The sequence below is a fragment of the Athene cunicularia genome, assembly GCF_003259725.1.
Source record: "Athene cunicularia isolate RWA chromosome 12 unlocalized genomic scaffold, athCun1 chr12_part1, whole genome shotgun sequence".
Lineage (NCBI taxonomy): Eukaryota > Metazoa > Chordata > Aves > Strigiformes > Strigidae > Athene > Athene cunicularia.
In genome coordinates, this window is record NW_020799116.1 from 2,010,956 (window position 1) to 2,080,912 (window position 69,957).

The 69,957-nt window shown below is 50.9% G+C and overlaps 2 protein-coding genes across 4 annotated transcripts; one reads left to right on the forward strand and one right to left on the reverse strand.

Annotated features, from left to right (window-relative positions):
- The first annotated feature begins 25,027 nt into the window (after positions 1-25,027).
- On the forward strand, positions 25,028-32,061 carry CHST13 (carbohydrate sulfotransferase 13). The gene is made up of 2 exons (XM_026857748.1): positions 25,028-25,309; positions 28,863-32,061. The coding sequence occupies exons 1-2, from the start codon at positions 25,244-25,246 to the stop codon at positions 29,706-29,708; spliced, it is 912 nt and encodes a 303-aa protein (XP_026713549.1). The 5' UTR covers positions 25,028-25,243; the 3' UTR covers positions 29,709-32,061.
- A 6,546-nt stretch (positions 32,062-38,607) lies between these two features.
- On the reverse strand, positions 38,608-63,421 carry SLC41A3 (solute carrier family 41 member 3). 3 transcript variants are annotated; one of them, XM_026857585.1, is made up of 11 exons: positions 63,028-63,134; positions 58,070-58,507; positions 52,514-52,621; positions 51,639-51,710; positions 50,689-50,833; positions 48,414-48,560; positions 45,638-45,782; positions 44,841-44,920; positions 42,885-43,019; positions 41,945-42,093; positions 38,608-39,491 (listed from the first exon to the last, which is right to left on the reverse strand). In XM_026857585.1, exons 2-11 carry the CDS (start codon positions 58,262-58,264, stop codon positions 39,306-39,308), a joined length of 1,362 nt encoding a protein of 453 aa, XP_026713386.1. In that variant the 5' UTR covers positions 58,265-58,507; positions 63,028-63,134; the 3' UTR covers positions 38,608-39,305. The 3 variants fall into 3 exon arrangements, with proteins under 3 accessions (XP_026713386.1, XP_026713384.1, XP_026713385.1); XM_026857583.1 differs by lacking the exon at positions 58,070-58,507 and having other exon boundaries at positions 63,028-63,421; XM_026857584.1 differs by lacking the exon at positions 63,028-63,134 and having other exon boundaries at positions 58,070-59,090.
- Between the last annotated feature and the right edge of the window lie 6,536 nt (positions 63,422-69,957).

Genomic DNA, 69,957 nt, shown 5'->3' on the forward strand with positions numbered 1-69,957 from the left:
GATTTCTTTAGTGTGAGCTCTTAGAAACGTCTTCCACATTGGGAAACAATTCAGACCGAAAATACAAAGCGTTTTGCACTGGAGGGATTATTTATTTCCCTGTCTGCTCCGTGCTCTTTGGGGGAAATTAGCTCCTCTTCCCTCAGAGACGTTATTGAGTAAGTCCTGTAGTTTTAACAGCGTACTAATGTTTTCTGATTACAGCAGCAATCCATCAATGGGGCCTTAAAAGTTGCATCTTAAAATAAAGAAGGCTGATTTGACTGAAATGTTAGTGGAGTTTTATCAGTGCGGACTAAATGAAATGCGATTTTCCTTTTATAGGGGCCGCTCCATCACTCTAATGTGTTTTTTCCTAAAAATAAAAATTTAAAAAAAAAAAAAGGCTTAACTTGTTGGCTGAATAAGATCGAAAAGGAATTAGGTTTCGGCAAGCGTTTGTTACTTCTGGAAGAGCATGTGAAGTTTGTCAAATGAATTCAGTAATCCCAGGAGATCACAATCAGTGTTGTATTCCTGAGTAACCTTTTTTTTTTTTTTTTTTTTTAAAAATGTTGGGACTGTTGGGTAAAAAGTGCAGCATGGAATCGGCGCTGATCTCCGGGGCTCCTGACAGGCAATTGCCTTTTACATTGGATTCGCTTTCTAGTATTTGACTGGAAAATGTGGCTCTTTTCAGGACTCTGGTTTTCAAAAGGAGACTTCTGCGTGTCTGAGTCAGCAGAACTTCCTAGGCTTACTTGACTTTAATCCCTTGCGTGATCTCAACGCAGTTTCACGCCGAGTTCCCGTCGGGTCAGAGCAAAGCAGGTGACGGTGACGGCGATGGCACCTCACGGCGGGTTTGGGGGAATCGCGGGGCTGGAGCGCTCCCCGAGGCTTTGGGAAATGCGACGCCATTAGTAGGCTGCACATCTGTTGCCTTGGTGGGAGGGTGATTTTTTGGAAGGTCTTGCAGATGGTGAGAGGTCTGGGGTTGGGATCCTCAGCTGGTGGGAGCCGGCGGTGGGTGTCGCTCGGTGGCACCCCCCGTGCCAGGGTGGTGAAAACCCTCCGCGGGTTTGCTGCTTAACGTTCACAGAAGGGGTGAATTCAGGTGATATTCACGTGCTGTAAGATCTGCTGATTTTCTGGCCACACAGTTGCCCCCCTGGGTCCAGCCTTCATTTTTGTGCCCCTTCTTTCCCTTATTATTTTTCAGTTTACAGTTCCTTTCCTCTTTAGTTCTGTGAAAACTCACGCTAGCAGAGGAAAGGTCATTGCCATATACAGAGACGAAGCAAGCTAAAAATTGCTGCTTTTTTTTTTTTTTGCTTTTTTTTTTTCCATCCCAAAGGAAAGCAAACTGAGGCCAATTACTTGAATTTTGGAAGTTACAAAAGAAATAGGTAAACAATCTGCGGACAAAAATGTCATCTTTAAAGCGATGGTTGCCTTGAGGTTATTTGGAGTTCTAGTTGTCTGGTGTCATTCGGTTTCTGTATCATAATGAAGAAAAATGCTGGAAAAAGCAGCAGTGCTCTGAGTTTCCCCCAGGAGCACTTGGATCCTTTTCTCCATCTTTAGGAGGATTCAGCAGGTCGCCTTTCCTGGGCCACCCACAGTCCGTTACGTGTAACGTGCTGGATTAATCCGTGCTAACGGCACGGGGAGACCCAACCATCCCGTGACCAGGACAAGGCGAGGGGGGACAAAGGATACAACCAGAAACCTTTGAAGTTTGAGCGTGCTAAGGGCTCGCGCAGCTCGGGGAGCAGGATCGAACTCCTCCGTTTGGGTTTCCCACTTTTATCTCCGTCGGGGCAGTTGTGGGCTGGAAGGGTTTACGCTGAACTCCGTGGGTGCGCTGAAATAAGGCTTTCTTGTTCTGCCCTAGGAACACCCACACACCAGCGTGTGCTGAAATAACTCTGCTCCTAAATGTCGCTGAGTTGGTTATTTCGGTGCTGGGCTGAATTTGTTTGTACTGAAGTCGGTGGCAGAATCCCGGAGGCAGAAATGGGCTCGGGTGTGTTTGCCAACCTCACTGGCACTCGGGAGAGGTGAGACAAGTCTCAGTGCTCCCCAGGGAGAGCATCCGCATGTGGGTTTGAGCTTGCGTTGGCTTCCTAGCCCCGAGTGCTTTGCTTTGGCTTGCCTTGCTGCTGGCTGGACCAGTGCACAGCTGCGGGGGCTGGAGGCCTTGACCCTGGCCGTGGGGGGCAGCTGCAGCACGTGGACTGTCCCCTGCTCGCTTCGGGATGGTGATGTCCTGCCTGGCCTGTTGGCCTTCAGCTGCCTCACTCCAGGCTCCCAGACACGTGGCCGGGGCAGTGGGGAGTTACGGGGTTTGGCTGGAGCATCTTTCAGCCCCCCAGGCCCTGCTGCATCTGCACTGGTGGTGTGGGCAGGTACGCTCCTCTCCGGGCATCCCTCACCCCATCTCAGCTTGGTGCTGGGAGTGACGTGGTCCATCAGGGCGACTTGGTGCTGCTGGCGTCAACCCACAGCACCCAGGAGAGCCTACCTGGCCTCGGCGTGATCGTCATCTTCTGCATCACAGAGTCATCTGGGTTGGAAAAGCCCTTGCAGCTCCTCCAGCCCAACCATGACCCTCACCCTGACCCTTCCCAACTCCCCCAGATCCCTCAGCGCTGGCTCAGCCCGACTCTTCAACCCCTCCAGGGATCCCGGGGACTCCCCCCTGCCCTGGGCAGCCCATTCCAACGCCCAACAGCCCCTTCTGCACAGAAATCCTTCCTCAGAGCCAGCCTGACCCTGCCCTGGGCAGCTTGAGGCTGGAGCACAGGTCTGCTGGGGAGCGGCTGGGGGAACTGGGGGGGTTCAGTCTGGAGAAGAGGAGGCTGAGGGGAGACCTCCTGGCCCTCTGCAACTCCCTGCCAGGAGGGGGCAGAGAGGGGGGATGAGTCCCTTGGCCCAAGGAACAAGCACCAGGACAAGAGGGAATGGCCTCAAGCTGCGCCAGGTGACTAAATGATCAAAGTCTTTTCCAACCGAGGTGATTCTGTGATTTAAGCGACAGCGGGGGAGCTGGGGATGACTGTGTCAGTACAGATGTGGGGTAGAGGGAGGGGAGAGCATCTGAAGGAGGTAGAGGGAGGTGAGTGGCAGGTGGTGAGGTGGTGACCTTAAGTAAAGCTGCTGTGGGGTCACCCTGATGATAGGTCTTTTGGGGAGACTCTGAGTAGGCAAATCGTGCTGACATCCAGCGAGCTGGCAGTTTCCAGGCCACTATTGAGGGGCCAGAGGACTGTGTGCACAAACTTGCATTCTCCTAAGCAGTTCATAAGCAGCTCCTCCATCCCAGAAGAACGTATTTCCCCATGAGAGGCGACCGGGTGCTATGCGAAGCATTTTACATAACCTTCCCCCTCCCGAGGCTTCTATCTCTGACGGTGTTATTTGAGAAGAAATCCCCTTGCAATCTCAGAAGTGTTTGGAGGAAGAGGCACCTTTGGAAGCCTGAGGCAAGGCGGGAGGGTGAGGTCAGTCAGTCTGATCCCAAGAGAGCCTCTTGCGTAAGAGCCGGGCTATTCTGTTCTTGCCCCATCCTTCCTGTGTCCAGTCCAGTGACTGGAGGTGACTGGGGGGACAAGGCAGACCTTGCTCAGAGGCAGCCTGTGGGACGGGACTGCTCCACTTCCTGTTGTTTCTGGTTTGTTCCAGCACTGAATCACCTTCTCCAATAAGAAAGAAGGAAAAACTTTCCTCAATCTCAAAATGCTGTTTTATTTCTCCTCCGGTGCTGTCCGACTGCAGCATCCAGCTGTTGCATCTTAACGTCTTTTTAGCAGCACTTGCTGAACGCTGGCGTCTGCACTCCCCACGTTCTGCCACGACCTCCTATCAGCAGGAGCTGTTGGGCTTTTGCGGGTTAGACATACTCAGCCGTTGACCTGGGTCTTTCACAAGGAGAGATACCAGAACCAGGATCGTAGCAGTGCCAAGGTTGTGACGCTGCTCCACAAAGGTTTACTGGTGGGGAAGAAGGAAGATTCCTTTCTCCAGCCTTACCTGCTCCTGCATCAACCAGTTGGAGCTCCTCTGGGCGCTGTTAGAGCAAGGTGTCCTCCAGCCACTCCTGCAGTGGAGGGACCACTTCCCCGGGCTGAGAGAGGAGACCTGGGATGTCCGAGGAGGATGAGCCGCAGCGCCAGCAGCCGCACCACCACACGTAGCGTGTATGGCAGGCGGGAGGTTGTGCCTCATCATTTTGGTGTGGTTAGCAGCCCAAGGTGGATCTGGAGGATACCCACTGCCACCACCCTCTGCCAACTTCGGGATGGTTTCTTTTGCCCACCCCAGCATCTCTCAGCAGGTCCTAGAGAAGCTGTTGCCTCTGATCATTGCAAATCTGGCCCTTCAAGTTTTCTTTCAGTCTGCGGTTGCTTTTGTGAACTCTGTCAGCTCCATCCTTGTACCTAAATATTTGTCCCTTCAGCGAGGGAGAAATTATGATAAAGATTATAGAGTTTATAAGCAATTTGACTGAGGTCCCTCAGAACTGCAGTCCCTGAACCTACGAATGCACCTAGACCTTGCCTGAACAGAGATACTTAGAGAGAGACACTTAGATATAGAAGACTCTTACAAACCAGGGTTGGCGTTTTTTTCAGTACAGGAAAGAGCCTGTTTTAGACCTCAGTTCCTCCCCATTGTTTAAAAGTATTTTCAGGCTGAAATTCAGGAGCTGCCCTGGGACGTGAGCACAGGTTCGGCCAGCGAAGGCTCTCCGAGACTGGGTCATGTTCGCAGCTGGCTGACACATGTCCTCAGCCTTCCAGATAACAAGGGCTACGCTGCCTTCACCCCGGCTAACGCCGCAAGCACGGGCAGGGATGTGAAATCTAAGACGCCCTCTGAGGTGGTGTTGGTTTTTCTGTTTTGTTTTGTTTGCTTTTGTCGTGGGGCGGTTTTGCCCGGCTCAGATTCTCCATCGCAGCGCTGTGACACCCAGGATGCAGCCACTGCCCTGCGAGGAGCCAGTGCTCAAAGTACAGAAACATTTGTCAGCCAAGGCGTTGGGCAAGGCTCAGATCTGCCAGGTTTGAAGAAGACGTGACGTGCTGTGACCTGTCGTGGTAGAAAAATCTGCCCAGTCCAAGGCTGAGAGCAGGGGAGTAATGAAGCCCATCTGCTCCCAAGGGCCAGGCTTTTAATGAGGAATGCTTTCTCTAGTCCTTCTTGGCTTTCTACAGTTTCCTGAGAATCTCTGATACGTGCGAGAGGTTTGGGAGGGGGAAGGAGGGGGCTTAGCACGCCTGGAGCTAACTCTGTGCCAGCAGGAGAGGTTCACATCTCGGGGGCTGCCCAGGTGGGTCCAGCCCTTGCCGGCCCCGCAGCCCGCTGGCATCCCAGCCCGGCTGTTCCTCTCTAGCAGCACGTTACACCTGCGCTTTCTGCTTTGTCCCCGCTCCCAAAAGCCCAACGCCTCCATTTATCCTGCGAACAGGGCTCCACCAAAGCATGGTCCGGGAGCAGCAGGACTTTTGCCTGTGTTGGTGCAGGAGGGACCCTCTGATGATCACCAGTCCGGGCTGAGGCTGGGACACTGAGCGCTCCCACAGCGCCGGGGGGGCTGGGGTTTATTCCGTGCTGGATTTTCTTTCTTGGTCCTTGCTGCCCGCAAGCATCTGAATGGAGAGCATGACAAACCCTCCATCTTAATCCCAGTGCAAACACAGCTGTCTTGCCCAGGACTCTAGCTATCAGAAGCCAAGAAACTACAAAGGCATTAGGTGCTTAACTCCCATTACTCCCCCTCGGAGCTGAGTACCCAAAGAAGAGCTTAACTCCTCAGATACCTCTGTGGGGCCAAGGGGGGGTGTTTCACATTGAGGCTTTGAGGCACAGCTGGGCAAATGCCCAAAAGTTTCCTTGTTAAAAAGCAGTTCAAGGCTATTAGCAGTGTGAGAGGGAGGGAACCTCTCACCCCACCAGGCCTAGGTCCTGCCCAGCTTGCACGGATGCTGAGAACAGGGCTACCCTAAGGGCTGGGGGTATGGGGTTTTTTCCCCCCGATAAAATCATTCATGGGTGGAGGGGAGTGGTGTCAGTGCAGACTTGAACCTGTATTCCCAGCCTTTGCTCTCCAGTTCAGACCAGTCTGCCCTGTCCCACATCGGTGCCTGCATCTGCAGAGCTGGCACTGCTGCAAGCCCGTCTCTGGTCTCCTGTCTGGATCTGCAGCTTTAGGACAGGTCTGTATTCGACTACAAGCCCTCTGCGATTTCCCCGCTGTTTCTCAGGGATCTTTTAATGTTACCCTTCTTCCAATACAACTCTTCCCTTGGCAGTAAAGTCCTTCCAGCAGGGCTAGATGGTGTGAGGTGTTGCTAAATGCACCTACACACGCTGCCCTGTGGGGATGTCTCCAGATGCCGGGATCCTTGCTTCGTGGCTGGCTGTCACAGCTAGCCCAGTTTTTGTTCTGTTGCAGGTTTGCACCCTATGTAATTCCAGTCGATTATCCGATGGAATCAGTTGCAGAGCTCTGATAAATAGGGTTCTACCCCCAAATGTCTCCTCTGTAGCCTGGACTCGCTCTGTTCTCCATTTCCCAGTTGCCTCTGGCTTCCACTGGGGAGCCAAAATCTCAAAGTCAAAGCCCTTTTCATGGGCAAAGGTGGGAAGAAAAAGTTGCTCTGTATCCCCAGGAGCTGCTCAGATAAACTTTTTCTGCACGTCCATCGCAGATCACCCAGTGGATGAGGTAGCACCGGGGTGTGTGGTTTGATTTTGTTCCTCTTATAGTTTTAACGAGCCAGGGAGCAAAGACGGTGCTTTGTTTCTTGTGTTGGAAGGAGATGGTGATGCTCTGGGGGAGCACGCAGCATGCACGAGGACAGGGAGGGGAAGGGGAGCCAAAGGACAGGCTGTGACTTGGGTCCTGTGCAGAAGTGACAGCCCACACTGCTGCTGCAAGCCTGGTGGCGTCAGAAGAGGCGGGTGCTGGCTGCTCAACAACCGGGGGCTGCATCAGCACCCGCCAGGCACGGGGGCGTCTGCTGGCGGCAGCACAGCTGATTTCAGCAGCCCCCAGTGCCTCTTCCCCTCTGCGTGGAGCCAAACGCGCCGAGGAGACCTGGTAGCCAGATGAACCTGCGACAGGTACCATCCTCAGAGTCACCCCAGCATTTAACAGCCCCTGAATTCCTGCCCCGCTCTGGCTGGGCTGGATCCGACGCAGTACAGTCGTGCTCTGATTGTGCTTCCAGCCTGAGCCCTGCAGACAGGACAGCGATTGCAAAAAGCAAACACCCTGCCGTGCCCCACGCACGCTCCCCTGCAGTTGGCAAATACCCCTCAGCGTCAGCCCCAGGCTTCGCTGTGACTCGCCCTGGGCAGCTGCCTAAAACAAAGCCTTTCAGTGTGGCAGGTGGGTGGAGAGAGCACTGCGTGGGCTCTGGACCCCGGCCGTGCCACTGGAGACTCATCTTGAACCCGGCGCTGTCCTGCTGCCCCCCCGGCCTGGCAGGGCCTGGGGCTGTGGGGATGCTTCATGCTGGTTTGCTGGCGGACAGGTCAGTGTGAGGGGAGCTAAGCCTTTCCCTGAGACTTATCTTGAACGCTATCGAGCAAGTTTTACTTTTCCCAGGCCCTTACTGGGGTGGCTGGTGTGAATACGCTTTCTGAAGACCTCCTAACCCTTTCCAGCTCCCACTTTTCAAAGCCTCAGCAGCGAAGATCTGCAAAATTTTGGTTGTAGATGGACCTCCCTTGCCTTGGAGGAGGAATTCAAAATCCGCTCAGCTTGCACAAATCCATTCCCTTTAGCTTGCTGGGATGGCACTGAGCGGGTTTAGCTTTAGGACACGGAGGTTTCCACCCTTGAGCCATCCCGTGGGTAAATTCCTGCAGCCTGGCAGAGGGACAGGCTGGCTGGCCTGGCTGCTCGCTCCTCTTCTCCCCATAGTGCCCCTGAGCTCTTAATATCTGGATGAGCTTTGATTAGTTAAAACAGTTGTAAATTAATGGGCAGGCAGACTGACGGTAATTTGGTTGGGAAGAGCTCAGAGCCGATCTTTCCTGGGAGACGAAAGCAGTTTTTCTCCCTGCCGCAGCTCTGACACCCTCAGGTTCAGCAGCTACATCCGCAACCAAGGCAGCCTGTCACCATCTACCCCTGCAGGAAGGCCTGCCCGCATAACCCACATCCTTTAGCAGCTCTGTGCTGAGATGAAAATCACCATTTGGTATTAGAAATGGTCGAGGGCCTGGTTTTGAGGGTTCGAGTGCACGTGGATTCAGTGTTTGCCCACTTGAGCTGTCCCAGCTGCATGCCCTGTGCAGTCTCTGGTCCTTCCCCGTGCAGTGGCGGGAGCATCCTGACCCACAGCTGGCCTCTCCGAGCTGGGAGATGCTGCAGACCACCCTGCCCCAGATCCGGGTCCGGTGTCACGTTCACGTGAGTCTGGTTTGGGACCGTGTAAACAACCGTGGCTGAGCCCAGCTGCTGAGACCTGCTGTGCTGGAGAAGGCCCCAGTGCTGGTAAGACCCTGTTTTTTCATAATGGGAATTTTCATCAACTCCCCCAGAGCATTAACCAGCTGGACTTGAAGTTGCTTTGTCCCCAAAAGTCTCTGAAGGTGGCACTGTCTTGTAGTGGCCGAGGTGGCAGGTCAGCAAGCCCCGAGCCCGGGCGCAGCAGATGGGCAGTGAGATGTTCCACTGAGCATGTTGGACCTGCACAGCCCAGCTCAAGGCGTGCTGCAGCCCGTGGGTCTCTTCCCATCCCTTGTCACCAGTGTGGTACGGGGGGACACTGGGACCACAAGTCCTGGCACAGCACTTGCTCGCAGCTTACTCTTCCCTTTGTCAATGCCCCTTGGTTAATACCCCCCCACCTCCCGGCTGCTCTCCGTGGGGGGAGAGGGTTTGAGACGTCCCTCGGAGGGGTCTCTCTGGGAGTGCTGCTCTCCCTCTGGATTTGCAACTTCACCGTGAGCGTGAAACCCGACTCGAGCCTGCTCTGGCCAGATGTTGCTTCACTGCTCTGCGCCGTGAGTGAGTGACCTCGCAGGGACGCGGGTGATGTTGACGTGGGGTGCAAAGGTGATATTTGTTCGGAGCCGCCGGGTGTGGGTGTCTCTGGGACTGGCCCCGCTGTTGCAGAGGGCTTCCTTCAAAGCAGGGATCTGGGAAATCAGTGCAAATTGGAGGTCAGAAGCTCCTCAGGAATTCCCCACCCCTGTTCTTGTCGTGACGCCCTGCGAGCAGCGCTGCTGGCCTGCCCCAGCCCTGGGGAGTGTCTCCACACAGTCGCGTTTCTCCGTGGCACGGGAGGGTGGCGAGTTCAGTCCTGCACACATCTGCAGTTCCTTTTGGCCAGGGTGCAGGGTAGCACATTCACAGTTGGGTCTTTTCCAGGTTTACTCCTGGCAGTATCAGAGATTGATTCCCCTTTAGCTTTAATAGGATCAGCAGACGCAGGCGCTGTGAGACTCAGGGCTGACCTGAGTTTCGCTCCAGCTGCCCCTGAACTGCTGGGTGGGTGGAGGTGCAGGTCTCCCAGTTCCCTTCGTCCTGAGGTCTCCATTAGACCTTGCTTGTTCCCTGTAATAAGGAAGCAGCAGAGCACATCCTCAGGGCCTGACCCGTGTCAAGGAGATAAATCCAACCACCACTCGGACAAGTTGCTACCAGTGATGTTGGATCCGTTGCGTCTCAGTGCCGCAGTGACACTGGAGATGTTCGTGTCCCCTGTTAAAGATGCTGACTAGGGAGACAAGGCTCTTTGGAGGCCTCAGGCAATGCCCACTGCTAAATGCAGCAGAGGTAGGCACAAGGGGCTGTGTGATGAGAAGTTACGCGCTGGAGATGGTTCTCCCTAGTCTCCAGCAGGCTCCTCTGCCAGCGCATGCATCTCTTCACCCCATTGTAAAGCCTCTCGTTCTGTATCTCAGGGTAGTGAGTCTCACAGGTTAATGACCCGCTGTCGTTTGGCAAGGCAGGACACAGCCCCCCGGCTGCCTCCACCGAGAGCAGAGGGGCAGAGCTGGGGCGGGAGTGGCTGTGTGGGGAAGAGCTTGCTGAGTGTGCATTTTTTTCCCCAAGATCTGCTTGTTGAGGCTTTCATCAATTCCAGATGCGTGGAGCTGACAGGATGGCTTGAAACACATTCAGCAGACAAGTCGTGGAGCCGTATGACACTAGAGAGACTTCTTCTTCTTCTTCTTGTATGTGTGCAGGTAGCCTGTGTGCAGAGGGCACAAACAGCATCTGCCTGAACCAGGCCTGAGGGCGGGCAGGTTTTGAGCAAGTCCAGCCTGGTCCCCTGGCCTGCCGTGGCCTCAGCAGCTGAGCAGAAGACAGCAGGCTGGTGCAGATGGGCTCTTGGCTTGGTAGACCCATGCTGCTGTCTGAGCCCAAGAGCTTTGTGCAGCTGTGGCTTGCCTGAGCCTGCCCTGGCAATGGGAGCGTGCAGGGGAACGGGCACCACGGCAGCGGGCGGGTGTGCAGGGGAGAGGTGGGCTCCTGGTGCCCTCTCACCAGCTGAAAATCAGCCCCTGTGCATCCCGGCAGGGATCTCTGCCTTGGCACTGCCAGCCCAAGCCCTTCTGCTGCAATTCCTGTCGAGCAGCAGACTGGAAAGGAGGAGTTTATTGACAAGGAATGGAAATGCTGGCAGTTCAGGCTTGCATTATATATGCAAGCAGCCAGCTGGGGCCAGGAGAGCGACAGGCATAATGGGAAAGAGAAATTGCTCTTGGAAAGCTTCTAGCTTGGCTAGAAGGAGGAATTAACCATTAGAAAACAGACGGTTGCATGGTACTTATGCACAGATATTTTATTTGCTCACAGAGGCCGTATTCCTGCTGGATACTGTTAATTTTCTGTTTCCTATAAAGATCTTAATCACAATCCTTGTGACAGCAGAGAGCTAGGCCTGTTGCCCCAGCGAAATACATCCCCGCCACACACCTCAAATGCCTGTGATCCTGCTTGTAAACCTTCCTGACATCTGCCTCAGGCTGGTACCAGGTGACCAGAGCCGCCTGCCACGGAGGAGACCTGAGGGTTTAGGAAGAACCTCTGAATGGGACAGAGTGTCCAGACCAGCTGCTGTTGGCTTTGCTCCTGCTCCGAGCCCCACAGACGATGCTGTGGCATTTGGCAGGTTGCTTGAAGCAGCTGGATTCTCTCTTTCCCTTTCTGCATGATTTATTGTGAGCTAATCCTATAGCTGTCACCCTTTTCCATCACTTGATTAGAGTTTCCCTGGCTGATCCTTGACTCAAGTTGAGTAAATTGGAATAAGAAAGCCTTTGAAAAACAGAGCCCAAGCCATCGCCATCTCTGGGGAGGAGGGAGCCACACAGCCAAGGACCAGCTGTGCCAAACCCTGTGCCTGGGTATGGCTGGTGACACTGAGAAATGAAGAAAAATTACCTTCAGAAACATAAAGGCAAAGTAAGCTGTGAGAGAAGCATGAGTCAAGAGAGGAAAGAGCTTTAATGAAGCTTCAGAGAAAACAAGGAGCTTCCGTGTGTAATTTTAATCTGTTCCTAATGGCAATGGCAATAACTTCCTCCTAAGTAAACCTCCCAAGATCTTGAGGATCAAGAGTAATGCTCAAGTGGTTTTAAAGCATGTGCAGCAGCTGGATCTCTAATCACAGTTGCTTCTGGAACCAGCGACTGCCAGTCCCTGCGCTGGCTTGGGTATGGCCAGCATTCCCTCAACAGGAGTCATCTGGCTGAAGCCTGGAGGGACCAGGGATTTCAGCTTTCAGGAGTCTCTCCCAGGCTGTTGTTAAAGGCTGAGCAGTCTCCTGTTGAGGGGGGGGAGAAAACGCAAAAAATAAAGTTAAAAATGAATTATTTTCCTGCCCAGTGTGTGCGACAGGCAGTAGAAATCTAAACTAGCGCGAGACGTTCACACCCAATCTCACGTCAGGAATTTAATGTTCTTTTTGTAGCAGCTTAAAAAAAAATACCTACATCTGATGACACCCCCTCAAACCTCCCAGCTGCCTTTGTGGCTGCTGTCGGAGCAGTTGTGTACAGCACGTGGAAGACGGAGCTGGCAGCAGAGCCATGAATGCTAAATCATCTCTCAGCTCCAGCGCTGACTGCAGAGTGCTGAGTTTGCAGCGCAGACACGGAGCTCTCTGGGCTGGGTTTGTCATCCAGGCACGAGAAGCGAAGCGCACACACGAGCCCATTGTCTCTTTTGACGTGCAAGTGCTCCAGCAGCCTGCTGGGAAGTGCCCCTCCGAAGGGTCACACGGGGTCACGCGAGCTTTGCCGCGGCTGGGAGCGCCTGCGTGCCTCGGGTGGTGAGAAGGCAGCACCGTGCCTTCCAGTTCCCGAGAGATCTGGAAGAGGGTTATTAGAAATGGACAGTGGAGATCACATAGTCAGCAGTGCTCGCCGTGTTTCTCTGGATGGCTTTCAGCAGAGACCCCTCTTTTTTAGTGATTTGGGAAAAAAACCCAAATAGCTCTGAATATTGGACCTCTGGCTGCCCTTCCCACATCCCAGAGGGTGTTGAATGGGACACACAGGCTTGATCTCACCCACGGAATCCCCGAATCCTTCAGGTTGGAAAAGCCCCTCGGGATCAGCGAGTCCAACCCTCAGCCCGACTCTACAAAGTTCTCCCCTACCCCCATCCCTGGGGGGTTTCAGGGCCGTTGGGATGAGCTGTGGGGGATGTGGGGTAGGGAGTCTGCCATCGTCCCTTGGCACCAGGGCATTGCCTCCCCTACAGAGGTTGCCACAGCATTTGGGAGGCTGGGCTGAGGCATTTCCCTATGAAAGTCGCTGTGTTTGTGTTGAGCTGGCTCCAGACTGAGAAACCTGAAGCCTGGTGGCACGGAGTGCCAGTGGCACTTTGCACTGGAGGCCAAATGCTCCGTACGTGCAGTTTTATTGCGTCCGGCACGAGCTGTCGAGCGTGGAAATGTCCATGGGCAGGCGACAGTCCTGGGGAAGGGGCACAGGGAGCATCCAGCAGGCTGGAAACCATGTGAGTGCATTTAATACACCCGGGGCTCCTGGGCCGTCCCTACGCCTGTCTGCCCTCAGGTTTGTGTGTGTGAGGGCCCCGTGCTGCGAGTAGTTTGCCCTTTGTGGGTGGTGTCAGTGCCCCCGTATCAGGCAGAAAGGTGCGGCAGCTCTGGTCCCCCGATGCATCATGCCACGTGCAGCGCCGTGGCGTCAGCCCTCGGGCCCAGGGTCCCCGACAGCAGAGAGCTGTGTACAGACACCCAGGATCTCACGCACAGGGGGAGGCAGGTGTGCTCGGATTTTTGGTCCCGCCTCAGTTCCCCGAAGCCATGCGTTTCCACTCCCAGACGTTCACCACAGCCACTGCTGCTTCTGGCAGGCTGGGCTGTGCCTTGTCTGGCTGGCACAAGAGCAGGACGTGTACTCAGCCCGCTCCATCGCTGGGAGAATAGCTCAGAACCTTCATCCACACCCTGAATTAACATTTCCTGGAGGCATCACACCCCCCTGTCCCACTCTTGCCCATGGATTGCTGCCTTCCAGCCAGCAGGGCACATCCCAAGAAGAGGGAATGATTTTTCCTATTAAAAGCGGTACAGTCCATCAGCTCGCCCCGTGTAAAACAGTGACTCATTGTCCCCCCTTCAGAGTGTGTTTCTTGGCTAGGAGGGGACAGTTGTTAGTGCCAGGGAGCCTGGCTGCCGTTACCATCCAGTTGTGCCACACGGCCCTGGGACTGTGGAGAAGCTGCAAGGTGGTGATTGCTGCAAACAAGGGTATTATTTTTAGGGGGTGGCAGCCTCCTTTCATCTCCTTCCCAGAGGACGTTATCTCGGACATCTTGCCCATGCACACCTTGTAGTGGTGCAGTCGGGGGATCCCCGATACCTTCAGAGCTCTGTGTTTGTAGGAACTGTGTGGTTTGGGGCTGGAAATGCTGCAGAAGGGTTTGCCCCAGGGGACAGTAGCTGTGAAGCATGTGCCTTTGGTGGAAGGAGGTTGGAAAACACTCCCTTCCCTCTTGTCCAAGGGGTTTGTACAGCTGGGCCTCCTCAGGAGTGAGAAGTGTCACCCCAGGTTACTGCCCAGGGTACCTCTTCTGGGGAACGTGGCTGGGAAGGAGGCACTGGGGGGGCTTCAGCAGCAGAGGCAGGGGCTGGGGTGTCCCGTCACTCTTCTAGAGCCATCTGTGGCTGCTTGGAGTTGACCCTTAAGAGAGAGTTGGCTGTTGTGAGACCCCCTCTGCAGGGCTGGGTCCAGCTCTGGGGCACCAACAGCAGAAGGACACGGACCTGCTCGAGCGGGGCCAGAGGAGGCCACAGAGATGCTCAGGGGGGCTGGAGCATCCCCCTGTGAGGACAGGCTGAGAGAGTTGGGGGGTTCAGCTGAAGAAGAGAAGGCTCCAGGGAGACCTTAGAGCGGCCCCCCGGGGCTGAAAGGGGCTGCAGGAAAGGGAGGGAGGGACTCTGGACCGGGGGTGAAGGGAGAGGACGAGGGGGAACGGTTTTAAACTGAAAGAGAGGAGATTTAGGTTTGACATAAGGAAGAAATTCCTTACTGTGCGGGTGGGGAGGCCCTGGCACAGGCTGCCCAGAGCAGCTGTGGCTGTCCCCTCCCTGGAAGGGTTCAAGGCCAGGTTGGACGGGGCTTTGGGCAACCTGGGCTGGTGGAAGGTGGCCCTGCCCATGGCAGGGGGTTGGAACTGGATGATCTACTGTAAGGTCCCTTCCAACCCAAACCGTTCTGTGATTCTATGATTAAGTAGCTTCCCAGAAAGCCAAAAGGACAATTTGGGGAAAAGGAGGAGATTTCCAGGGGAAGAAAGTCTCCATTGTAGGGGCTGGTAGGACTCCACAGGAACGGGACATGTTTTAGCCAGGTATTGGAGAAGAGGAAGAGGGTGGGACACTGTGCAGCCTTCATCCCTCTTCTGCATTCCTGCCTCATTTTGCTCTGAAGTGTTACTTTATCATGGTGGCTAAACCATCACTTTCAGGTGCCTGTGGTGCTGCAAAACCCCTTTCTCCCACCTGCGATAGCGTGCGGGTTCATCTGTCTGAGCGGATGGGCGAGAAGATTTGTCTTTTGCTGCTGCAACTTATGGTGCCTATTGTTCACGGGCTATTTTCCGGGTAAACCTCCTCATGCGCACGTCCTGTCTTGCCTCCAAGCTCAGGTTTGCCTCCAAGCTGCTTTTCTTTGTGGTTTTTTTCCCTCAGCTTTGTGGGTAACCTCCTCGCAATGCATCTCTGTTTAGCCCTCTGCTATTTCTAAGCGCTTGGGAGGTGAGTGGAGGCCGGGAGTGGGGTGGTTAATTATTTGGTTTGGCTGTTTTGAAAGGGCTAGTGAGGATGGTAGAAAATATGTAGCAGTGGGGAAAAAAGCCTGAGCTAAGCTTTCAAGCATCCCCGTGCTGCCGGGACTTGGTTCTGTCTGATCCAGCCGAGTTCAGGTCACTGGGTTGTTGAATTTCCGCTGAATGAAACAGTGTGAGGTCAGAACCACACGAACTGCTGTCCGGATCATTCCCCCTTCCCGTGGGGAGCAGTCCCAGCAGGCTGGGCTTCCTGGTACTGGGGTGTCTCTGGGCACGATCCTGCACGTGGCTGATTCAGCAGGACCTCCAGCACACCTGTGCCATATATAAACTCGTAGCAGGAGTCTTGTAATGGTAAGAGAAAGTAAATACCCTTTGTTAAGCCCTCTGATGGACAAGCAGGTGAGCTTCAGGCTCAGGTGTGTGTTCTACTCCCCATCCCTGCAAGCACAGACATATTTTGGGTTTCTGTGCTCCTGGGGCTGTGTGTGTGTGTGTGTGACACTGGTGACAGCTGCCAAGCTGCTGCGATGCACCCTGTGACAGATGGCACTTGGCTGGAGATGGGGCTTTGCCGTGGGGGATAACTGGGCTGACAGCATCCCGGTGGTGGCTGTGCTGGAAAATGGAGTTGGATGGCCCAAAACCAAGCTACCTGGAGGCAGTTTCTGAGCCTGAGAGTTAGGATGCAGGGCTGGTGAGAGAAGACACTTATCCAGTGGTTTCAGAGGAACAGTTGAGTTTCCAGGGTTGTGGCTCAGCTGGTGACACGGGGGGATGCTATTAATTGGCTTATCCAGTGGTTTTGCAAGGGACAGGAAAGCAGCGCAGTGGTCTCTAATCCTGCCCTTCTGATACGCTCCATCAGCCTGGCTGGGTTACCTGGGAAGGATTTGCTCCAGGTGCCGTCGCAGGGGTACAAGCAGCTCCAGCCCTCGGGCTCCCCTTGGAGCTCCTGTTGCTAATGCTGCCGCTGCCCATCCCTCCAGGAGACGTGTACAGGCTCGGGGGGTTAGTTGGGTCCTGCTGCAGACGTGTGGGTGCCCTGTGCAGGTCTTTCAGCTCTCTCTGGCTAGTCAGCTCTGCTAGAACATCTGAAAATACTCCGGAGCAAGCGAGGGGAAGGTCCTGCTGCTCCCCGGGATGCTCCGGGTGGTCACTCTGGTGCAGGCAGCGGGAGGGGAGCTGGCAGGGGGAGGCCTGGCTGAGAGCAGAGGATTATTCCCTTTCCCTAACGAGGGAGCAGAGACAGGCCAACAGACTCGACGCCGCCTCTACCTCAGCAGAGAGAAATGCAGAGGCAGCCAGCCTTTCCGGAGGCTTGGCCATCAGCAGGGGAAATCCTGGCGGTGGGTCTGCCTGCAACCACACTGCACGGGGCTGCGTCAGGTGGCAACCTGTTGCCCATGCCCACCTAGCCTCCTGCGCAGGAGAGGGACCCGCTGCTGGGAGGGAAGGATGATGACCCTGTGAATGCTCTGAGCCCCTGTGAGAGGATGTTGTCGGGAGGCAGAACAGGCTGAACAAGCCATAACTGCGGAGAAAAACACCAATGCAAAGAGAAACAAAGATGGGAAGGGCGGCAGGGGCATTTCCCGAGCTACGGAGGATGTTGGTCTGGAACAAGAAATGTATGTTTGTATTGTAAATATTAGTTACGGAGTTCTGCGAGCTGATGCCAGCTCCCCTCCGTCACTCCTCCTGCTCACCACTCGCTGGCGCAGCCCCAGGGTGAACGAAAGAGGCCAGACCCAGTGTTTGCTCCAAAGGGAGCTGGTAGCTGCCACATGGAAGCTGTGCAAGGTGGGGGCTATCACAGGTTGATATCTGAGCTCTCCCCCCTTCCCTGTAACGCGGTGCATGGGAGAGGCCGGAGGAAAAGATCAGAAAACATCTCTTCTGGTTGTTCTCCATAGGTCTGGGTGCTTTTTGCCACTGCTTGTGCCTGTCTGAAGATGGCTGTTCACCCTGAAATGCTCTGTCTCCCCAAACTGCTTAGTCCTGCAGGTGCTGTGCTGCCAGACCGGGGCAGGGGTGCTGCCCACTACCTCTGAGCATGCCCAGGGGCACAATCTCCCACCACTGGGATGTAAACAGAGTGCAGATACCCATCACCTGTCTGGGGGGCAAACCTCTACTACCAGAGAGCGCTCCTTCCAGATCCTCCCAGCCTCAGCAGCTCCTGCAGGCCGTGGGTCTGGCGGCTGCCAGGCAGGTCTGAAATGCCTCGTGTACCCCCCTGGTTCTCCTGGCGACCCCCTGCATGCCCCGACAGGCAATCGCTGGGGCTGTGCTGCAGAATGAGATCTTTGTACACAGTCATCGTGCTGTTGTTTCACTTTTGGGGGCAGAACGGGCCCTGTCACGTCCCGCAGATTCCGGGAGCAGTGTTCTTAGCTGTGATTGATGTTCTTGGCTCTCCCCCAGCTCCCGTGTTTGTACTGACACTCTGCTGGCGCCCTCAGCCAGGTCTCTGCCGTTTGCCATCCGCCCCAGATTTCCCACACTACAGCCCCAAGTCCTGTGCCCCACGTCCAAAGCCTTTGGGACGTTCCCTCTTTCCTGGCGAGCCGTGGGTTTTGGGTTTTATTCCCAGAGGTGCTCCCCTCGCTCTGAAGATGTGTGAACACTGGAATTGCCACGCTTCCTCACAGCTGAACGCAGCGGGCAAGAAAGCAAACGGGCGCTTATTTGCTCATCTTCTCCATCAAAGAGAGGTCACTGCCTTCAGGTCTGGAGTTTGCTGTTGGATTTTGGTGTTTGGGTTCCTGCATCACCACATCATCAAAACACCAGTTTTGTTTGGAAAACTATCTTTTTTTAAAAAAACAAAGCAACAGTCAGCCCTTGCGCTTAGGTGAGGCAAATGTGTTCTCTACCAGTACGAGCCCAAGCATAAAAGCCAGAGCTTCCTAGAATTAAACTGCCTCCTTGAGACCAGCACTGATAGCTCTGATCCTTCCAAGCAGGGCTGCTCTTCACGTGGACCACTGGCCGCTGCCCAGGGGCTCGACTGCTGCTTCCATGTGTGATTTCTTGGCCTCTGTGCCCTGGACCATCCTCACACAGTTGAATGTCCAGCTGCCAACCAGGCTGCACATCCCAGGCTTTACTATCAAACTGGGAGGGAAAACTGAGCTCAGACTGCTGCTGTCAAGCTCAATTTTCTTTTTCTCTCTTTTTTTTTTTTTTCCTCTTGGATGTTAAAATCGAAAATTGGACAGATTCAGCAGGCAGTGGCTGCAGTTCGCGTTTGGCTTTGAATAACGCAGGCTCAATATCCTCTGTTAAATGAGATGGCAGGATTCGTCTCCGGGTCCCTTGGGTGCCATCATTTAAACTGGAGGAGCCTGTCTCCGTGGAGCGCGGCCGCGTTCCTGCAGGCAGGGCCGAGTGAGCCGTCGCGGCTCCGACTGCCCCACTCCCTCATCGCCCATCACGGGTGCCAGAGGGGAGTCAGCAGAGTCTGGAGGAGATCATTGTGGTGCCCACAGAGCTCCAAGTCCTTATTTCTGGCTCTTCCAGTGACTGATTTAAAGCAAGTGCTGATCCCTGTATGCGGTGGAGCTCTGTGTGTTGTTTCCCCTTCCGATAAAACAGGGTAGTGCTGTTCTTGTTTCCCACTGTAAATTCTTCTTCCTTCTGTGAACGCCGCTCAGCTGCACACGTGCCGTGTGTGCCAGGCAGCCCATTTGTGTCACCAGTGACCTGTGTTCGGATCCAGAGGCCGTCACAAATGTGAATCCATCACTAATGTGATGTGACAAATTCTGGATTCACACCCCACCTCCACCAAGTTCAGATTATTTTTTTTTTTTGTGGTCTGAGAGCTCATCCCCTTTCCAAGAGGGGCTGCCCTAAGAGCTGGGGCTTCCTACAGTACCAACTGTCCCACTCGCCCTCTGGGAGTCACAGGCTGTAATTAACACTCAGACTGATCATTTTGGGTAGCCTGGCTACAATTATTTTTTCTCTTTTTTTAGGTTCTAGCACAGACACAACAGGAAGCGAAGCTGGGGCTGTGAGACAGCAGTGGGGAGACAGTGGTGGGGTCAGGATTAGCTCCTTGGGGCCTCTGGGGTTCATACTCATGTGCAAGTATGCGTGCTGTCTCTTCACTTCCCTTGGCTGGAGACCACTGAACCTCCAGGTTTTAACTCTCTGCAGCATTCCATATCAGAGAACACAAGTGGAGCTTTTGGCTCTTTGTGGCCCCAGGGTCCAGCCTGGATAATGCCTGAAAGCTCCATCCTCCAGCTCAGAAGGAGTTGGGATTCCTCCTGCTGTATCTTGGCCAGACTCCCTCTGATCTGGGGTTTCCAAAGCTCTTCTGATCTGGCACCCGAGCAAGCAGGCAGGAAGCTGTCCTGCACGTGAAACTCCTCCCGTCCCTCTCTGACGGCCTGACAATCACATCCCAGCTCAGCTCCAACACACATCCAGCCCTTCCAACCCGCCACGGGGCAGCGAGTCCTGGGGTCACCTCGCAGCCCCTCCCAGCAGCTCTGGCTCTGCGCCGGGCCCAGGAGAGCAGAGCTGTCCGTGCTGCCACTGAGGGTCAATAGTATTCATGCTTTTTTTGCTGCTATGGCAAATACCTCACCTGATACATTTCAGGACTTCATTTGCCTTTTTCTATGCCTGTCACACTGGCAGCTGGTAGCCCAGAACTAATGCTACTGGGAGCTCCTGCCACTTCCAGCAGCAAAGTAGTAGAAACTGCTGAATTCCAACACTGTGAGTTAAATTCTGTTGAATTTCCACTCGCCTGGTCCAGGATGAAGCTTTAGTTTCCCTGTTTGGTGTTTCAGCCTCCCTTTGCCATGGCAGCCTGTCTCAATGCTTTGTCTGTCATCAGTATCTTTCTATTTTTATGGCGACTCACTCCCGAAGTGCGGATCCCAAAGCCAATCTTGGAGATATTTTACTAGAAATCTGCCTTCTGCCGAGCATTTCCCGTTTAAGCGCTGCCTGCTTTCCACTTTCTTCTGTCCTTTACAGTTCACCTTTTAAATTCATCCTCTCTGACTGAAGTACTTGTTTCCTGTGGTATGTCATATCTTGTGCGTTACGTATATCTAGGTGAGGATCTACCACATACCCTTGATCTACACAAACAGCTTATTTTATTCACAGATGAGGTTGCGTGGGTATAAGCCGCGCTTAGTAAATGCCATGTTGATTTTATTCCCCTATCCAGTTGCACCCACATCTTTTAATTGTTTTCTTTCCTTCAGACTGTTTTCTAAAGCCTCAGTAATGCTGATGTCAGCCTAGCAGGCTCGTCGCTGCCTGAATCCTGTCTCCTCGCCAAACTCTTCAGCTCAGGCGCTGGATTTGCTGTTGTGGTTGCTGAGAACCTCCCTCCGTAATTAAGAACCTCCGCAGCCAAAACAGCAAATTCCTTCTCTGGTGCTTCCAGAAGTCTGGAATGGGCATGATCCATTCTTTCCCTCACCTCACACATGTCTGGCTGTCTTCGTGATCAGCTAGTACACCTAAATATTCACAGCTTTAAAATCTATTCCCTTTTCCAAAGACAGCTGGCGAGTGATGGAAACCCCGGGTCCTGCTGGGGTATTGATGTCACACCGCTGCAAGCAAATAGCTTTGGTTTTGGTGGGACAGCACTAAAATCTGGGCTGTAGGGGGGAAAGGAGGGAGCGAGCACGTTGCCTTTTTAAGCTCTGAAGGAAAGACTGAAAGACTCGTAGCACGGGAGATTCCAAAATGTGCCTGAGCTGCCTTTCAGTGATTTCTGGTTAATGTTACTGCCTTAGCACAAGGCTTTCGGTCTCTTGCTCTGCATCACTCCTGTTCCCTTCCCTCATCCTTTGGAGATGCAAAGAACAAACGTGGTATTTCCTTCTGCCTGTCTCAGTGAAAAACATTTTGGATTTGGATCACGGACATACACTCACTGTCTTGATAATTGTTATCCAAATGGTGATCCAGCAGCTGCCTAGGGTTGATGTTTTCTCCCCTGTAGAAACTCGATATACCTTGGCAAAGTGACATCCTCGCTTTCGGATGCAATTGTGGTGATGCTCAATTTCCAAGGGTTATCACTGCATGTGGTGGAATCTGGAAACCTTGGGAACAAGCTATAAAGTCAGTAGGAAAGACAGGATGCAAAGATCTTGGCAGCTCCCCCGTGATGGAAGATCCTGCTGTACTCAGGGCCATGGTGCCAAAACGCAGCACGAACCACTAATTTACTCTGATGATACTCCCTCCTCAACACTGTCATAGATTTTGGTATTCCTTGGCCTTTCCAAACTTGGAGTCCCAGGAGCATCCCAGGGATGGGTAAGCCAGCGGTACAGGGGATGGGGTGACTGACTCACTCCCAGCATGAACAAGGGGAAGAAGAGGGATGTGTAGATGCTGTTGCCTACCTGCCCCCTTCCTCCCTCCTTCTGCTCACAGTCCGGGCTCTGTCCCAGATCTAATAGAAGAAACAGGCACAGATCAAGAACAGATCCTTTCCCCAGTGAGGTGGTTGGGATGAAGCAGACAGGGAAGAGGGGCTTTGTGTTCAAATTAGGGCTGAGCTGTGTTCCTAGGGCTGCACAATGGGCACCTGGGGTCTGGTGATGGAAGACTAGGAGATGAATGCATCAGCAGAGATACTACAGAATCATCTAGGTTGGAAAAGAACTCGAAGATCATCTAGTTGAACCATAAATTGCAGGTGCTGGGGCTGAGGGATGATGAACGGGATGGCTGCAGCTTGGGGTCACGGGGCAGAGCTGTGTTAGGTGCCAAAGCCTGGTCTTAGAGAGGCTGGACTCTGTTAAATCACTGTCTACAGCCTCCCACCGGCTCAGCCTACTGCTGTGATGGCCCACGTTGCTCTGCTGGGCGATCCCAGATTTCTGTGGGGTGCTTTGGGCACAGGCAGGCTGGACTTGCCTCTGTTTGAGCTCACGGAGGCGTTGGCAGCCGCTCTGACCCCAGCCCTGTGGAGAAGGACACGGTGGTCCCCACGGGGCACAGGGATGGGTGCTGCCCCCCGCGTGCACCGTGCTGAGCCGCACACGTCCCGCTCAGCTGCAGGGTTCGACGCTGTTCAAAATCCATCCTCATGGCCCAGGCAGCACCCCCTTCGCTTTTCTCCTCGGGATGCCGGGTGTAGCACGAGCAGACGGTTTCTGAGCTGGGGGGAGCATTCCTGCGGTTGGAGCCTCGTACAAACCTGCCGTTGGGCCACACATTTGCTCTGAAGGGTTTGGCAAGAGCCCCGGGCAGGGGATGGTGTCATCGCTTTGGAGAGCAAAGGCTGTCAAGATGCAGAGTGGGGAGTGCTGGTGGCTTCCTCCTGCCAGCTCAGCGTTCCCGGGCTCCTCCAGCCACACGGGAGCAGCCTGGCAGCTTTTTTTACTTTTTTTTTTTTTTTTTTCTCTTCCCTTTTTCTTCTCTGGAACCCTGTACAGCATGAGCATAGCAGGGCTCCCAGGGGGTTTGCTGCTATCCAGAGAAGATGTCTTGTTCTCTGCCAGATCTTGTGCTGGAAAAAGGCTGGAGGAAATCCAGTTTGCAACCTTTCTGCTGGGGGTGTTGGTGAAAGTCCTGTGAGGTGCAGCAATCCCTGGCCAGGCTTGTTCCCCTGCCTCAGCAGCACCAAAAGGCACAGCCCAGAGCGGGTAGAGCATGGATCTGACCTACCCGACCTCTGCTTGCTCCACGCTTTACTGCAGATTTGCTTTTTGTTCACCCAAAAGAACCTCCTGCCGAGCCTGCCCGCTCCTCCCAGGCCACGATCTGACCCTGCACCGGGCACCGAAGCTTTTTCCTGGGATGCTGTTTCCACGCACCCCTGTGCAGCACCAGCAGGAGCAATTTGCATTTCTAGCAGCTTCAGGGCAGCCAGAACCACCTGGGGTTTGCCTATGTCCCTCGTAAGAAAGGTTCTGCTTGATGCACGTGTTAATCTCGAAAACAAACGCCTCCACGTTGCTTTTACTAAATATAGGAGAAGTGTCTGCTGCGGCGCAGGGCGCTTGCAGACAGCCCACAGCGGGGTCACACCACTAAATCGAACAGGAGTTTATCAGCCCCAGCCAGGAAAGGGACTCGAGTTTAATGCTCTCCGCTTGCAGATTTGAGCTGCAGTGAGTTGAATTTTCAAGGTCAATCTCATTCCCTGTCATTTGCAGAGGACTGAGCTTGGAAATGTGAAACGGGGCTCCTCTGGGATGAGCATCTCAGCCCAGCGCCGAGTACGTTGGATCTTCCGCTTATCTCTCGTTAGCACAGATGGCTTTTCACCCCCCTGTGGGGTAACTGATACAGGGGGGTGAGGAAGAAACCGTCCCTTCTCGTTGAGTCACATCTCGATCAATCCAGTGCTGCAGGAAGTGTCATTTCCCATGAACGCACAAGCGTACATGCACTGCTGGTGGATTCTTGTGAGGTCAGGCACTCATTTCCCCCTAATTACAGCTCCAGGAATGAACAGTGTTCAGCTTAGAGCCTGGTGACTTTGTGCTTTGGAGCAGTTTTCATTTAAGCAAAATATAAGCACGTGAAAATAAAGATGGAATTTGGATCTTTTCCTTCTGGTTCTTTTGGTTAAAAAGATGCCATCTGGGGCTTGTATAACTAGTTTGGGTTTGTTTGGTGATGGTCAGTGAACGAGAAGATCCAGAGCCCCAGATTGTCATGCAAAAAGTCTCCGCGTTAGAAACCTTCGCGTTGCCAGAAACAGTTTGTGAGCGATGCTTTTCCCTGCACCACATACATCCCTCTGAGACTTCAGAAGGCCCCTGTTGGAGCAGGAACTTGGAGGACTGGAAGAACCTCCCAGGCCATGATCTCCCGAACAATGTGTCCTATCATCCCCTCCAGAAAAAACATCATCTTCCATTTTAAAACTCAATGTGGTTTCTTCTGTGGAAGCCAACTCCAGGGCTGCACAACCCCCACGGTTAGAAACCTTCTTCTCCTATGAAAACTGTCGTGGCATCCTCTGCCAACAAAGAGGGTCAGATACAAGAAGCAGAGAGTGGGTGAGAGGTACTGCTGCACGCGAAAGCCTGTGCCCCTGTTGTGGCTGCCTCCCTGCATTAGGTTTGGGATATCCAGGCCACGTGGTTCTGCCCACGCTGTGCTGGAAACAAGTCCCCGAGGCTGAGGGATGGCAGCTGAACCAGATACTTCATAGCCTGGAAGGTGGTGGCATCCCTAACGTCATTTATGAGCGTGAAAACTTGAACATCTGTCACCTCTGGGGTGTCCGGTGCCACGTTTGTGGCTGGCCAGGCCCAGCCTTGGGTTTGGTGCTGCTGGAAATAGAGCTCTGAAATCAAACCAGGCAATCCGTGGCAAGGAAGGGGCGAGGACTTTCTGGGTGGCTGTCTTCAGCTTCAGACACTCAAGGAGATGTTGGTTGTTTAGAAGAAAAAAAAAAAAAGGCAAATAAAATGACTTATCAGTCAGACGCAGCATAGCTATTAATTTGTCTATTAATGACCGTGTCTCTGAGCCTGGAAATGCAAACTCCGAGCCCGTGGGGGCTCAGCACAGAGCTGCTGGCGTTGGATCTGCCCCTTCCCCTTATCTCTGCCAAGCACAGGCGCTGTCTCACCGCTGACGGGGCCGCGGCGATGCTGGTGGGGTCCTGTCACCTCCTGGATCGTTCCCTCGCCAACGCAGCGGCACCTCCCAAGCGCACATGGATCAAACTGTTCCCGGTTGCTCTTGAAATTGTAACAAGCTGTTACCTTTATTTATGGTCTTTTATTTGTTTAAAGGTTGGGTCTGGACCTTCTGAACTGCAAGGGCAGGTTTTGTTCAAGAGGGAGGGACAAGTATTGCTTGAGCACCTTCTCCCACAGCCAGAGGGATTTGTCTCTTCTTGGGGATGTTGCCTCATCCCAACTTGGGCATCTCCAGAGAGGATGAGGGAAGTGGCCCCTCCCAACTCCTCTGATTTTTCTCACTCCTTTTCCAGCTGCAGAAGACGGGGTTATGAGATCCACCTGGCAGGGGAAGGGCAGTCGCAGCCCACTCCAGGCCCTGTATGAGAGTGACCAGGTAAGGGGACAGGGAGATGGGTGGGGGGTGAAGAGGGAGTGGACCCCTTCTTCCACCCCTCTGGTGTGCAGGGCACTGCACTGTCTCCAACCCTGTGCCTGAACCTCTAGTCATGTCCAAAAAAACACGCTGCTTTGGGGAGTAATTGTTGATAAAAGCCTGCTTATGGCCCTTGCTGGGGCAAATGGTTTCATCACCGGTGGGCTGTGGGCCATCACAGTGGGGAAGGAGCATCATTGCTGCACTTTCTGGGCTGAGTGAGAGATGCTTTTATGTTGGGCGCTCTGTAGATACACACACACATGCGTATGCATATATATATACACAATATATACCAGCATAGAGCTGGACCCAACCATGAGGAGTTTATAATCCTGGGCCATCTCAGTCCTCTCTGTCACCGCTCCCCTCCGGGTGGGTTTAGTGAGTCCCTCCCTGTGTAAGGCCCTGCTACAGGACACGCCACAGGCCAGCTCAGGGCAGAGAGCACTTGCCCTCGGCCACTGAGTGGGAGCTTGGAGGTTTGTGCCTGAAGCTGTGAAAGGTGTGTTTTTTCCCTTCTGCTGCATTTCCCCCCTGGGTGGGCCGTTTGCCCCCATGCAACCAGCCTTGTCTTTTTGCAGAGGGATCCTCGCCCACAACTTCCCCGCAGGAAGCGCTGCAGGAAACCACCCTCCCGGCACTGCAACGGGCCGGGCCACGGCCACATGCCCCAGCCACCAAAAGTGCTCCGCACCTCCCCATGTCCCTGGGGCCACCATCCTCCGTGGCCGGCAGGGAGCAGAGGGACTGGTGGTCCCTGCAGCTGGCTGCCGTCCCCAGTGCCGCAGCCAGATCTCCTTCCCGTTCCTGTCGCTGTCTAGGTTGATGCTTTTCTGTCTATAAGCAGCCACATGACATTTGTTCTGGGAAAAACAGCAAGCGTGGACTTCCCTGGCCACCACGCCGCAAACCCGAAGGCTGCTGGCACGCCGTGGTGTTACTTCCTTAAAAGCAATAGTTAATTTCTCTGGCTTTTAAAAAAGAAGGAAATGAAGGGAGCAATTTTGCTCTGAAATAACTGCAAGACAGGCACTTATTGCAGTGGGCGGCTGTTGAAAAGCAGTCACATTTATCTGTTGCCATGCCTGCAGACACTGTCTGTCTGTCTGTCTCTCTGGTCTGATAGTTTTGAATTACGCAAGTGGAGGGAAAAACACCTGAAAAAAAAAAAAAAAGAAAAAAAGCACATGGTTAAAATGCAGCGCTTTTTTTCTTTTTTTTATTTTTTCAAGCGCTTGCAAAAAGCGTTGCCAGTTTTAAAAGGTGATGGGGAGCCCCCAAAGAACTGAAATTACTACTGAAAGGCTTAGCTGTGTTGCAGGGAGGTGTAGCATGAGAATGCCTCTTCAGCTGTGATCGTCACCACCCAATGTGCTCTTTTTCATATAAGCAATGTCAAAGTCATCTTTTGCTGGCAGTTCCAAGTCTGTTGACCTGCATTTCCTCCACCTGAGTATTTCTCCTTATCATCTCCTTCTTGGAAGGAGCAGCAATGGGATGCTTTCTCCTGCCCATGCAGGTTCCTGGAGAAAGTGGTCACTAAAGTGACCTGGACAAAGTTATTCCTTTTGTGAAAATGAATCACAGAATCGTCTGGATTGGAAAAGCCCTTGCAGCTCCTCCAGCCCAACCATGACCCTCACCCTGACCCTTCCCAACTCCCCCAGATCCCTCAGCGCTGGCTCAGCCCGACTCTTCAACCCCTCCAGGGATCCCGGGGACTCCCCCCTGCCCTGGGCAGCCCATTCCAACGCCCAACAGCCCCTTCTGCACAGAAATCCTTCCTCAGAGCCAGCCTGACCCTGCCCTGGGCAGCTTGAGGCCATTCCCTCGGGGCCTGGCGCTGGCTCCTTGGCTCCAGAGACTCATCCCCCCTCTCTGCCCCCTCCTGGCAGGGAGTTGCCGAGGGCCAGGAGGTCTCCCCTCAGCCTCCTCTTCTCCAGACTGAACCCCCCCAGTTCCCCCAGCCGCTCCCCAGCAGACCTGTGCTCCAAAGTGATGAGACACGAGATCCAAAAGAGTCTTGAATGTGGTTCATGCCTTGCAGGAGGAGCTGTTTGCCCAAATGTTAGTGCTCCTCTGAATGTTGGATCATCCACAGGATGGGCAGTTTGTGTCAGGATCCCAACTCACGGCAGGAGCTTTACAAAGCCCCATCTCCACAACGCTGCCTCTCCCAAAACCCCTGATGCTCCCCAGGGAGAGGCAAGGGTGCACCTGAAGCTTGGTAAAGGATGTCCTTTGGCCTGCCTCAGCGATGCCACCTGTCAGCAGCAGGGATGTAGGGACCAAGGGAGGTGGCCTGCCCTTGCCCTTTGTCTTGACATTACCACATCTCTGCCAGCTGCAGAGGCATTAACCGTGGTGCCGCGGGGTGCCAGCAGGACTGTCTTCACGACCACAAAGTGGAAACCACCGTCATGACATGGAGGTTCCCAGCAATGACCCTGGGTTCGAATGCGAAACCTCCCAACCCTCGTGAGCAAACTGGGCAGTGAGTGGGCAGGAGGAGGAGGAGGGGACCTTCCTCTTCTGAGTTCCTGGAAATAATTTCCTTCTGCAGTTCTTTTACTGACATTTTGGAATTTATGATGAAAACCATGACAGGAAAGGTCATGTCCTCAAATCTGGAGGAGGGGGGGGATTTCAGCTGGGGCAGGAATTGGGGGGTTCTTGGCTCCTGGGAAGCCAATGCAGCAGCTGCCAGGCCTCAATGCAGGAGTCAGAAGGGATAAAGGACCATATGTGGATGCCTCATCCCTGTAGACAAAGGAGGCTGGGACCAGAGCTGAGGCACTGGTCTGGCCTGTGTGAAAAGTGTCCCTCGGGAGAAGAAACCCAGACCTCTCAGGAAGGGCCCCACCACCGCCTCCAGCAGCATCTTGCTCCTCTCCATCATGCCCTGCCACCCCACTTCACCTCCAGCTCCCCATCTGCTCCCCAGGGGTCAGCTGTCACCACTAAAAGACCATTTTTCCCCCCCCCGGGTCACTTTGCCTTTCCTTGGCAGCACACCCCCACCCGTTCCCTCATGCGTGCCCACACCCGTGTGCCACGTTTCTGCTCTCCCCATCGCAGCCGGGCAGGAGCCAGCAAAGGGGCTCTGCTGTTTCTCCTGGAGGGGTCGGGCCATGTGTGCCCCTCTGGGCTCATGCATGCTCCCTGGGCTCGTGCGTGCCCCCCTGGGCTCATATAAGGGAGAGCTTTAGCTCAGTGTGGGGGGGGTGCTGTTACAAACGTTCAGTTGTTGACTCTGCACCACCTGTTCTTCCCTCACCCCCTTTGACTTGTCCTCCCATCCAGCTCCGCATCACATTTCATTCCTTTTTTTGACCCCAGCAGGCACAAGGATTAAATGCACCAAAGCAAGTTGTGTTCAGAGCCAGCGCTGTCCCCAGAAATCTCACTTGGGTGACTACCAAACCTAGGAAAGGGGAGGGGATTGGGCTGAGTGTTGTGTGTAGGGCAAGCTAGTGACCATCTCTTTTTTTTTTTTTTTTCCTCCCCCCAGTTTGAGCAGTCATCACTGCAGGCAGTTCACCAGCAGAGACGGGAGCTGTTGAGTAACATCTGCAACCGTTACACCCGCAAGCGGCGTCTCCTGCGGCCGGATGACTTGCGGCACTTGGTGGTGGATGACACCCATGGGCTGCTCTACTGCTACGTGCCCAAGGTGGCCTGCACTAACTGGAAGCGGGTGATGATGGTCCTGACGGGGCAAGGCAAGTACCAGGACCCACTGGAAATCCCCGCCAACGAGGCCCATGTCTCCTCCAACCTGCGCACCCTCTCTGAGTACAGCATCCCCGAGATCAACCACCGCCTGCGCAGCTACCTCAAGTTCATCTTCGTGCGGGAGCCCTTCGAGCGGCTGGTCTCGGCGTACCGCAACAAGTTCACCCGCAGCTACAACACGGCCTTCCACAAGCGCTACGGGACCAAGATCATCCGGCGGCACCGGCAGGAGCCCAGCGACAAGGCCCTGGAGCGCGGGGACGACGTGCGCTTTGAGGAGTTTGTCTACTACCTGCTGGATCCCCGGACGCAGCGGGAGGAGCCCTTCAACGAGCACTGGGAGCGGGTGCACTCGCTCTGCCACCCCTGCATCGTCCACTACGATGTGGTGGGCAAATACGAGACCTTGGCCGAAGATGCCAACTACATCCTGCAGCTGGTTGGGGCCGACGCGAGCGTCAAGTTCCCATCTTCATCCAAGACCACCAGGACAACAGATGACATGACGGCTCAGTTCTTCCAGGACATTAGCCCTTTCTACCAAAGGAGACTCTTTAATTTATACAAAATGGACTACTTGCTCTTCAATTACTCCATCCCCTCCTACCTCCGCATCCGATGAGGCAGGGGCTGGGGGGAGAGGTGAGGGAGAGCTGGGTAACTCTCATCTTGCCGCAATTCCTCTCCTCCCACCCTGTGCTCATCTCTCAGTTGACTCCTCCCCCGTGCCCTCGCCATTAGGGTCTGTTCCACAACCTGATGCCTTGTTCACGCATGGTCTGGAGGGAGGACACCTCTCAAAACACCGGGGCTGGAGCTTTTCCTTCCCTTTCCCTCCACCCTTCAACATCTCCAGGGGATGGTGGTGGGACCAGACACTGCTGGGTGGGAGGGCTTGTCTTGGCTGGGGACTTTCTTTTCACTAAGAGACTCCTGTGTAGATCCAAGTTGTGGGAAGGCTCTTTTTTTGGGCAGGATCCCTTCAGGTCTTTCTCCTCCTTACTGGGCTGTTTGGGGTGGACATGGCGTCTTGGGGGCCAGGGTGGAGTGTGTCAGAGACTTGCATAGAACCAGAAATAAAGCAATAATTTAATGTAAGTTTTCCCTTTTGTTGAAAATTGCTCCCACCTTTTCTTTCCGCCGTTTTCTCCTCCGTCCTCCCGCGGTGTCCCCCATTGCTGGGGAAGGCAGTGGTGTGCTACTGTGACTACATATTTCTGCCTTGATAAAGCCTGGAGGGCTTTTTCGTTCCTTTCATTCCACGTGCCCTCGGCTGGGATGCAAAATACTCCAAAGAGAAAGAAAGGAGCAGGTTTGCAGCAGGTATGGGCTGATAGAGACACGGCGCTTTCTCCTGAACTGCAGCAGCGGAGCACTCAGTGCCGGTGTGCGTGTGTGTCTCTGGGTTTCTGGTCAAATCCAATAAATCCAGGCCCCACACCTCCTGTTTTTTTAGGAGCAGGTGGTAAGTGTTTTGCAAAGCCATACGTACAGCTGGGGGGGCAAGGGGTCTGCTCATGCTCACATCGCAGTGTCCTGCCCATGGACCTGCTGGCTTCTTGTCCCCTGGCACTGTGGGCTCCTGCTTGGGGTGGCCACATTGCCCCCGGGGGATGGAGAAGGTTGCTGGGACAGGTTTGAGTTATAAAGTGCTCCAGGGGGCTGGGATGGGGGGGATGGTTCTGGTCGTGAAAAGGTGGCGCTGGGCTGCGAAGGACAGAGAAGAAGAATGTGTGTCTGTGTGTGTGTCTGTCTCTGTGTGTCTGTCTGTGTGTAAAAATTGAGAATAAAAATGGGGACAGAGACACCTAGAGGAAGATTCCCCTTTGCCTGGCTGGCTTTGGACAATTCATTCCTTGACGAAAAAAAGGGGGAGGAGGGCGCAAAACACAAAAGAAAATGACAAACCCAGTCCTAGGATTTTAAATTAAAACCAGTCGAAGGAGCTGTATTTCTTTAAAACCATATTTCAGTCTTTCCTCTTTTCTGTTCAGCTTTGAGTCAGTGGCTGCCTTTGTAAATAAACACGTTGGTAATAGAATTTGCTGTGGAGTGTGTCTGCTGGCTCGGCTGCAAGCACTTGACTTATTAGTGCAATACAATGGGAGGTTTTATAAAACCCCAGTGCTCTCAGGCTCTTTTAAAAAATAATGTTTTCATCTAAAAGCTTTCAGCTGTTTTATCTTAACCTCTTTCCTCTCTGCCTCTCATTGGCATCTATACGCTGACACTCCCTCCTTGGTTGCTCAGTTTGGAGATGAGGTTTAGCAAAGCAATGAAAACGAACAGTAAATAAAATTGCTGGTGATCCTGGCAGTCTGACTGATTCTCCCAATCTGGACTGGAGATCTCATGAAAACGGCCTTTCTTGTGCTATCTTAGTATCTCCCCGTCTAGCTGAAACTCAAAGCACAAAACCAGATGATATGATGAAACAAATTTCATCCGCAGCGTTCGGGCTTGGAGTGCATTCCTCCTGCTTTCTCAGGAGTCTCGCGTTCCCTGCTTCACGCTGCCTCTGCCTGGAAAAAAATCATTGTTCAAGTCACCACAAGCTCTTTTCATTGCTTTTGGTCATGAATCATAATTTGGGGTCAGATTCAGAGTCACAAATGGATGGATTTTTGGATGGATTTCTTTAACACTGATCCCTGCAGGTGGTTTTCAAGCTGATGGCACAGACAGAGCATGGCAAGGACAGACACACAGACTCTGTCCCCGTGGTGCTGCCTGTGGGTGCTGAGGCGATACTGGGCTGGCTGGGAGCCTTTTGGGGCTCTTTCTGGTGTGAAAGCAAGGGAAGGGCTGACCCATCGCCCCAGACAGCACCAAAGCCACGCAAGTGGGGAGCAAATGCAGCCCCCAGGCCTCAGCCATGGGCTGCAAAGGGCAATAAATACCCTGCTGAGACTTGGCTTGTGCCAGGGCCATGCATCTATGTGGAAATACCCACCTTCGAGCTTTTTCTTAAAAAACCCAAACACCCAACCAACATCCACAAACCAACCCATTTAGGTCATACCCTTGGCTTTCCCCCTGCCCAAATACCACTTCCCAAAGCAAAACCTGCCCATGCAAACAGAAAATGGCCATTTTGTATTGCTGAAACAACCACTTCAGCCCGGGCTGGAGCTTTCTGGGCCCTGGAAACGTTTGGGGGTTTGGGTTTTTTTTTCAGCCGGGGCTAGGGGGGGGCTCCAGGACCGAGGGAGCTGAGGGGCAGCCCCGACCCTCCCGGCAGGCGACCCCCTTTCCCCCCAGCTCGAACCGAAAAACGCTGCAGGACTGGAACAAAACGGAGTTACGAGGACACCGTGTGACTGGTGATCCCAACTACAAGCATCTTAATTTCCTGCATGATTTCGGGTGCTGGGAACAGTTTCTCTGAGGGGCTCCTCGTTTTTCGTGATTTTTTTTAGCCGTTTCACTGCATCCCTTTTCTTGCTAGAGGAGAAAATATCAAGGTAGTCTAGGTCACCTTTAAAGTGTAATTGCATTTGGTTTTCTCCTCTGTTTGGGACTGGAAATGTGGCAGCACCTGATGGGCACAAAGCACAAGGAGATGCCCGGGGGTTTTCCCCCAAGAGCACGGAGCAGGGCATCATCCCCACAGCCCTGCCTGAGCACCCCGCTGTGAGTGGGGAGTGTTTCTAGGAGGAAAACAGTGATCTGGTGATGAAGGGCACAAATGCACTGCTGGGATCCCAAGCGGGGCCAAACTGCAGCCCTGCAGGTGTATCTGGTCGGTGGCGATGGGGCTTTGGTGTGTCTGGCCTGTGGGGCTACATACTGTGTGCCGAGCTGCCTTTTGGCCAAGGTCTGATGGCAAAGGGAGGTGAAGACTCTTCTCAAGCAACCAGTGAAGTGAAGACAGGACCAACCATCCCACCAGGAATGAGCTCAGCCACTGTCACCTGGAGAAAGAGCAAAGGGATAAATGCAGGGGCAGCAGGACTTCTTTTGGTGCCCTTAAATACAAACCATACAGTGCTAAAAAAAACCAAACCCAACCAACCAACCAACTTGTATTTCTGCAGGGAAGTGAACCTCTGCCCAGGCTGGAGTCCTCAGTAGCACTTTGGCTGCCATGGGTGGGGGCAGGAGAACCCAGGGTGGCCAAGGGAAAGCCGCTGCAGTCAATGCTGCCAAGGTCACCCCAGCTCAGCAGCGGGAACCCGAAGGCGAACAGAAAAATCTGAGTTAGACGGCTCAGCCTCAGGCAAGGAATAACCTCACAAACTCTGTTTAAACCCTCCCTTCTCCGACCTCCCCATTAAAAATAAAGAAACAGAACATGGCTGTTGCCCTATTCAGCAGCGTTCAGACTTCAGAGTCACCGAGTGCCCGTGACATGCAGCCGACCTGGGGTGGGTGCAGCACAGGCAAGCTCAGCCCAGGGCTTGGGGGCAAGTGCCCACCCTGCCAGGCTGGCCCTGGGGCTTGGTGGGAGGCTTGGGAGCTGCTGGGGAGTGTCAGAGCACCGGAGAGGAAAAAAGGAAGTAAGAACAGCCTCACTTTGGTATGTTCACGTGTGCACACATACACAGTGTAAATAACGATTGTATGATAACGTAGAATAGAATCATTGCAAATAACTGAAATATTTATAGGTGACAATAACATGCATTAGATGTAATGTGTATAAAGTATGTATTACAAGAATAATTAAAGGAGCATTTATGATTACATATTGTATGTTGAGTGATTATATTTGTATAGTTTGCAATCACAGAATCCCAGAATCATCTGGGTTGGAAAAGCCCTCGCAGCTCCTCCAGCCCAACCATGACCCTCCCCCTGACCGTTCCCAACTCCCCCAGACCCCTCAGCACTGGCTCAGCCCGACTCTTCAACCCCTCCAGGGATCCCGGGGACTCCCCCCTGCCCTGGGCAGCCCATTCCAACGCCCAACAGCCCCTTCTGCACAGAAATCCTTCCTCAGAGCCAGCCTGACCCTGCCCTGGGCAGCTTGAGGCCATTCCCTCGGGGCCTGGCGCTGGGGCCTTGGCTCCAGAGACTCATCCCCCCTCTCTGCCCCCTCCTGGCAGGGAGTTGCCGAGGGCCAGGAGGTCTCCCCTCAGCCTCCTCTTCTCCAGACTGAACCCCCCCAGTTCCCCCAGCCGCTCCCCAGCAGACCTGTGCTCCAGACCCTGCCCCAGCTCCGTTGCCCTTCTCTGGCCACGCTCGAGTCATTCAATGGCCTTTTTGGGGTGAGGGGCCCAGAACTGAACCCAGGAATCGAGGTGTGACCTCACCAGTGCCAAGTTCGGGGGTAAGATCCCTCCCCTGTCCCTGCTGGCCACACTATTGCTGATCTGGTTTATGCCTACGTGTGCATGTGTGCACATCATATCGATTACAGAAACACACACATACCCCAGCGTCGCCACAGTCCGACAGGGCTCAGCAGTTAACGGCGAGACAGCCCCTTCCTCCTAGTGCTGCCAAGAGCTCTGCTGGCTCCAGCCTTCGGAGCGTGGCGGGCACTTTGCCTGGGCTGTGGGTACTTCACGCTGCGGAGCTGCTGGCCCCATCGCTGGTGGCCCATGTGAAGCTGCTGAGTTTTTCCTTTCAGTGGAACAAAACAGAGCTTCAGTGATAGGGAGGTTTCCTTCCAGAGCTTGCTGTGCACCACAGATTGGGTTGTTTACCAGCTGGAGGATTAAATAGACTTGCATTGAAGGGAAAAAAAAAATTTAAAAAAATGTAAGTGTTTTCAAGTATGTCTTGGAAGTGGTGTTCCGCTTGAAGGACAGACTTACTTGTGTTTGCTAGCTGGCACTTCACTTGTCCCTAGTAAGGAGTTGCATCTTGCAAAAAGTAGGGTTTCTGGAAAAATACTGTATTAGGATGGAGGCAGTGAGTGGAAGTTGGCAGCGGGGAGGAAAATAACTGCTTTGACTATCCCTGAAAACAGCCCCCTACTCCCACCTCTCTCTACGGTTGGTGACAGCCCCTTCCCTGCCTGCAAAGAGAAACCCTTGTGCAATCGGGAATGAGGGATCCCCTGAGCAACCTTCCACTCCCCGAGGCGGCTGGGATCTCCCCCAGGTCCCAGCTGCCATCCCAGCACCCCAACATGCCCAAACTCCTGTGCCCTTCCTTGCCCCCATCCCACAGCACTATGAACCCAAGATTTAATTTATTTGGGGACAACTAGTGGCTGACCTCAGGACTGAGTCTAAACCTCGCAGCCAACACAGTGTGAAGGAAAACTAAGGGAGATTTAAAGTAAAAAAATAAAATCATTTCTGGTTTTTCTCTGCCTCCCACTACAAACTGGATAAACTGGCTGATGGCTGCATGGGTCTTGGAGAATCCAGCCCAACGGTGATTTTTTATTTATTTATTTCTGCTTTATTCAAAACTAGGCAGTCTCATTCTTCTGCTGATACTCCACATTTGCTTTATTTCCCCCCAGAGAGAAAAAAGACAAGCCTTCCACTGAAACCTCATGCCATGTGATGGCCAAATGGACAGATTGGCAGCCAAGGACTAAAGACCAGCAAGAAAGGAGCTCTCTTCTCCCACCTCTTCCTTTTTAAGGAAGTTGCTTATTTAGGAGCTGTGAGGAATAAATACAAATAAAAGTCCTTGTCAGCTCAAATGGAGGTGCTGGTGACTGGTAGGGCGGCTACAACCCCGTGAAAAGTTGGGCACAGTAAGGACACAGCAGCGGAGAAGCCGGGCCCACTGCTGGCTCAGATTAAAGACTGAAATCCCCCTGAGACAGTCACACCCTAACCGGGCTCTGCGACCCACACAGGTTTGCTCTGAAGCCATGTGAATTTTGTGAGGGAAAAGGGAGGAAAGCAACCCCCTCCCCAAATCTCCTCCCCAACAAAATCACGCCAGTAGAACAGCACGGGGAGCATAAAAGCAGGTAGGGCTCACTCTGATGTACTGAAAGCTCTTGAAAGCTGAGGATCCACAGGCATATAAACACCAAATCTTTGCTTTTAAGGGGAGGGAAGGGAGATAATGCCTGGACAAGTCTGGGGCTTTGGGGGCTGCGCTCAGTGCCAGCGAGGCCCCCGGTGCCAGGGGGAGGGACACGGAAGGGCTGGGGGTGATTTTTGGAGGAGCAGGTTCAGATGGAGTTACTGCAACGCTGATCCAAGCCCTGCTCCAGGGTTACATATAACCTTTGTTAGCAAAGGCCCTTTCTCGTTTGCACAAGGAAAGAAAGAAAAGGAGGAAAGAGTAAACAGGCCGAACAGCCAAATAACTAGCCTTTAGCTGCCCTTAAAAAAAAGGGGGGTGGGGAAAAAAAATCCCCTTTTATTGAAACCATTTCCTTTGGTTATATCATTTATCTTAAGGCTGGAAGCAATTTTCAGTCTTAAGTGCACTCCCTGCAGTAAGTGCAGGAGCACACGGCTGATGCTTGGCTGCCCACCAAGGGGTACCCCGGAGAACAGCACGTCTTGCCGAGCCCTTTGTAACCTCCCCCCATCAGCTCACGGCCCCGGCGCCTCCTGCAAGGGGGGAACCCCCCAGCCCAGCGCAAGGTGCAGCAGGGGTCACCCCGGCCCAGCTGCGTCCCGCAAGTAGGACACAGATGGCATCGATTACGTGTTCCCATCCCTGTTCTCTGTCAACTGTGACAACCAGAACAAGCTGAACTCTGCCCAGAAATCTCCCTGCTGAAGGGACACACCAGCACCAGGGCTTTGTTGCAATCGTGTGGCAGAGGAGCAGCCGTGTGGTGGGCATAGGGAATTGATGCTGGAAGAGGGTGATGAGGGTCCCTTGTAATCTGGCCCAGCCACAGGCTCCAGTCTGGGGCTTTTAGAGGATTGGAGGGAGTGGGGGCATGAAGAGTTTCAAGTGTTTGGAACCCTGCAGAGGGCTGGGGTGGTCTCAGCATCTTGGCCTTAGGACCAGTCTTACCTGATTCACACCAGCAGCAAAAGCATCCAGGTCTGGAGAGGACCTCTCCAAGGCAGCTGAGAGATGCAGCAAGAAGGAGAAAAGCGTTGAGGCAGGAGGAGTTATTTGCCAGGACTGCTCCCGCCAGCGCCAAATTGGAGCTAACAAAGTCTTACAAAACAAAACGCTAAGCTCAAGTTATTAAAATATCTATGTAGGCCTTCGAATGCAGCCCCCTCAAAGCAGGACCGGCCGTCAGACGCTTGGCTTTGCTTTCCCCACAAGCCCCCTCAGCTGCTGCAATTACCACCCGTGGGTGCTCGGGGCCGGCGGCGCGGCCGAGCGGAGCTGAGAGCGCACAGGCTGCTGCCAGAGATAAAGCAGCGAGGCCCGCGATGGGGGGAGCGTGGGCCTCGAATGCTGAAATCTCCCCCACTGTGAAGCTGCTGCGTGCACGCTCTCCAGCTCAGCCAGCGTGGGGCAATTTATCCCTCGTAACAAAAAGAGGAAAGGGAGGCTTGGAGAGGGGGGAGGTGACAGCTTATTCCTTTTCCAGGGAGCGTTTTTCCCCCCCATGCCTGGCAGCCCAGAGTGGAACGCTTTTGCTATTGGGGATCTTCAGCCACAGGGTGAGGGACCCTTGATCAGGGGTGTAGGGATAGGATGAGGGGGAATGGTTTTAAACTGACAGAGGGCAGATTTAGATTAGGCAGAAGGAAGAAATTCTTCCCTGTAAGGGGGGTGAGGCCCTGGCACAGGCTGCCCAGAGAAGCTGTGGCTGCCCCCTCCCTGGAAGGGTTCAAGGCCAGGTTGGACGGGGCTTTGGGCAACCTGGGCTGGTGGAAGGTGGCCCTGCCCATGGCAGGGGGTTGGAACTAGATGATCTTCAAGGTTCCTTCACAGCCAAGCCGTTCTGTGATTCCTATGATTCTGTGCAACCCCTCAGCTTTGCAGCAGCTCTGGGAGATCAGAGCAGCACAGGGAGCAAAGACACACCGAGGTCAGCAGACACCCAACACAGCTGATTTAAGTGTTTAAGAGCTGGCATCCTTAAACAAGGCATCTGTCTGCCAGCAGGCTCTGGGACTTGACCTCCGCCTTTCCCTCCTCCAACACAAACAAAGGCAGATTATTATTAAAATTGAGGCCTAGGGGCTTTTTTCAGAGGTTTGATTCATGTCCTCAACTCTTGACTCTTGAGCTTCTTCTGGGTTCAAGTGAGAAGTGGCCTCTTGCAGCCCCACGAGCTCCCTGATGTGTCCCTGGCAGCACAAGACAGCTGCCCCAGAGCAAGGACCTAAGGAGTCATCGCACACACACAGATTCTAGACTCATCACAGAGCAATTGTTAACGAGTGGATGGAGACTGTGGGAGAGGGAACAGGCTTTAACTGCAACCTGAAACACGGGGGCTGCAAAAGGCTGCTCTTGGTGAGGAAACTGATTTTCCTGATGCCCTGTTAAAATGGTGTTGTCCAACCCTGACTGGATAAGAAAGAAGCAAGTGAGAAGTTCTACCTGATGAGTTTGAACCAGACACAGGTACAGTCATGGCAAGACATGGTTGGACTAGATGATCTTCAAGGTCTTTTCAAACCTAGATGATTCTGTGAAGAAAAAAACAACCCCCAAATCCACATCATTACTTTTTTTTCTTTTTACCACTTTATTTGTGTGTGTGTTTCTATAAACATTTTAACTACTGGACGTTTCATAAACCGTAAAAAGAAACCTTCCCACCCCCAAAATGCAACCAATGCAGCTTGATGGTGTGATGACAGTGCTGATTCCAGGGCAGGTAGGGGGGATCCCTCGATAACCTCCCGCTGAGGAACTCGAGATCCCGAGCGTCTGAGCGACGGAGAAGAGACGCATTTAAAGACCTGATTGCTCTCCTCCTCCAGGGATGCGACGGGAGAGGAAACGGGGGGCAAAAAAAGAATTTCCCTTGGTGCAAAGTCAGAGTCTGACGGAGAGGTTGCGCCGTCCCCTTTGCAGGATGGGATGCAGTGACCTCGGCAGGCTTTGGAGCGGGGTGGTAGGGACCTGATGGAAATGCTCATTCCTTTACAAATGGCCCAAACGCCCCTTAACGCCTCGTTTGCTGGGTGAAGGTCTGAGCAGCAGGTGCTGCTTCAAACCCGCTTGCTCACTTGGGAGGGCACAAGTCTGCGGGTGCGGATTCCTCGGGGCGGGCGAGCCCAGCTCTAAGGCACGATGGGGAGGAGAGATGTGGCGTGGGGGAGGCCCAGCGCAGCCGGGTGACCCAGCGCTTGTCACCAAGCACCCCGCTGTCCGAGAGGAAAGCACCGTGTCGCACGAGTGATGCGGAGCAGCACGTGGTCTCTCAGTTCCCCAGGTTCATGTCTGCACCGTGGACGAGCCAAACCAGGCGGAAACAGACGGCGAGGAAGCCGGTGCCCAGGAGATCTCCCAGGGCGGTGAGGTAGGGGATGGAGAAATTATCGGGATCCAGAGCCTTCCTCCACATCAGGCGCACGATTAAATCAGCCACGTAGAGCAGGATGCCCACCTGAGGAGAGAGGCGAGAAAGGCCCTGCTGTGAGGCAGCAAGGTGCTCACACACAGCCCCCCTCAGCCAACTCACAACTAAAATGAGGTGGCCGCAGCCAAGCTCCCAGAAACTGAGAGGTAACACCCCCCCCGGAGAAGCACCGTTTCTCTGAGGGATGGAGCTGGGCTGGGTGTAGCTGGCTCAAACCCTCAGGCACTGCACTGCCTGGTGTCACCCGTGGTGCCACAGCCCCTTAACCACCGGCCACAAGCATGGTGACCACGCTTCAACCACTCACCAGCAGCATGTGGGCCAAACTGGGAGTCCGGCCACACCAAAAGCATCTCCTCAGAGGTACGGCTCCCGCTTCCCATGCCCTGAGTGGGAGAGCTCCCATTCACTCCACCACAAAGCAGGCTGCTGTGAATACGCAGGCAGCCCCAAAGGATAAGTTTGTAGCCAGATCATTTATTTTCTCTTCATCCTTCTTTTTTTCCATTAGAAATTCAGATCATGTCTACTTTGTTTTTCCTAAAAGTCTCAATGGACAACTGGAGTTTGAGGCAGTTTTTACATCAAAGTTATCCCAGGCAGCACCAACACGTTAAAAAACGAAAATAATTTCTTTTTTTTCATCTCAACAGTTTTAAAATCTTTGCTGCTATTTCTTTTAATTCCTATTTCATTCCCAATTCTGATAAACAGATGGAGGAAAAAAATACTTCGGATAAGGATTAAAGACTGTCTAGTTAATTGAATTAAGAAGGGAGAGAGAGTTTGCACCCTACGTCTGTGGTCCCTCCATGGGAGACTGCAGCACAACAGGAACCAAAGCCAGAAGCGGCATTTCTAAAGGTGAAAATTGCAAACTGGGTTGGGGGAGAGGAAGGAGGAGATATGGGGAAAGCAAATTAAATAAGAGAATCACAGAAACTAAAGCTGGATGGAAGAGAGTGTTATATAGACCACTCCTCTGTCTCAACACAGGATCAAACATGCCTATATTTTTCCTGACGGCTGTTTGTTTAGCCTGTGCTAAACAATCTTCAAAGATGGAGATGCCACACTCTAAGCAATCAGTCTCATGGTTTTTTGGTTTTGGTTTTTTTTTTCTGTTGTTGTTTTTCCTGAGGTCTAACATAAATCTGCCTTTTTGCATTTGAAACCCATGATTTCATGTTTCGTCCCGAGTGACCACAGAGAAAATGTTATTCTGTCCCTCCCTACAGAAACTTGGTAGTTGAAAGGCTGTTAACCAGATTTTTCTCAAGCTTCTCTTCTTCAGACCAGCTAACCCCAATCCACTCAATCATTCCTCTAAGGTCATGTTTTCTAAGCCTCTGATCTTTCCCTCTGGGCTTCCTCCAGCTGACCCAAGCTTCCCCCTTGCTTTCTTTCTGTCTTCCTTTAAAAAGTATAATGGAGGGGAAGAAAGAACCAGGCTGAGCGTATTCTCCTCTGCTGGCCTCCATGGGAATCTTTCAGGGTCAGTGGCGTTGCTGGGATCCTACTCTTTACACTGTCATTTATTCCGCGTATTTTCATGCTTGGCTCTGGTTGAGGAGTTACCTCGATGCATAAAGAGAAGAATAAATATTTTTCCTTTACAACTACGGCTGTGCTGCTGGGCTTAGGGTTGTGCAAAGGTCGAGAAAAACTGATTGTTTACACATGCAAGGAATTCACCCACAGACACGAGGCTGCTTGTAAGGCAAAGCCAGAAGTCAGCTACATCACCCTGCAAATTAATGAGCCACGGATTTAAAAGGGCAAGTGAAGCCAGAGCCTCTGTGAGTTCAAGCAACAGCCGCGGGCGTTTCTGAGTGAGATGACAAAGTTTACAGGGCAGGCAAAGCAGCGACAGGGAACAGGCAGAGCAAACTGGATGAAATGCCCACTGCCTACCCAGAACTCTGATGTCTGAAGATGAACTTCTTAGACCTCTCCTTCCTTCTGAGCCATACAGCCCTGCCCAGAGAAATCCCTAAGCCTTCACTGTGATACATGAATACAGTTTCCAAAATGAGTGGGGAAACCTGTTTGCAACCTCTCGCTTGTCCCTTACAGGGATGACCAGTGGCAGTCTAGAAATACTTAGGGCTTAGAGACTCAAGGAGTGGACGTGGTAAAACAAGGTACCACCCCCAGCAAGAGGTACCTCCTTGCTAAGGGGGTCTCTGCACGCTCACTGCAGCTCAGCGGACGATGTTAATTTGTTCCTTATCTCCCCTCTGAACCCTTTCTCACCCCTAAGGGCAGTTGTGCTCACGTGGGAAACCAGACCCTGGCAGTCTGGGTGAAGTATGACTGGATCCACAGAAGATACATGATGCCTGGTAGCAAGCCCACTGGAAATGACTGGAAACGTGGGCTGCTGTTGGAAGTTTTACCGTGACTCCTGCTTAGCCTGGAGACTGCTTTGTGTTCATAGTATCTGAGGGGTTCCTTTTGGATGAGAGTTTGGGGTTTACCTGCAGCAAAGCAGCAGTCAGATAGAACATCACAAAGGTGAAGGACAGAGACGTGTGGCCTCCCTGCAGCAGGTGGATGGTGTAGAGGAACACGAGGTGCCCTGGGATAACCAGGAGGAACAGGACTCGAGCTGACTTGGAATTCACTTCTGCAGAGGACAGAGACAGAAACAGCGATGACAGGGGCTGCCGATGGGGCGGGGAGGACAGTAGGCAGCTGTGGAATTTAATGTGCAGACTTGGGGCTGTCCCCTCCCACCAACCACATTGCTAACGCCTTTTCTAGATCACGCAGCAATCTGGAGCATCTGCAGTACCAGCCCAGCAGCTTTGTCTAGCACTGAAACTATGTGCCAAAGACGTGCTCCACGCTGATCCACTCCTTCCAAACACTCCTCTCAGCCGCTCTCTGCCTCCCACTGCTTCAGCTCTGCCTTGATGCAACCCACTTTCCCAGTTTTTAGCTTGTTTTAGCAGTAACTCCCAACCTAGCAGGGGAAATTAAGAGGAACCTGCAATAGAAAAAGACAACCGACCCAAATCCAGTTTTACTGATGTTTATCCATTACTGAAGGTGGAGGAATTACTGATTTTCAGCGAGGTTATGCTCTATTCACCCCTCTGTCCACAGGTGATGGCTCTAGGCTGGCCATGGTTAAAATGACTTTCTATTAGATCATATTTGAGATTCTTTTTCAATTACTTTCTTTAGTGCTCCCTGAAGGCCCATTTCTTTTCATGCCAGTGAGCAAATACACCACAAGCTTTTTTTTTTTTTTTCCAAGCTGCCCACTGCAAAGATGCTTCCTCTCCAATCTGTATATCTTCCCTGTAAGGGGAAATTCTGCCTCTGAAACCCACCTAGTCCTTCACCGACCTTGATAAAGAGCTCTCTGTGATGAGAGGCCTTGGGACATGGACACTAGGGTTCAAGGTTTACCTGACGAGAAGAATGTGGTGCAGGGGTTGGGCCAACTCTGCCTCATCTTATATGGCAAAACTCCAGGCATGCTCCAGAAGTGCAGGAATGTGGAAATACGGCTGGCCTGGATGGCGACCAGATTCCCTCCAACGCCTGTGAGGAAAAAACACAGTAAACCTGTAAACCACCCTCACTGCACTTTTTAAACATCAGTCTAACACCTAGCCCAAGGTGAGTCGATCTGCATTCACCTACAAGCTCAGAGAGCAGCAGTGAGAGGAAAAGAAAACCTGATCCCACATGTTGTGGTGATGCTGCGCTATTCACTTGGCAGGAACAGCTCTTAAAAATCAGGAAGGCTCCAGTGATCGTTTCCTCCTGACTGCTTTATTGGAAACATTTTCCCTCGCCTCCCAGCACTGGCTGTAAATGCCACGTGGCCTCTGAAGATGATGTAATTGCACCTGGTTTGACGCAGTCTGTGAGCAACACCTGGGGAAAGCAGCACAGGCAATGACAGATGCTGCTCACGGCCACTTCTTGGATTTACTCACCCAGACAGCCATTATTGTTTAAAAGACAACAAACATCACAGAGAGTGATTATATGTCTGTCTGAAGGCACCTAAGACACTTGTTAAATGAGAAGGATCATATGAAAATGAATCAGAGCCCAAATATGTTAGGTAATTAAAAGGAAATTAATTCCTTCCAGACTGATTAATTCTAGCAAACATGAAAAAGCAGCGACGTTTTCCAGCAGAAAATAGAGGGTTGGGTGATCTATGGAGCTAACCTCCATCCCCCTGAGTCCTTGCAAGGTAGAAATGCCACAGAATGGAGCAAACCTCCACCCCCCTGAGTATGTGCAGGGTAGAAATGCCACAGAAAAGATAACGATGAACCAGATCCTACATGTTTTCCCTACCCTGAAAAAGGAAATGCTCCATCATTAAATGTGACATTTGCCAGAGCAAAATCAAAGTGAAAATACTAAGACCAGCTCAGCACAGCTCAAGATTGGAGCTTTCTGAATTGTGCACTGCCACACTTTGCAGGACTCCCCTGGACGTGGGGAGTGAAGAGCTCCCTGTGCAAAGACACGGAGCAATGTGTAACTCTGCCACCAGCTCTGCCAGACAGGTCACCCGCCCCCAGAGAGCGACGTCTGGGTCAATCACTGTTCAACTAAATTGCTGTTGACTGTACTTGCCTAACCATGCTGGAAAGAGTTTGTCAGCAAGGTGGCTGTCTTTATGCAGATCCAGTAAGGTTACAGCTGGGTGACACCCTGTGACACCGCAAGAGGACACCACGCTTTGAGGGTGGTACGAAGCCAAGCCTGCCCTAGGAACGTGGGTGTCCCCTGGAATGGGCCTGGCCTGCAAGAACACTGCAATAGCAGAAAAATAACCCAGTGGATCCTCAGTGATGCCAGGATCCCCCCCAGTTTGTGCTGGTATGTGTATAAAAGTACTGTGAGGCTTCAAACAAATATAAACATATACACAAAGGATGTTAATATACATATTAAAAATCCCTATGTATAATCTTTTGTATATACATACACATATATAATCTTAAATCATTAATCTTTATCAACAATCTGTATAGGGGATGATTGCACAGCTCAAATTACTGAGTGGAGAGAGACAGGGAAAACGCATTTATTGTGACATCCTTAGTAGGTTTGGTGTTATGAAAGTCAAGGTGTCAACGTGGCTCTGAGACAACCATCAGGCGCCGTTAACCTTTCCCACAGCTCTGTCAGTGTTTTTCAGCCCTGCCTATTTTGCTCCAGAGACACTTCCAAGATGCAAGCAGGGATGTAATGGGGACCAGTGGCTTCACTTCCACTTGTGATGGGAGCAGGGACGTGAGCACAGACCTCTGTGTAGGGGCAACAGTGGGCACCTTGGGGAGGAGGGAGAGGTGTCACTAAAAGCATGCATATAACCCCCCCTGCCCAACCTACCATTAATCACAGGTGTGAATACTGCCATGCCTTCAAAGTTTGGGTCAGTTACAGTTTTGTCCAAGATGAGCCCACCAATGCTGTTAAAAAAGGACAGGCAATGAGGCTGGATCAATCTCTCTTCCCAGGGTAATTCCTATGCTGTGAAAATACCATACTGAGAGGAATTACTGCTTCTTCCCCATCACTGGAGCTGGACTAGTCACCACTTATCCCTTTGACAGCTCAGTTTTCACCAATAGATAGCCTTGCAGTTTTTCGTAAAGCCACAAGGAGATCAGGAAGACCTCCTTGCCTACCCTTAAGCAAAACTGATGGTAGCCAGGGAAGCTTTATCATCCTCTCCAAAAGTTTTGCTACACTTCTATACTGGTCTTAGCAGGTTTTTTTTTAATTCTCTCCCAGATCGCAGCTGGGTTTGAAAGATGTAGACTGAGGGAATGAACTACCTGCCTCTATATTCACCAGTCTTCTGTCTTTACAGCTGGATGAAAATGAGGTTGAAGTCTGACTATTTGTGATGGTCATCATTCCTTTTTGGTTTCCTGGCTTACACCCATATGGTGCGTAGATGTGCAAGTGAGACTTAAAACGGTGACTTGTTTTTTCCAGTCATCTGGGGGCTCCTTATCTGTTACCTTACAGCCTGTTGGAGAGCCCCCAATGGCTGAGAAGCACTGGACCAACACCCTTCTGCTGTCCCTTCCAGTTTTATTTTTTGATGGCTTTCTAACGAGCGCGGGGTCTCTCTGGAGTGGGCACATAGGTGTGGGCTCAGGAGCAGCTCCTCCGTTTACCTGCTGATGCTCATGGCAACAATGACTGGCTGCCATCCAGATTTCAGGACTTCGGCAAGGGAAGGACTCTGCTTGGCGATAGCAACCCAGAGAGGGATCATGACAATGAAGACAGCACAGATCAGAGGAGAAAGGTATTTCATATCTGGCAAAGAAAAGAAAACTTGAATTAAATGCCCATGGCTTCACAGGTTGCCAAAATCATATTGCACAAAGTCTGGAAGAAAGGCAGCAGGGCTCTCCAACTGAGTTACATTTGCAAAAAAAAAAAAAAAAAAAAAAAAAAAAATCACATGAACCAAGATATTCCCCACACAACCACCTCACTCCACCACAGAAATCCATAATTAATTCCTGAAACTCACTGCTAGAGGATGTTGTTTGAAAATCAGCAGGATTCAGAGCAAGTTATATTTGAAGATGAGCAAGTCTCCAATTCCATCTCCAACTAAGCAAGACAAAAAGTTACAAAATTTCTGGCTTCGGGGTACAAATCAAACAGCAGGACAAGAGGGAAACTCCTGTGTGCAAGCTGTATCACACTTACAACAGACACCTCATGCCTTCACCTAAACCAACAAGTAATAGGTATTTTTGGTGGCAAGCGAGCAGAATTGCTGAGAAGCCGGTCTGCTCTATAGGAAGAAATGCTCTCTTGCACAGTTAAGCCAGTTAAGATCCAGAGTTTCTTTTGTGCTAGCTTACATGTGTTTCCATTAAGTGCTTTTTCCATTTGGTAGGGGCATAGCCTTGAAGTGACCTTTAGAAGCAAAGGAATTAAAAAATAAGTAGATGTGCAGCAGTAAAAGAAAATAAACATGACTCAGAAGCATGAGAAGCACCTTCAAGCAATGGGGATGATGCCAACTCTTTTGATATAAAAATGCTTCTTCAACAAAGCTCTCCATCTGGTCTCTGTGCTGGGGCCAAAGCCAGCGGGTTGTAAGGCAGACTTTGCAGGTAATGTGGGGGATGAGGCAGGCTCAAAGTGTGCATTTTTCACAATGACACTGCCAGGGCCTTGGGCTACCTGGGTGAGATGGCACAGGTGTGATGAGATCTTCCATGAATCAAGGATCTTACACAGAGGTGCACTCCTTAGGCAGGGCTTTAGTCAGCACTGAAATGCAACTTTTCTGGGTGTAAACAGCTGCTGTTTTGTCAGTGGTTTACCACCTGGAGTCATTTAGGACAGAGGGGTTGTATGAGAGACTTAGTTGCTGTACTGGACCTCCTAGACCCACCCCTCGTCGTCTCCAGCAATTAATTCCTTCTTAAATAATGCAGACACGGGGCACTGGAGTCTATCAAACCTTATCAAAGGCAACAGAAAGCCTCCTGGTAGGATGAATGGACTTCAGGCTCCACATTCCAGTTCTGCCACATTCTCTCACATACAGCCCATAAGCAAGCTGAATCCCTTTGGCAAAGTTTGTATCTCCATTACACAGGACTGGGAAGGACCAGGGTTGATTTTTTTAAAAATCAAAAATCTTCATTGCCAAAAGAGTGTTCTGCAGAAGGAGGTGGTGCTGCATCAGATGGCACTTAATGCTCCAAACTTTACAGACTCACTGGCATTTTTGAAGGATACATTTTGGTAGGACCCAGAAGTTGTCACAGCGTGACGTGCCCCTTACTACACACTGGGGAGGGAAATGGATTTATCCAACCACCATCAACAGTGCTTCCTCCTACCTGCCTCACTTAATGCTCCCAATGACTAGGTGTCTGTGTGCCTCAGTATTTTCCACCTCAAGAAGCTATTTAAACCACTCTGAAAACATCACAAATGCTCTCTGGTTACAACCACAGAGGTTATCATGTTCTGCCATGTGTTCCCTGGGAGATATTATCAGAGGCGTAGCAACTGAAAGACAAAGCAGCTTTACAGAGGCAGGTGTGGTGGCGTCATGGAAAAAGCCTATTAAAAAAATGCACCTCTGAAGCTGAAGGAGGACTGGACGGAAGCAATTCGTGGGCCTCTCCCTGCAGTGTGGGCTCCTTCACTCCTGCACTTGCTGGCACGTGGGACAAGTCATGCAAACTGAGAACAGCTGCCTCTGCTTCTGCTCACAGTCTGAAAGCAGTTGGGTTTCAAATGGTACCAAGTTTGCTGGATCTTTTTATTTTCCTCTTTCTGTTCTAGGTTAGGCTCACGGTAAATAGCCTAGCACTTTCCAAGCAGCAGTCAGGTATCTATCACTGCATTGCTGCATGTTTTGAGCTTTTCACTGTCAACAGATGTCCAATTCTTTGCCAACCAGCAGCACAATAACCCCTCAGCCACAGCTTCTGCTCTGAGTCCTGTGAGCACAAACCAGTGCAACACTGCCTCCCTCCCTCCAATTCAATCAGACCTTGTTCATCCACCACTCTCCACGTGTGAAGAGCAAGAATATTTTACAGCTGCCAAAACCCTGAAATTGCTTTGTGAGGAAGGACCTGCTATTACCCATGCAGAGAAAGTAGCTATGCTTGGCTAGCGACAGATGCAGGAACAGAGTCAGTGTCACATATGTCAACCGTCTGTTCTAAAGCTATGCAATACACGTTGGTCATTTCTTTGACAAATCCCAGTTGTGTTTCTTAGGCTCTGCCTTCCAGTTCGCTACTAAAAGAGAGCCCAGAAAAAGCCTCTTTGGTTATTTTTCTACTCCAGTGGCATGGCAGCCTCCATTCTGAAACATCCCAGAAATAGGTAAGCACCTTGCAATAATTTCAGAAGGATTCATCCCTCTCTTGCTGAACTGCAAACCCCTGCTAAACACTGTACCTATGTATTTGAAGAGCGTACTGCTGATTCCTGCCAGCAGGGAAAGGGTTATCAAGTCTCCGAGGCTTGCTGCTATGGGTGTGGCGACATTGTCTGGATTGATCCCAACTTTCCTTGCTCCAATAATCACGCCAATCATCACCAGACCTAGAGAAGACACAGAGCAGGCATCAGAGAATGCATCCTGCTGCGTTTCACCCCAGAGCTGCTCTGTTTCCCAGAGGGACACGGGCTCTGGGAAAAGCAAGCAGCAGATCGCCTGTAGCGGTACCACGCAGCTGGAGATTGGACATCCCCAGGAATTTGTCCTCTTGCTTTCACCAACCTGAAGGGCATGACTCTGCCCTTATGAACTGCACCAAAGGCCCACAGGCACACGAGCAAATTCCAGGGATCAAAGGAGATACCAGCAGGCAGCCCAAATGTAGAAGCTCCCCTCCTGAGCAGCCTAATCTTTGCTGCCTTGACACAGGACCAGGCACGAAGCACAGTCATAGATAAGCACACAGCAGGCATGCGGCAGCCTCTTGGTGCCATCCCCTGCTCCGGATTCCACAGCACAAAGATATTTTCCATATTAGACCAAAATTTCTCTGAGTTTGAACCACTAAGGAGCAATGAGCTTCCTCAGAGTAGCCTGAATTAGCCTTTCGGCCCAGGCATCTGACTGACCCTTCACGTCCCAGAGTCTCTGGGGTGCTTTAATCTGCACTGGGTGGATGTTGATGCTGTGAGCAGCTCCAGAGTCAAGGGGTTATGGAGGTGGCCCACATCACCTCTTCCCCTGTCCTCTGTGCTGCACCTGGAAAATTCAGCTGCTTTTCAACACTGTTGTAGAGAAGGGAAGTTTTGCTTGTCCAGGTAAGTTAATGAGCACAAACCCTGATGAACATGAGGGAATCCCTCAGCCATCGTATCTCTCACAGGCCTGAGGAAGGGCCACCTGGAATAAACCCTGCCTGGCCAGCTTTCACTGCGGTGTGATTAGCAAGAGTAGCCTTGAGACAAGACACACGACATCTCTGCAAAGCCCTTCTGTGGCTGACAGGACGCGCCAAAGGGAGCCTGACAAATGGTGGTTCCCCTCAGCTCACCACCTCTCTGTGCCTGTTTGGACAGGCCCACCAAAGCTGAGCGTGCACAGGAGCATCAGCTCTCCCCTCAGAAATGCCACCTGTGCCCTCTCCCCTCAGAAATGCCACCTGTGCCCTCTCCCCGATACAGCATCCCTTACACAGACACACAGCCTCACACAACATGGCATTCTCCACAAAAGCCCTCCCAGACACCAACGCTCCCCTCCCCACAGCACAGTTCATGCTGCTTCCCTCCCCGGTCATAAAAATAGCAGCTTCCATCGTGCACACCCACACACAGGCTGCCTGTGGCCATGTCCAGGGAAGAAACTAATGCTAGCTGAAAGCCTGTGATGGTACAGCAGCAAAGCCTCTCTGTATCACACCGAGCAGGGAGACAGAGGGGAACAGTTTAATGAAAGCTGGACTGCTGTTTTTCTCTTTTAACAACTGCCTCATCCCATGTTTTTCATCAAAGGCATCTACAATCACCCTTTGACTCCAGCTTCAGGATATGCACTTGCTGTAACTTGTCCCTTTTATTTAGAAAACTTGTTGTATCCAACTCTGTCAGCTCCCTCTATTCAGGGTGTTGTGCTGCCCTCACATGGCAAACCTACAAACTGAACATCTTCAGGCGACAGAGCAGCTCCTCCTGTCCAACCCAGCACATTTCCCTTGCAAGGGGAAGAGCCAGGAGGGCCCCGACTGTCTCAGAGCTCACAGCAGACAAGCCACAGGGCTGGCCACAATCTTCCACGGGGTATTGGGTGACCCAGGTCCACCCCGAGCGTGGTCTGTGCTAACAGACTCTCAATACCCTGCTTTGTGTATGGCTTTAGTTCATTCTCATCTAGGAAATGGCCAAATGACCAAGACACATGGAGGAAGCAAGGGGGGTGTGTGTTTGTGTGTGTGTACCCATGTAGAGCACGGGGCATTTTTCACATCTGGGGTGAAATGGGACATTTTGATGGCTGCTGCGGATGCCAAGAGCCCAGCGAACAGATCCAGGGAGAAGAGCAGCACAGGAAGGATGCAGCAGGGCTGAAAGCCACAGACATAGAACTAACGCTCCCTGCATCCCTCCGTGCTGTGCCAGGCCGAAAGGACTTCAGCTGGGCTTCCCTGGCAGAAGGGACAGGATTTTTCCTCACCTGAGCACTGCACCTTTGATCTGAGGAACCAAAACGACTCACCGAGAGAAAGAGCAGCGATGAAGGCTGTGGTGACACTGCTGGCACACAGCACAGCAGCCTGGCTCAGCTCCACGGAGCCCTTGGAGATGGCTCCCAGGATCACAGCAGCAACAGCAGCCAGAAGTCCCACCACAGTGGCCTGGACCTGGGGACCAGAAGGCAGCTGATGAGCAACCATCCGCATCTGCTCCCTGGCAGTCCTGGCCCCGTGAAACTGCAGCATTTCCACACAGCTAAGCCTTGCAGAGATGCTGATTGCTTATGCATTTAAGCAGCACCCCTGTAACGCTCCACTAAGTTTAAAAAAAAAAAAAATCCTAACAAAGTTTGGAGAAAAACTCTGGAGGCCTGTAAAGGGCAGATAACATTTCAGCAAAGGACACCGAGTCCATCAGCAAAGGAATAGCCCTGGTCAACAGAAAAACGGGCTCCCCATCAACACAGCACTCCTAGCAAGCTAAAAGCTGTGGAAGGAGATAAGGGAAAGCACGGAGACACACGTTGCAACCCCTGTGGCCTTGTCATGTGCAACCTCTAGGCTGGTTGCTGGATTTTAACAAGCAGAAAAAGCTACAAGAGGCACATTTCTCCCATCTCTCCCCTCCTGCCCAGGGCTGATTCCCAAACGTTGCCAGTGAGCAACAGGCTTTATCTAGGGACTGTTGTGAAACAGGGATTGTGCTGCAGCTCCCCCTGCAAAAGGTTTTTTCATTATTTCAGTTTGTCCACAAAGGCAATGAATGTCTAGATGTGTTTTGCAGCTAAACGACAAGCTCTGGGGCCACACAGAGCTTTATTGGAGGTCAAGTCCTGGGCTCTGCTTGGCTCTGTTGAGAATACCTGCCTGAAATCAACAGCCTAGGATTCAGCAGTGCCGGGAACAGATGCTGTTGGGCTGCAGCACTGCAAGAGAAAAAGGCCTTTTTCCTCTCCCAGCTGAAGGGACTCACCTGGATGAGGGCTAAATTGCAGGTCGCCATTTTCCATTGCTTCTGGGCATCATCCATCTGTCCGGTGTTAGCCTAGGAGCCAAGAGAGAGAGACACCCTAAAAACGTGTTCCTGTGGCACAGGTGGCTGCTGAAGGCAGCTTCACCTGGTCCATGCGGGAAAGCATCTGCTAAAGACAGAGAGGCACGAGCAAAGGTCAGCATCTCGCAGCCTTCCCTGCACTTCCTTCCTGACACATCTCCATCACGGCCAGCCCAGTGTCCCAGGGCACCCAGCTAAAGGTGGAGGGGGCGCTTCCACCACATCCCGCATGGACCAAAAGCTGAACAAATTAAAGTATTTTTCCTCTTTCATTTCCCCTAAATTGCTCTGTTAAGGTCCAGTTTCTACCAAGACATGCAATACAAACAGCCCAAACCAAACAAAACTGCTTAGGGAAATAGGAGAAATCAAATCCAGAGTAGCAAAAGTTACTGAAGGTCCCAAGAAGCCTTGGTGTGGTGCCCCCCAGTAGGATTGCTGGGAAGCCCTGATCTCTCAAGGATCAATAACCACAAAAAAGCAATCCAATATGAAGCTGACAGCTGTGGAGTCCTGGCTTTGTCTCCTTCATGTGTCACAGGTCCCAAAATATCAGTAACCGGCCACTCAGGGATTAATTCACCTTCAAAGTGCAGATGGAAATTCTCTGTTCCAGTTACAAAATGAGGGCAAACACGTTATTTTAACACTCATACACCCCTAGTTTCTACTTAACAGAAAAGGGCATGTCTCATACACACAGCGTGGTTATATACAAGCAGAATCTCCTGATGTCTCCTGCTAATCCCCCCCCTGCCCCACACACACCCCACCACCCCCTTGTTAACACTCACAGCAGTGGAGAGCCTGGATGCCAGCGTCATCTCAAGATTACCCTTCAGGCCAACCAAGGCAGGAACCAGGATAAAAACTTCCGTAATTGTCCGAAACACATCCCAGTGCTGGAAGAAAACAAAGGCAATGTCCTCAGTTTGTGATGCTGACCAGTTCAGTGCTGTTGCTGCAAAGGGGAGTGGGTTCCCCCACCTGCTCTATAGGTGTCTGCTGTGCACATGGGGGCAGCTGCTGCCCTGGGGCTGGCTGCATTTTGGGAGTGAAGGGAGCAATTTTGAGCTTGGAATACTCCTTCTGATCTCATGCACAGCAAAGCACTATCCTAACAGGGAAGGAACCTTCTTCCTGAGGGCAGCAGAAGATTTTGGAAAGCCACAAATTAAAATGTGCCTTTAGCATTAGCCAAGAACAACATGAAAAATAATAAGGGTTCACAAGTCAAATGAAATACAGCACGCTCTCCATCCTTTGTACTGACACTAGACACAGGAACACCTATTGCTGTCCAGACTCGGAAGAATAAACAAAAAGATCTGGAAACGATTAACAATAAAAAGTTGTGTCTGTCTTTTTACCAAACTTTTAACTAAGCATCTAAGACTGGTGGTAGAAGGGAAGGAGTTTTTGTATCTCTTCTCCATGGGCAGTTCCTAAATCTTCCTGTTACCAAGAATGCTCCCAGCACTGCTGCAAAAAGGATTTTGAATAGAGATCCCATAAGCCCAAACTGCTGGGCCAATATCTTGATTATCGTTGCTCTTCTGAAGTTGAACTGTACAAAGCTGTTGAATCAGCTGCAACACTAGAAATGATCTGAACCTTAAGAAACTTTGTTGATTAACACATCTTCTCTAATTTATCTACCCTACAGCACCTTGGAACGTAATTCATTCACCCCCTGAGCATTGAAGGATATTGGCAAAGTCCCACTGTAGCCAGAGAGGATGAAATCAGGATGATATCACAGAACGGAGCAGCTCACCATGAAGAAAAATCAACTAGCCCAACATCTAAGAGCAGAATACAAGAAAAAAAGAGTAGCTGCAATGAGTCGGATAAAGGTCCATCTAACCTATCCTTACCTCTACCAGGAGTCAAATTCAGGTGTAGAAAACAAGAATCTACAAGTATGACAAGTAGACAGGGTAATTCTGTGCATTTTCCAGCCTACAACTATCTGCCGTGAGCTGGTGGGGTTTTTCTGCACCCTTACCACTGCACAAAGGATTTCTCTTTCAGGTACTCATCCAATCTCCCCCCTTCAACCCACATGTCATCCTGTGGCAAAAAAATATCCATAGTTTAGCTACACGTCACGTGAAGGATCAACTTGTTCATGAATTCTAACTTGTCCCTGGCTAGTATTGTATGATGGCCACGAATTCTGGCGCTAAAGGACAAAATGAACAACGGACCCCTGCCTGCCCACCTTCCCCACATCCAGTGGGATTCAAGAAACCCGAGAATCCAGGAGGTTGGAGAGACTCAGTAAATGTCGACACATTCAGCTGTCAGCCTGTTGGGAAATACAGACAGGCTGTAATAGCTCGGTGTTGGGAAGCTGTGGGAAGCCAGCGGGGCGGCTGTCTGCTGGGGAGCCCTCACAGCTTCCTTCTGAGCCAGGATGAGTGAACGTGGGGCTGAGCACATGATGCAAGACACCCCTCAGAGGTGCAGGTAACAGGCAAAACATTACCAAAAGGTACATTTCCTGGAAACAGGCATGTGTCAAAATGTTAAAAGTAAGTTACTGCTGAGGAAATAACAGATAATACCAGAATAGTCACCTTATTTGACACACTACAATTTTGTTTGAATTTGTTAACGTGGAACTTAAATACCTGAGAAATCTATTAACATGGAACTTAAATACCTGAGAAATCTAGGGACAGACATCCCTTTATAAAGATTCAAATCCCCCTCTCTCTTTAATTAAGAATATAGATCCAAACTCATCTCTGACACCTTCAAAAGAAAGAGGAGAAAAAACAGACTTCATAGTGGTAATGTAAAACCCCCCAGTCATTTAAAATACACAGGCATGCAGACATTTGTATTTAAGACTTTGCATATTTTGCACATAAAAAGACATATAAATAAAAAGCAACAGAAAAACTCAACTCTATCTTCTGTGTATGTCACCTTCGGGAAACAGGACTTTATTATATCAATGTAAACTCCAATCCTTGTGTTCACTGTGAATTTTGCTGGTCTCAAGCCATCGTAACAGTAGTTTCAGCATATGAGGTATGATTGTTTGGGACTCTGCCTTACATATAATTACAATGAAAGGCTTTGAACAATTAATAATCACACAACTGTACTAATAAAAAAAGCTGAGTTAATTGCCTCCATTTGAGTCTCATTACTGACTCACTAAGAGCCTAAGGACAGATTCATAATGATTTATACCACTGTAGCCAGGACTCCACGGTGTTAGACTGCAGAAATACAGAATAATCAGATGATCCCCGTGGCATCACCCTGGCGGATCGTCAGCTGGGGAAGCAGGTGAATGTGGCAGGTTAGAGCCGTACGGGCAAGGAGCCGCCTGAATGAAGACAACTGGATTAAGTCTAGGAAGCATCTCTGTCCTTTGAGATGAAAACTGGCCTAGAAGGAACAGAACAGCATTGCAAACCCCCCAGAGGGATGCTGAGCCAGAAAGAGACTTTCTTCCCCCTTCACGTCCCCATAACGGAGTTACAGCCCTAAAGCTCAGCTCTGAAGAAACCTCGTTACCCCATGGTCTGCTGCAGCACCTGTGCCAGCTGGATCTGCTCATGGGGTCCCAAAGGGGAAGAGGGGCTATGAAGTACCGAGACAGCCTCAGCTGTCCCTCCTTACACCATCCTCACAGTCCCAACCACGTCCTGTTACCTCTCCAAGGGCATCCATCCTCCCACGGCAGCAGCTAAGAAACCTCTGGGGTTTTCCATCACCCTGAACAAGACAGCAGAAAGATCAAAAGATCCTGGACTATCAAATGCAGGCTAATCCAAACTCCTGAATTTTCAATGCTAATCATCTCAGGGGCTTTTATCAACAAAGGACAGGGCTATCTTTTGTCTGTGACTTTTATTTGGCCTGTGTCCCACTGCAGTGGTGTGGAAGGGGAGATCGAAAGGGAAGCTTTGCTCCTGAATTCTCTGGTTTGAAATCTGATCGCCCAGCTTCAATCTGATTCTTCACCTTACTGTAAAAGAGTGGGCCAAACCCTGACAGGGCCCTGCAAGGTCTCCAGCAATGCCAGCCAGCCCAGAATCCGGACGGACCAGCTGGCCAAGGATCACTGGGGCAGAGAGAAGACCTGTGCTATGCCACCGGCCCTGCACAGAGCTGCATCATCTGCACAACCAAGAAGAGAAAAATGGTAAATGGCTACTTCTTTGAGCATACTTTTATTACAGTATGAGACCCCCAGGTTTGAGCCATGTAGTCAACTGGGCTAATACAAATCTCCCTTGTTGATTTTTTTTTTTTTTTTAAACAGTAACATGAACAGTTCTTGGTTTCAGCCCAGGACAGACCAGAAACTACTAAAATCCTGGAAAGTTTAATAGGGCACAAACAAGCAATTTCCACTTTGTTCTCTTTACAACATCAGCCCTGCAAACAAGAGACTCAGCTGGACTCCCAGCACAGAACCACATTATTTCAAGATATTTTGTATGTAACAAAACAAGGGCAGCACCATTAAACTCCCAGGTATGCTCTAGATACCATCCTCGAGCCTGCCCATATATCTCCCTGTCAAAGGCAGGCACGGAGTTTCCTAAGAATGTTTTGCAGTGACAGCAAATAGAGCAAAGCATTCCCAGGCCAGACCATGCCCTGAAAAATGGGCAAATCACAGACTCCTGGATTAGAAAAACCTGTAGTTTCAGTAGCATGAGTCTTATAGTACCTGGCTTCAAGCAAACAGATGTAGTCTCAGCTTTTAGTTGGACAGGACAGCGAGCTTCTTGCAGGAAGAAAAGCTGAAAGTAAGCAGTTCAAAAAGGCACAAAAAAATAATCCAAACCTTTAAAGGCTAAAATCTCTGGATTCTCCCAGCTGCTGGTTTTGCTTGTAAATATGGGGTTGTTGATACCACAGCAGCTTACCTCACTAACATCTCTCCTTCGCCAGTTGTGACTCTCAAAGCACTAACTCCCTCCTCTGGGCGCTGAACCCACTGACTGATGGCTTCTATTTCAACATAGCTAAAAACACCTTTACCAAAACCCACACTTCCTATTATTGTGCTTCAGGCATGACCCCGTTTCTAAGAGTCTAGTGAACAAATACACAAAGTAGAACTGCACTCTGGTGTTTAAACAACACGTGCAACGTAGATATACATGGCTTATGTTGTCCATCAGTTTGGATAATTACATTTTTGAACAGAGCCCAATTCTTAGCAAGCTCGTTCGATTTCTTTTAGACAAAGACCTATTCACCTGCCAGCGGTATGGAGTGGGTATGTACTATGTCTTTATCACTCGCGGAGATAACTGCTGTTAACGTAACATCTTGGGTAGTTTGAGAACTTCTGTAATGCTGCAAGACAGGTCTGTGCTTAAGCACAGCACAAGGTGGAGATGACAAACACAGCACAGCAACAGCATGTGCCACTCCAGTTAACTCTTCTTTGATATTCCTCATATTCCCTTTAATTCAACTTCTCTGCCTTCTTTGTTTCTTCCAATGCAAGAAAAAAAGAGCAAGGTATTGTCTTTCCAAACATTCAAGTATCCATATTTAGCTCCTGCTGTGCTACTAATGCCAGAGAATCCAATGTACTCCTGTGAGCTCAGAGTGCAGGATATATCTTTGGGAAACTCTGCCAGCCTTTTGATTTGTAAATCCACCGGCATGCGATGCCCAAACTAGATCAAATTTTGCATTTCTATTTGTGCCACTGTACAAAAGAAAGAACAGATGAGATAGATTCTGGTTGTGTTACAGTGGTGTAAATCCAGCAGCACTCCTTGGAAGTCAGTGGAAGTGATTCCAAATTTACACCCCCCTCAGAATCCAGCCAAGAAGCACTCAGTTTAGAGGCAATGCTAATCTTTTTCTGCTGGCATGCCTCTCATCACAGTATCTAAATGCCTTCTAGACCAAAGATTACATTAGGTTGTTTGCAAAGAATGGAAAGCATAAACTTGCCTGTGAGACAGGTAGTTAATAACAACCCTGACCTAGATCTCCTTATCAGCAATTTCTGAAGGAAAGAAATAATATCATGCAATAGGGGAACATGCTGCAGTCTGATCCCAGTCGCTTCACAGCAGTCATCACCGAAGTGCTCAGCCAGATACAGTGAAGGGAGCTCCCAGTCTCATGCACAGTGTCAGGCAGCCTGTCTGAAAGCCACTACCCCACTTTACAAGGATCCCATGTACTAATCTAAAGACTGATAGTGTCTTTCTAGCACAGGAAAAGCCTACAGCCAACCTGCTGACTGGCTGCTAGGACCACACTCATTAAAAACAAAACCACACAAATCCTCCGGGTCAGTGAATTAGCCCACCCTCTCACTACAAAGTTGCCTAACCACATGTACCTACTTGAACAACATCCATCAAGAGGCCAGCAGCTACCATGCCCAAGCCAGCCAGAAGGAACGGCACGAAAACCTGGGAGGCAATGGAGAATGAAGTCTCTGGGAGAAATCCGCTGGCTGACCTGGTTAACTTGCAGGTGAAACCTCTCAGCTTCTTGCCGTGGAAGCACAGTTCCAGCTGTAACTGGGTGACCACCATGGTCAAACACCGTTACCCCATGCTCAGCAGGGCAAATGGGGGGAGATCAGGACATCACACAGATCCTCCTGGTAGCTCTCTTCGAAGTCAAAAGAATGTTTTTCCTCAAACTACAGCAATGATGCTAAATTGCTTTAGCTTCTTCTCCTCCTAGGAGCACGTCCAGAGGGTTGCAGCAAGGGTATCCTCCAAAATTGATTCAGCTGGGTTGAGCCCACGTGGCAGCAAACTTGACGGACACAACTTCTCCAATTTGTATCCAGGGGGGAATTAAAAAAGAGAAAAGAAGATTGTGGAGATGTCTGTGGACGAATAGAAACGAGCCCACACCCCATTCAGCTCCCACCACCTCGGTAAAAACCAGTAAGACCTGCTCAGACTACAGCACCGAAAGAGTGACAGGTCATGCAAGAATCCCTCAGCGTGCTCAAACGCACTAGTGTCCTTTCTCCTCAGGTTACATTTCTTGTCAGACTGCGGCTCGCCTTTGATACGATGGTTTAATATGTAAGCCTGCTGTGAACTGGCCCCAGTTCCCTCACTCCCACCATAAGCGACGTTGAACTTTTCTCACTGTCCCAAGGCCGAGGAGGTGGGGAGTTAACAACCAGGATCCGTTCTGCTCTCCTTCAAGGTGAAGAAAGGTCAAGGAAAACACGAGTCCACATTTCTCACGGCTGACGATATGACGCAGGTCTCATCCCCAGGACTGTGACACAGCTAAGCCAGCTGGTGAGAGAAGATCTGTCTTTCTAGACCCCGGCCCCTCCTGTCCCCTCCGCAGGATGTAACGATCCGTCTATGCCAGCTATACCTCTGAATGACTGGCTTTCAGGGGGAAAAAAAAAAAATAATGCAGAGAACCAGCCAATAAGCTTCAAAAGCGAACACCCTTATCTGCTGTCATCACTTCAACTTTCTGCTAGTTTGCAAAGGCCAAGATAAGAGTCATAGCCAGAGCTTATTTAAGGTAGCTCTGTAATCTCGCTACTCCGCAGGCAAGGGAGAGAAAGGGTGAACGTTTCCATGGCATGCTGTGAGCTGGTCTCCCTGCCTGTCCTCAAGTGAAACACACTGCTCCTGCATGCTACCAGGAAGAGACCGTCTTTAAGAGATGGGGTCTCACCCCAGAGTCTCCGTAGCCAAACAGCTGACAGAAGGTCAAGAACCAGAGCTGCATCATAACCACATACGGCCAAAGAATTTGTATCCTGCTCGGTAAAGACTTCAGCTCAAAGTCACGCGTGCAGGGAAGGGAGTCAGGGTATTCTCCTGGGGCTCATTTCTAATCATTAATTTGGGCAGACTAATTGGATCAGAGGATCAAAAAGTTTTTAAAGCACAATTTGGGATAGGAAGGATTGGTTCAGTACATTAGCAACTGAGTTTTTTCGGCATTCAACCACAGGTTCAGATCCAGCCATGCCACAGCGAAGGCAAGCAAGTGAAAGCAAGTATTCAGGCCTCAAAGATACACAGTTCTCAGTTCAGTTCAGATTCAAAGTTTAAATCACATTGCCTTACACTTTTTGTACCAATCAACCCCCTTCCTGACACTCTCTGCAGAGGGACATAAAGATTAATGGCTTGTGGACTCTGTCCTTGTGAGAGTTCCCAGCTTGGAGCTAAATGCATCAGTAGGGTTGGACAGAACAAGACATGCTTCTGTCCTGCAGATAAACATGGAACTGAGGAAGCTCCCAGCCCTTTGGGTGGTGTGTTTCTTTTGGTCCAAATTCACGCAAACCAAAGCACGAAGCCTAACGGGCTGCGATAGCACAGCAGCTCTTTGCAAGCTTGGCAGGGTGGAAAAGATGGGAAACTCTGTCCTTTGCTGTTTTTAAGGTTGATATTTTGGTACAGCCCCCAAAGCCTTCTCCACTCCCAGCTGGCTTGGTGCGCGTATGTGTTTCTTCCACCTAACAACGGTCCAGTTAGCTGAAAGCTAACAAGGGAGCACATTTCAGCTAATCTAACTGGAAAAAAAGTCCACAATAGCTGGAAGAGGGAGGTTAATAAAAAAACCTGTAATAACCACCCATGATCCAACCTCTTTCTATCAGCCAGGAACTGAGAAGCGACAGCATGAAGGCCCACTTCTGGTCAGGAACTCACAGCGGCTTCAAGAAACAAAGGACAATTTCTGGACAACTACCACAGGTTTTCAAAGGTCTGATAACGTGTACACCTAGTTCCATATGCCACTATATCTGCCGACAGGATTGCTGATAGGCATAAACATTAATGTAAAGGAAATCTTAATAAGCCCGAATGACTCACATGCCATTAAAAAAACACAGCAACAACACATCCTGTACTAAAGCGTCAGCCTGGCAGGGTTTACGGGTTTATCACGCTTCAGCTCTCTCTGTTTCTAAGCAAGCACCATAAAAAGCTTTCAACCGATGAATCAGAATGCGGAGAAGGTAATTGGTTCAGGTGACCTGCGTGTGTACACTGGGTCATTTTATTATGCATTTAAGGAGCCTCTGATAAAGATCCGCACCATATTTGTCAGCAAAGGGATACATCATATTTTCCTGGCGAAGAGATATACCATATTTGTCTGCAAAGAGACACGTCAGGTTTAAGAAGAAAGAGCGTGTTGCTGAACAGCGGGAAAAATATTGTAAGTCGTAGGGAAAAAAAAGAAACAAACCATCTCATGGCTGCACCACTTCTTGTGGCAAAGCCTGGGGAGACACACCTCGGCCCTTCTCTGCACACAAACACATCATATCCCTACGACTGCAAACTAACCAACAGCTAGCACTGCCCTGGAGGAGCCAAAGCAGAACCAGCCCCTTCGGTGGGCACTGACCCTGATCTAGGGCCTCCATCCACTGCCACAGGCCAGGAAAAGAACAGAGAGATGACACTGCCAAAGAGCACAGTTTCAGACGTGCCTTATCATCCTTGCAAAGAAGGGACAGGGATACCAGAGAATTCTCTTACCACATGGCAGTGTAAGCAACAGATATCACTATTCTGACCCCTCAGACTCGTGGGCAGGCGATGCTTTTCCGGGACCATATGCCCCGGTTGCTGGGGTTCTCTCACTCCCCACTCTGCCAGCTCTGTCAGATCAGGCTGCGGATGTTTGTTTCTCACCTTGCTCCTCTCTTCTCCACTTTAGGAAAGGGCAGGGAAGAGAGGTTATGTGAAGAGAAAGAGAGCAAGCAGATGGGGAGTGCCTGGGGCCCAAAGCCTCGCAGCACCTCCTGTTGCCCCACAGGAACAGCAGCAGCAGGGCCAGCAGCCAGGACTGGCTGGGAAAACAAGAGCAGCTCCTAGCAGCGGTGAGTCTACAATGAGACACGCTCAAGTAGTCCATGATCACACACAAAAAGTCACTGTGCTGACTGCCAAAGGCCTGCTGTTCCTATGAGATGTTGCATGGGTTGATTTCCCAGGTTCTAAGCACTAACATGAAAGCTCTTTGCAAGCTCTTCATTTGCATAACACAGAAACCAGACTTTTGCGGTTTCAGAGGAGTATGAGGTTTGCTTCACATTCTGATTACATTAGTGGCCCAATCCTTCCTAGGAAAAAAACCCCAAACCTCTCTAAGAGAAGAACACTGAAAAGAAAAACACTCCTCCAACATCATAAACCCATCTGCAACCTATGTCACACTTTAATATCTCACAATAGGAGGTAACATGCGTTTAATGTCAGAGATCCATAGGAATGGGCAGGTCTCAACAATCTGAAAAATAAAAATGAAAGTGGTTGCTCCAGGCTCAGGATTCTCAGAATGACGTCTAAGGAGACAAAAAGTAGTTTGCCACTGGGTTCTGGATTCGCCTTGGTGTTTTATGATCTGACTAGACATTCTGCCGGGTATCGAGTACATGCTAAGGTCAGTTAAGGATACTGTGTCACTCTTAAGCCTTTATGGCTCTTCTAGCTTAGGGAGATCAGCCCAGGGCTAGTGGCAAAAGAACACAGCTCCAGATTTGTGGAAGCTGTTAATGCAAGCATAGTAGTTTCAGTGTCACTGGATCAGATAGGTCAGGGCAGTCTGACCCAAGAGCTAGCTAGTCAAATAACAAGGGTTAACAAAAGGCACGCAGTAGTGAGAATCACCTCAAGTGCAAAGGCAGAGCAATTTATAATCTGGAAATTAACTGCAGCTTTAAACTGTCCAAAATTAGGTGCTCACCACTACCTTAAAGGTGTTGTTGCACCACAGGAGGAAAGGCCTGGTCCTGACTGTCACAGAATCAGAAGTTCGACTGGGAGAAGACTCAAGGACTTGAGCCATCTGCTACAAGGATTTAAAAGGGATGTGGTGCACAGGCTGGGCTGGTTGTGTGAAGCATTAACAGTGCTGGGCTGGGTGGCTCCTTGCACAATGAAGCGGGACTCTCCAGAGCTACATCCAGGAGCGATGCAGCTGTATCTGTTGCAGGAAAGTGTTGTGCCACCACGGCCCTTGGGCCTGGAGCTCAGCCACTCTCTTCCCAAGACCAAGGTGAGATCTTTGCATAGGACTACACCTTCCTACATAGATGCCTCAGATCCTCCACACCATATTGTCTTTTAGTTCCAGAGGAGAAAAAGGGCCAGAAAACCACCACGTATTACCTCCTGAGAGCTGCAGGGAAGTATGTAATAGCTGACTCTGAAGGATGTTGGCATGTGAAGATGCTGCAAATCCTCCTTTTCTTTGCCATCCCCAGAGCAAATCCTCTGCCTCTGAAGGGAAGTCCCCCACCTATCCCATTGCCAGGTACATCAGATCTGTTTCTTTCCCTTACCTGAACATAATCCAAAACCATGCCTGCCAAGACCATGCCAAGCCCAGCTAGGAGGTATGGCAGGAGCACTTGCAGGCAAATCACAACGGCTGACTCTTCCCGCGACTTTGCCATGGCTGCCTTCTCCTCAGCCAACCGCTTCTGCTGTGCATGCAGAGACACATCCTCTGCCTCCTGGCTGCCAAGTCGGCTCTCTCTGTGTTTACCCTTGCTCTTTGCTTTGTGCCTGGATCGTTCTCCATTCCTAGTCCTGCCCTCTTTTCTCCTCTGCCGAACTTCCTCACCTTTCATGGTGGCTTTCTTGAATCACTGAGCTTTTCTGAAAAACAAAGTCAGAAACAAGGAGATAACAAAAAAGGGGCATCAGATGGGTCAGAGACATGAAACCCTTTGGTAGTCCGCTCCATTAACTTGAAGGCAAACTACCACTTACTCCCAAAGCCCTGGATGCTCTGCTAACCCAAATACTAGTACTTCATTTACCTTCAACTGTATATAGCAGCAAATCAATCTCCCTTTCCGTTACCGCATCTCTTCCTAGGCCCATGCTCACGCTGCAGTGCTTGCTGTGCTTCCTAGCTCTCACCCTGAGAAGGCCCAGAAGGATGCAGAAGGTGCTGCATGCAGCCTCAACTCTGGACCCACAGTGGGAGTCATGAGAACTGAGCAGCCCAGCAGAGTCCAACCCTTTTTAGAGCCATGAAACGGGGGCAGTTCACATCCTACCATCCCGCAGTCCAGCAAAGAACTAGCACAACCAGCACAGTACGGGTAGGTACTACACATGGTACCTAACATACTACAGGTACATACTACACGTGGTATCTAACATACTACAGCTAGCTGTCCACCACCCCTCAATAACAAACTAATTCTTTGACTCTCTTTCTAATCTGGATACTTTTTCTTCGTTTTGTGCCTTGGTTGACACGCATGCACTATGTGACTCATCTGTCTCCAGAGAAGCTGCCATGACCCCACAGCATCTTATAAGAAAAAAACAAAACCACACCACATGCAAAACTGTTAGCAATCACTCTTTTCTTGCCATCACATCTTATTTCTTGATATAACTGTCATTCATTCATCCTGCCTGTGCTACTGCTGGCCCAGGCAGTACCCCAAATCTTTCCCCATCATCTCCTCACGGAACCGTCAAGGTTGGAAAAGCCCTGCAGCTCCTCCAGCCCAACCATGAACCTCCCCCTGACCCTTCCCAACTCCCCCAGATCTCTCAGCACTGGCTCAGCCCGACTCTTCAACCCCTCCAGGGATCCCGGGGACTCCCCCCTGCCCTGGGCAGCCCATTCCAACGCCCAACAGCCCCTTCTGCACAGAAATCCTTCCTCAGAGCCAGCCTGACCCTGCCCTGGGCAGCTTGAGGCCATTCCCTCGGGGCCTGGCGCTGGGGCCTTGGCTCCAGAGACTCATCCCCCCTCTCTGCCCCCTCCTGGCAGGGAGTTGCCGAGGGCCAGGAGGGCTCCCCTCAGCCTCCTCTTCTCCAGACTAACCCCCCCAGTTCCCCCAGCCGCTCCCCAGCAGACCTGTGCTCCAGACCCTGCCCCAGCTCCGTTGCCCTTCTCTGGCCACGCTCGAGTCATTCAATGGCCTTTTTGGAGTGAGGGCTGAACCCAGTCATCGAGGCTCAGTCTCACCAGTGCTGAAATACAGGGCAATTTGACTGACAAGAACATTTTGGTGAGGGTTCCAGCTCAGAAATGTCACTGTTCTCCAGGGGATCTCCCACCTAGGTCTACCCAGCAGCTCCAAGAGCTCCCAGCACCCTTACCACACCTCACTCTGCATGCAGAAGACGACACAAGTGTTTGGCTCACGCACCATGACCTCACGTACAGTGTGAAATCCCGGGTGTACCACCAGTGGGTGTGTATTTGAGAAGGCTGCCTTTCAGCAGTGGCACAAAGCTCCACTTTCTCCGAAGAGCAGAAGCAGTGTTTAGATAGATCCTGGCTTTGACGTAAGGGAACGGTGGCTGGACCTTGATTGCAAACAGAGCTCCTGTGACAATCTAGATAGCCCAGCTCAGCTGCTCGCTGCACGTGGGAAGTGCTTGCTGGCGCGAAAATGAGCAACTTCACGCTAAAATCTTTGATCTCCCCACTGAGCTAGAATTCATGTGTACTGCTTTTCGCTGCTCTCTCGGAGATGGGCAGGTAGTGCCAGCAGTACAAGCGCCTTTGAGGACTTGCGGCACTCGTTTCTGTTTCTCTCCACAGTGCTTTTAAAGATTGTTTCCTCCAGTAGGAAAATAAAGAGTAAATTTGGTATTCCCTTCCTCTCCTTCATGTTGCTTCACTCCTGGACTTTCTCCCCACAACGATTCCCTTCAGCCAAGCAGAGGGGAATTTTACAGCTTTTTCCAATATTCTGTCCAGAGATAAAACTTTTTTTCTCCTCCCAGTTTCCTCTTATAAAATGGCATTTCTTCAGTGACTGGGAACTACTGAAGGTATTTCTCAAATATAAAGCTTGATTTATGACTTCAGGTTAGCCCTGGTGACAGACTTAGTTTGACTGCTGGGCCACGCAAGCTCCCATGTCACCACTGGGGCTGTATTAAGGCTGCTGGGGACCCCTGCATGGCTGGTTGGGCTGCAGTCCCATCACAGGACATGCCTCCGGACACCCAACAGCTGCCGTGCAGGGGGGCATAAAGAAATAGACAGTCTCTAACCTTCCTCCTCCATGAGACAGTGTTAGCTAGCATGGCTTAAAAGAATTATTTGGAGATTGTGTGTAGACAGAAAGAGGCAGTGCAAAACTGATCTCTGATGCATACTTACTGCCTTAAAAATCCGGGGTTTTAGAGACAGAAAACGCAACAGAAAGTTGCTGGAGTTGGGTAAGGAGGAGAAGGAGACATCTCTCCTCCTTTGCTTTTTCCTTTATTTATTATTTGAAGGAAAATTATTTTATTGTCTGTTAGACTTTGGACCAAATAATTTCCAGATAGCTAAGTTAATTTTGTTCTAGTCTCCACCTCCTCCTCTTTCTGTAACAAAATTATTGAAAATGCAGATGTTTTGTGTGCACCAGTGGTACCCAAATGTCCATCTCCTACCTACTTTTTCTCATCACCTCCCCTTGCCACAGGCACCCACCACTCAGTTACTGTTGCCCTTGGGACAGTTGTTAAGCCAGGTTACAATCACAGACTTTCACTCAGGGTTCATGTGTGGAATAGCCCAGCATAGGAGAGCAAAAGCAGCACAAAGATCTGGGTTTTGTAGGCAGACAACTCTTACTTGATTTGCAGCACAACAGGCCTTTGTCAAAGTACTCTGCAGAGGAATAAAGCCAGCTTAAATCACCATGTTTCCCCCCGAGCACTCTTAGGGGCTGAAGAAAACTCTCTGCACAGGTTCTCCCACCTACTCGACTCCCAAAGGTAAGATATTTATATTGCATGAGGCCTCTCCAACTCCCCATCTGCCATAAGGTGGCAGCAACAGAACGCAGAATAAGGGCAGGCAGCTCTGCAAGTCCTATTTATCCCGTGGCTTGTGCAGGGACTTCAAGCTTTTCACTTCTAGGTCAATGGTTCAAATCTGGCCCACGTCAGGAGGAGCCAGAGATCTTTATAATCCGACAGCTGCTCAGTGTCCTGTGCAAGAGCAGTTTGCGGGTTTCCGTTTCTGATCTCGTGGCCGAGCGCCCATCTCATCACTGGCACTAATTGGCACCCCCGCTCGACACACCAACAAAGAGCCGGAAGATGCTCCAAAAAGACTGAATTCTCCTCCCTGCGCTCCAGATGATTCGACAAAGGGGACCACTCATCTCTGTGCACAGTCCTGTCCTCGGTAATGAAGCCAGAAGAATGTGTTGGCCTGTTCCTCCTGTAAGCGAATAACTGCCCAAAATGATCTCATTCCGGACAGGAGAGTGACAGTTGGGGTCTTTCAGCAGATAAAATTAATTTGTTATTAATTTGGGATATGATATTGAGATAGACTAGTGATGGCGCAACGAAATCCTGTCAAATATGTTGTAACACCTATGTTATTTACAGCCTCTCTGTAACTGCAGGACAAACTCCATCCAGAACTGCCTTACAAGGTGACCTAATTTGGAAAAGAAAACAGATACAGAATTTTCTCACATTAGAAGATACCTCACTGCAACTCCTTCCCTTACAAATTTAAAACCTGGGTGATTGGAGCAACTGATACTCTCCAGAGGAACCTGTGAGATAAGAAATGAGCCTAGCAAGCATGTGATTGTGATATAGTTCAAGCCTGCGTGTGTATCACTCAGCTTGTTCCATTAAGATTTGAGGAGCATGTCACTACGTAAATCCCTTTGGGCAGCTGGGCACCCCTCCAACGCACAGATTTCCCTCGTTGCTAATGAATCAGCCTCTTTTGCTAACTTACCTCCAAAGCTCGTTTACTTGGAAACCAAGGGAGCTTAGGGAACAGGGTTCTCTCCGTGCATAACAATGACCTATTTTAGATCCTTCTCCTCACGCGGTCATGGAGAAGGGGCAGCAAGAGAGAGTGTTTCTATCCAAGAGGCATTTCCTGGAATCAGGCCTAAACAATGCTGGGCCATTTCCATTTTGAGACCTGACATTTCATGGTGCCAATGCCTCTACACAACAGAAAATACCAGCGTGAGCCAGGGATGGATCCAGCTGCTTCATTCCAAGGATGAGCACCCAGGCCGCCTGCATACGTGGTTATTATTCTCACAAACAGTCCCCTTCCCACAGAAACTGGGAACACAGAAGGGGAACGCTTCACAATGCTCCCAGAGCAGGATGGCAAATAAGACCAAGGGCATGTTTTCCACCTCTGGGCGTGTTTACATTGCTGGCCTTTCTCAGTATCATGAGCAATACAGTAAGGGAGACACAGACAGGCAGGAGGGAACCTGTCCTTCCTCACCAGGCCCTGTGCTGCTGGACTCCTACCCATGCTGAATTAGTGGTGTAGCTCTACAGGACTGCAGGAAAGCTCTATCCCGTGCCCCAACAGAAAATGCTTGAAAACAAGAAACGTTTTGTGTGCCATCTCGTCTCTGAGAGGTGGGCTACTGCCTGAAGCCTGGGGAGAAGACATACATTTTGCTGTTTTCCCACAGTTAGTCTCCTGTGACAAAATGAGAGGAGCAAGCACATTACAATGCATATATTTTGTATTATATTCAACACAAACCCCAAATTTCACCAGCCTGAGTACAAGGCTCAGATCCCAGACTGGAACCCTGAGGTTTCAGCCTATCTGTGGTTGCTGCCTTACAAGGCCACAAAGGGCCACTGTCCTGTGTGACGCAGAGGACATAGCATGTCTTCAGATTGTTGAACTGCAGCATTTCTGATAGAAGTATCCACCCTACAAAAAAACAGCCAGTGATCAAGGAGAATCAACCACTAGAGTTAAGAACTCAACCAGTATGCACTTTATGGGGCTGAATTTGACCAGTTTCAGCTTCCAGCCCCTGAATTCATGTAATTCTTTATGACTACATGAGCTCGTTTCCAAGCTACCCTTTCCCTTCTTGTAGTTCTCCTCAAGCCCCTCAATTTCAGGTCAAGTGGATCAGCTTCCACTCACTCACGTGGCTCTCCTCAAAACTCACCCCGATTAACTGACATCTTTCCAAATCGTGTGCTATGGAATGGCTCCAATACTGGGCAGTACTACTGAATCCAGAGAACCAAACCCATCTGCACCGGCAGGAGACTGTGTCAATCCAGGGATCATTTTAGCCCTTCTAGACTCTAACATCTGGGACACTGGCCTGCGGGTTTTCGTAACAAAAACTCTGGGTAGTTGCATGTACAACAGGAAACCATCAGTGTATTACAGTGTCACTGTCAGCCAACCAACAGATTACTGTCTGTAACCTGTCAACCCAACTGCATACTAGGTTAATTTGAAGGGACCTTTATTTAAGAAAAAATGCTGCTAATTACCCAGTTACTTTCATTCATGAGTCACCTCTAAGCTCTTCCATTATTGTGACTAATAACCCTCTCAGCTCTCTCACACAGTGACACACAGCACAAGCCTTTTTCCACTCTCCTGGAACATCCCTGTTCTCTGCTGCCCCTGCAGGGTCCATTTCTCACAATCACCGACAGCTAAGGCTACCGAGTAAGAGAAAGGACAGGAAAAGTTTTCCTAGCTACCAAGACTTACCTACTCAGTCTGCTTCATCTGCCAGATTTATTAAAGGAAACACCAAATATGCTCTGTTCAGCTACTGTAATTTTAATATTAAAAATGGAGCCATCTTCCTGACCTCTGAAAATTCAATGAGAACATGATGAATGATTATTCTTAGTCATCTCAGCATGCTTAATTTTAGCATCACTGCACCTTTGCTAAGAAAAAAGGTGGCTGTATTTATGCTAAGCACTGAAATCAGCTCCCTGTAATGCACATCAGAACACGAGGTAAAAGCTGGCAGTACTCAGTCCCTCTCTGCTTCCCAGTTTTTAGTGACCACGTCAAGGTAATTCGCAGAACCGTTGAAGAATACGGTACACCTGAAGTGTCTTGATACAGGACACAGCCTTATGACTGGTAGCTCCCATCTCTGTTTTTTTAGGTGCTTTGTGTATGATGGAGATTGCAGTAGGAAATCTTTCTGCTGGGATAGAGAAGCTCCAAAGTAGATAACAGGAGCATCGTATCTGTGATTCAGTTCTGCCTGGGAATGCTACCTTCATGTAGGGCAGTGATTTTTTTACTGGTTTTTTTTGGGGGGGTTGTTTTTGGTGGTTTGTTTTTTTTTTGTAAAATTTTTGTAACGTTAAAATAAACTCTTTCAAAACAACTCAGTTTTGCAGAATGTTGGGCACCACTGAATATATCTGGGGCCACATTGTTGCCCCCAAGGAAGAGGAACAAAGCTCTCATCCAGTATCCTTTCCCCAAAGATAAATGCCTCTTACTTAAG

What these genes read in the sequence shown, in the direction of transcription:
- SLC41A3 (XM_026857583.1), bottom strand. Translation starts at nt 63,318, where the DNA reads ATGAAAGGTGAGGAAGTTCGGCAGAGGAGAAAAGAGGGCAGGACTAGG. An exon ending in ATTCACACCTGTGATTAATG is followed by an intron (nt 43,020 to 44,840) that starts GTAGGTTGGGCA and finishes TTTTCCTCACAG; the next exon opens with GCGTTGGAGGGAATCTGGTC. An exon ending in CACCACATTCTTCTCGTCAG is followed by an intron (nt 42,094 to 42,884) that starts GTAAACCTTGAA and finishes TGTCCTCTGCAG; the next exon opens with AAGTGAATTCCAAGTCAGCT.
- CHST13 (XM_026857748.1), top strand. Translation starts at nt 25,244, where the DNA reads ATGAGATCCACCTGGCAGGGGAAGGGCAGTCGCAGCCCACTCCAGGCC. An exon ending in CCCTGTATGAGAGTGACCAG is followed by an intron (nt 25,310 to 28,862) that starts GTAAGGGGACAG and finishes TCCTCCCCCCAG; the next exon opens with TTTGAGCAGTCATCACTGCA.